Here is a 72,089-nt window from a genome sequence, read left to right as displayed (position 1 = left end):
CAGCTTTAATGTACCTTTAAGCAGGGCAATGACCAAATACCATTAGCTTGGATTACTATGGACCTCACAAATCATTCCAAAACATCTGTAAAAGTTTTGCTGCCTTATTAATATTACCTTCCTGTGTATGACACCACAGTTATACATCACAGAGGTGATAAGGAGGCGGGATGAAGACTTCCTATCTGATTCAGTCAGAATTTATTTTAAGCTGTTAAAGGAGGCTGGACATAAGAAATGAACAGGTCCACCTCTGCAAATTCTCTAAGAAAATTCTCGAAGTGCATGTGGGGTGGCAGAAGTCAGAAAGTAAACAAATGCAGTGCAGCTTCAGATGGCCATAGAGGGGGTAAGTGCATCCCAGGAAAATGAAGCAGAACATTATTTATTTACCTGGCTCTATTCTTTGTTATCGTATATTCTTTACATGAAATATTTAAAGAGGAGCTTTAATACACTTGAAAATTTTCTGATCTATCCTACATGAAAATTAAATCTTGGCTTTTCTGACAGCCCATTGCTGTGCTAAGTGGTGTTTAGCTGAATCCTGTTACTATGTGAGGCAACAAGCATTTCCCTGTGCCCTTTGCTTAAAGTAGGATCAGGCTGGAGTCCAGCATTAAAATCTATACCCAGATCTTTGAATAATATCGCTTAGTAGAAAACACAAAATACTGTTTATTTTCTAATCCGTATTTTTTGTTTTAAACCACCCATTTTATCAAATAAATTGTTGTATATCAGAGGACCTACTTCTCATGGAAATACTTTATCATACATGTAATTGTAGAAGCAAGCAAGCATGCATCATCTGTGTCCTGGGAATAAAAATATTTGCTGTTGAATTCGTGCTGCCTAATAACAACATTAACCATTGCCGTTAATAAGAAAATCATTCAGTTCTGTTTTATGTTCATTCAGCTCAAAGATATTTTTAAGGACTATGTCAAATATAATACAGTAATACAGTTTATTGGAGAAGAAGGTTGCTCTAGCTGTTCATGCAATAGTCTTGGTCCTGCAAGGCTGTGGTTTAATTCTTGTTCTGCCGTTCCTTTGAGACCTTGAGGCTAACCACTTAGCATTTCTGTGTCTCAGTTGCCCAGCTAAAGCTGGAGGTAATAAATTTTCCGCATGACAAGGATATTATGGGAAAACATGCATTCGTAGCACTTAAACCCCAGAGGGACCCTAGCACCTTTATAGCCTTGATGCTTAAGTATCAGCAGCCAATAATTTGCACCCAGTTAACCTTATATTGCACCAATAACTTCCAGTTAACTGAGCCTAGCTTGTATGTGGCTAGCATGGATCTTCCAGAATAGCACCCAGGCTTGACTGAATGATACCAAGAGATAGACGTTTTTCCAGTTCCTGTCTTAGTGGCTTTCCATTAGCTAATCACCTCCTCTGTTAACAGAGAGTGCCTTATTTCCCATTTGCAATTGTTCTTGTTATGCTTTAATATGCTAGATTAAAGAACTTGATAGTGCCTAGATTTTCTCCACACGAAGGTACTTGTACATTATTACAGAATCATCTCTTAATCTAATTTTTGATATGTTTAGCTGATTGAACCCTTTAATTGCAAGGTATTTTCTGCAGTCCTTGAATATGTTTGTGGCTCTTCTTTACCCTAATTTCCTAACATCCTTAGATGCACAACAGAACAGTCTGCGATGTACCACCACTATTAGTCTCATCCCTCCCTTGTACAAAGGAACAATCACCTCCCTGGCTGCGTTATTTCCCTGAGTACTTGTGGTAGGATGTTTGCGTAGAAAAACCTTACAATTTCTTTCGGAGTCACTAATTTCCAGGGTGCCGCACAATTCTCTGCATGTGGCATGCCTTCCACCTTAAGAGGTGTGCAGCTTCTTAGCTGGGTATGTTCAAACAGCTTTGTTTGAGAGACTGCTCTGTGGCATTGCCCGCTCATTAAAGCTTCTGAGGTATTTGGACCCTTTTGGTGATACGGGCTAAATAAGATTAAGTTTATATTTCTTATATCCTAGTTAAAATTGGTGGGAAAAATTGAACAATATTTGTGAAGGAGGAGAGGGTAAGAAAAGGGAACTGGTAGACAGATGGAAGTGCAGCATAGTTGCATAAGCCTTATTTCTTTAGGGAACCACATTAAAACTGGTTATGATGGCAAACGGCAAATGTAAGAATTGAGATTGATTTTACCTGGCCGTTTCCCAGGAAAGATGACAACCAGTTTTTTACCCTTACCTAAAGACGGGGTTTGTTTAGAGAACAAAACTAGAGAAATTCCCAGTTTCTTCACTAACCCAGGGAGAAGAGTCTCTTCTTATTTAGGAAGCACTTTATTTTGGAGACATTTAGGGTCCCAGCTGAACAAAGCTCTCCGATATGGACTGAGCCTTGAACATGTCTAACACCCTTGAAACAAAGAAACCTTCTTACTTGCCTTCAATTAAACATAAGCTCAAATGCTCTGCTAAACTGGAGCCTAGTGTAGTAATGTTAATCTCTGGATATAATTGCATCCTTCCCCAAAGATATGTCTTCCTGCTTATGGACTTCATTACTGATGGTTATCCATATGTATAGCTGTAACAGAATCAGCATGTAGTAAAGCATTGGCTATTTCATTATAAACAAGGCAGACAATTTGAAGTGAATTCAATTTTTTTTTCTTTCGAGTTCAGCATTCGATATTTGCAATACATCATTCTGCACTGACATTGACTAACTGTACCAAGTTCTACTGACCTCTTTTTGGCAAAACTCCAGTTAATTTCAATGGCTGGACTCCCAAGGTCTGGTTCTGCAGAACGTTCAGCAGCTATACTTTTTTTTGGTTTCAGTGAAAGCTCTTTCAGCTCAGCACCTCCCAGTATCAGGCCATTTTAAAGTGTTTTAGGCTCCTTTATGAATGCACAATATTATAGAAGAGTGACGTACTTGCTGTAATATCGTAGGATGTCCAGTATTTCTGACTATGCTCGATGTCTTCTACTCTAGATATGTCATCTTTGTAATGACCACCACAGTTTCCATTAAAAACTGTACAGTCCTACCAGAGAAATTGCACTCAGGCATGTTTATATTACCCAAGGTCTAGTTCAGTCAAATCTAGCTGTTCTCCATGTGGTTTATATTTAAAAGAACTTCTGTGTTGACCAGTATCACGGCACACGTTTGTTTGTTTCATCTTCAAGCCTTTGATATTACATTCAGAATTGTCCAACTGTGCCTGTTAACTGTCTTCCTTTTGCCTGCATGGTAAGAATCTAAAAAAAAAAAGTGAACTTCAATGACTAGCTGTGCATTGACATGCCTAGCCCTCTGAATTTCCTCAGCAGCACACAAATTCAGAAAATTGCATGGATATTTTATTAACATTAATGCGCAAGTGATGGCTTTGCTCAATCTAAACGTTTTTACCTAAATGTAATGTAACTGTCTAGTAAGGTACAATTACTGAGTGTTCTGTATTGCAGGTTGATTAGGTGCCTGTGACTTTTTAATTCAAAGTTTTTCTTTTTTTTTTAAACCTTGATCAATTCCTGAGAACATGTGAATGAGTGTACTTCTTACAGCAAGAGGGAATTGTGGATGTCAGCTTCTATAAGATCTAAACCAGACAGGTTTCTACAAATTTCCCGTGTACATCCATGCCAGAACCAGTGTGTATTAATTTAGGCCTATGGTGCTTCTTTATTTCGGCTCACAAAGTTCCACATAGATCAGTTTTTGACAATAATGATCTCTGTATGGGTTTTTGCATTCTTGGATAGCAGCAGGAAGAAAGATATTGCTTTGGGCAGAGAACCACTGTCCCAATTAAGGGCACAGGCCATTCTGTTGGGTAGTAGGTTCAGCGCAGCAATGCTGAGGCATGTTTAGAGGTAGGCTGATGACTAGGAATTATGCAGCCGGGGGAAGGGATGTATCAGAGGACAGGCTCATATCTGCACTCACTCCTGCTTATTTTCATACTTGCACAGAATAAAATGTTCAGATTTGGGTATCCAGCATCTGGCCAAAAACCCACATTTTTTACTTAAGAGAAGCTGTAAGACCACTGAAAACCCAGCCTTTTATTAAATTGCATAAACGCAGTCTTATCTGTATACCTTAAGGCAAGCATGATTGTACATTGTCTTTCATATTCAGAATTACTGTACCAGAGAAATGGTTTCTACACAAGAATCAAGACAGTCCAGTAGTTTAACAGCTGAATAGGACAGATCAGCCTTCAGGATCCAACCTTGAGCCTGACATCAGTCTTCTATGCATGAGCTTCCAAGGGAACCATATTTAGTCCTCTAGGACAGTAACAAAATTGTTTGAAGTTAGTAAAGCACATGTGTAAGTACTGGCAGGCTCAGGGCTTTTATCCTCAATGAATACAAATGTCTTACCATGTTAGAAGTCATTATTGTTTAGAAATAATAGTTGTGAATAGTTGAAGCTGCTAGCCTTTGAAATACACTAGTTGGAATGGTTCATTATACTACACGACTTTTGTTTGTTCCTATGCATTCCAAGAGGAAATTAATATATCTCTCAAAGAATTTCAGTCTTTTAGACCTGCCTTTTAATAGGACAAAAAAAGGTTTCCATGTCAACTAATGCATTTGTTAACGTATATTAAAACCATTGTGCCAATGAGATGTCTCTTACTGCAAATCATGAACTAGTGAAGGTCAAGAGGACTTGAGTTAAATAGATTTATCTGGCTAGTGTTTTGAAATGCAAATCATCCGTCCACATGTCTTTGAACATGTTAAGGAACATGTAAGTGGACATTTTTGGAAAACGTAGCTTTCTGTGGCAGCATCTTTAATGAAATGGACAACTAATTTTATTCCATAGACACAGAAATGCAGAATATCTCAGACAATTAAATGATTACACACAAGGAATTGCTGGTACAGAATAGATAATCTGACTGATGGGAGAAAGCCTCAGCTCAGCCCGTTTTCACTACTAAGCAGGTTTAGGCCAGCTGGTCCTTGGTGGGGTGACTCTCTACCTTGTAATTTTTTTGTATCTCATGAACAAGATGAATTCATACTTGGTATGTGATTGGCTAAGAAGTGTCAGGAGAAGAGATGAAAGTGTAGGGACAGTTTATTTCTGCTGCATACAGAAATGCAGCTACTAGTCCATCTCCTACTGTGCTGCTTTGACCATCAGCACTTTACATTCCTCATTTAAGCTTCTGGTATTCAGAGGGCAAGCTGGGTGGAAGCACTGTCACATTTTTCTTTTTCTTTTCTCTGTCCATGAAGAAATCCAAGTGATATTCCCTGAAAAAAAATTACTGAAATTGTTGACCAATTGAGATTATAAATCTACTGTATCATTTAGATTATTACTTTTCCGGAGCAGGTGTGCTACCTTTAAGGCAATTCCTATAAAATATGCTGCTAATCAGAAGTGTGCAAAATTTGGAAAGTTTTGCACTTTTTTGCAGTTAATAATATTTGCTATTAACCATATAGAATATTCTGTTATATCTAAAAGCAGGAAAGAAGCAGGAGATTCCTTATAATGATAATGATATGATACATGCATAGTATGATGGAAGTTCAGTTAAAAGTGGAGTTCCTGTTTGATCTTTCATTGTAAACTAAAGAGCAAACTTAAATAATTTCTACTATATGCATAACTGGGGGGAGAAGAAGAGGAGAGGGAGCCTAAAACCTATAAAACCATATATTTTAACTTACACTTATTTGTGAATAAACTTAAATTATCATAACACAACTTCAATTATTGCAATACCAATATGTTTATTGTAAGAGCCAAATTAATTAATCTATATATTTACAATGCTTGTCCATGATTAGTTTTCCGTCACAGGATATGAGGAGTCTGTGCTGTTATGACTATATTTTATTTACTAATATTTTCCTACATAGTGCTGAACACTTCCTGCTGAAGAAGCTAAACGGACAAATCCATGAAGATATCTTTCATTTGCTCTGACAGTGAATGATGTTTCCATATACAAACATAATAATAGAGTCATTACCTATGCACTCACATTGTCATAGATGCTCTGTGCTCAGTATTATTCAAAACAAGGCAGGAAGCCAAATCTTCCTGGTTTCCATTTTGATTTAAATTATATTTGTAATAAAGGGATTTTCATTCAACCTACATGCAGTTTCATCCTAGTCCAACAAACCTCCCTACTTCCTTTTTATTATTATTATTTTTCTTTTATTCTAGGTCACTCAGTCCTGATACAAGTGAAATTCTCCACTGGTGGTGATAACAGCAGTGCTACTCAATGAACTATAACAAGGGCTCTAAATGCATCTCCTGTAGCATACCACAGTGATTTGCAAAAGTGGGAATAAATCAAAGCAGTGAAGAGATGCCATGTTGAGCCAGAAGCTAAATGTTACATCTTGTTGCATGAGGCTAGGGGGAGAACAGATCCTGTTTTTCTGGCAGCACAATATCTTTGTGCTTGTTACCTCCGATCCAACCCCATTAAAACAATCATTCAGAATCTGCAGGAAATTGTCACCTCTTTCTTTCATGCAATGGCAGCTGGTATTGGTGCCTACACACATTTCTCATTTCCTTCAAGATTTTCAACACATATAAAAAAAAGAAGCTTAATTTATATTAAAAAATGTGTCAGCTTACCCTGAGGCTCAGCACGGGCACCAGGGAAAAAAAAAAAAGATAAATGCCTCTAGGTGAACTGGCAGAGGCTCTAACTCTCCATTCACTCCACTGCTACACAGTATGCACTGCATTAATCATTTCACATAGGCAGGCATTTAAAAAAACTTCAGCAATTTTAGAACAAAGATGCATTGCCCTAAACTCAATAATAATACAACTGTATCTTGTAGAACAAGCTCAATTCACACACACTGTATCCCCTAATAGAAGAGATATAAAATAATATTGTAGTCTTCTGTGACATAATTTTTATTTTTCTACTTCATTTGTCTATACAGCTATGTCCCCTTTAGCAGGCATTTTCCCATGTATCATGTCTAAGTATACATATGTAATGTTGTCATTTGTCTTATTCAGTTCCTGACACATGTAGGATATTTTCTACTTCCCATATTTATTGTGTGCCTGGATAAATGCGTTATGTGATCCTAATGAACTCTATGTTACGCTGCAGTCCAATCCTAATGTATTTTTTCTTTAACTTGGTATGTTTCTTGTGGGGAGACGGAAGATTATTTTAATATGGACAAAATTTATCATTCTTCCAGTTTATGTAACTGTTACAACGTTTCCATTATTTTTATTTTGTTCCCCCCTCCATTTTCAAATTATTTTGTGTTCCAAATGCGTGACAACGTTGAAATCACAAAGCTAAATATAAATAACATTTGGAGGAGCAAGACATATTCAGTTCTAGAAAGGCAGTGAGGATGCACTCAGATAGACTCTGAAGATAAGCAATACAAGACTGTGAGGAGAAAGACTGTTCTAGAGGATAGGAACTATAGAAATGGCAGCTCCTGTGCCAGTGAGAACTGCCAGGAGTAAAGAAAGAAAAAGAACTAGATTTTGGTCTCATGGAGGCCATTGTTCTACTGCTTTGACATACAAAGTGCTGTAAGGCACCACAGGTTGTACGGATGGCATGCATAGCTTTATGTTAGCCCCAGCATGTTAGGAGATGTGGCTCCAGGTGACACTGGGCCCTGGATGGGTCATTCGAAACACAGCTGTTAGAGAACAGTGTTTACAGCAGCTCTGCAGCTGGTCTGAGTTGTGTTTCAGGATTTCCAGCACCTGCCAGCAGGTTTGCGGAGCTGAAAAGATGACTTACTGTTTTGTATCTACCTATCAACACTATGTCAGTATATCAGAGAACAGATAACTATTCTGAATTGCATGATCCGTGACCTATGAGAAAAAGCTGGATCAGTTACACAGGAGATTTAAAAATAAGAAATGCAGATATGAATTAGACCTTGTTAAAAAATGCTAAACAGCAATATGTGTATGGGTACATTTTAGATACACCATTCTCAAGGCTATGAGCTTGGTGTAGCTGTGATGAAATGGGATGCAAACCAAATTCCTCCCATTTCTGCAACCAACTAAACAAAACATTTTTATAGAAAGGATGTAGAACTTGGTGGGGTTTGGATCCTGCGGGTCAACAACTGGTTGCTTGGCCTGTGTCAACAACAGGGATTTGGCCTTTATGAGTATGGGACCCTCTCTGAGGATCAACGGCTGCCAAGAGAAGATGGAATCCACCCGCCCAAGTGGGTCAAAGGCATCTTTGCTGACAAGCTGGGCAAGATGGTGAGAAGAGCTTTAAACTAGGAGCAATGGGGGAGGGAGATGATGACTCCCAATGAAGTGGGGAAGGTGGTGGATCGGGCTGGCAAGTAAAGGGTGCAAGGCGATGTGGACAGGAGAGACCTCATAATTAACAAGCAGGGCAGAAGGGGGCCCCTGCAAAGTGTATGCGCACAAATAAGGAGGTGCTAAGAGGAGATCATGATGAGGGAAACTCGCACCTTTTCTGGGAAATCAGCATGACTCTGAATTGCTTGTATGCTATGCACACAGCATAGGGAATAAACAGGAGGAGTTAGAGGTCGTGTGCCATTGCAGGGCTACAATCTCGTTGGGATCACAGGGACCTGGTAGGATAGCTCACATGACTGGGGTGCTGCAATGGATGGATACAAGCTCTTTAGGAAGGCCCGGGACCTGAGGGCAGGTGAGGGGCCAGCTGAGATCTTGTGTCATGGCCTGCATTAGCAGGCAGAACAATGTGGAAGAGCTTGTAGTGTGTGTCTCCTACAGATTGCCTGATCAGGAAGAAGTAGATGAAACTTTCTTCAGATAATTGGAAGAAGCATCATATTCACAGGTCCTGGTTCTCATGGGGAACTTAAACCACCCTGATCGCTGCTGAAGGGACAACACAGCAGGGCTTAAGCAAGCCAGGACGTTTCTGGAGTTCATTGCTGATAGCTTCCTGACACAGCTGATCAAGTTGCTGATGAGCAAAGAGGGTGTCCTGGACCTCTTACTTAAAAACAAAGAACTGGTCAGGGATGTGAATGTCGGGGGCAGTCTTGGCTACAGCAACCGTGAGATGGAATAGATCAGGATCTGGAGAGGAGAGAGCAAGGCAAATAGCAGGATGGCAACCCTGAATTTCAGGAGAGCAGACTTCGACCTGTTCAGGGACCTACTTGGAAGGATCCATTGAGATACAGTCCTCGAGAGAAAAGACGTCCAGGATTGGATCTTGATTTTCAAGATCCTACTCAAAGCTCAACAGTACTCTACCTCAATGTGCAGGAAGTCAAGCAACAAGCAAAGGTGGCAGGAGGGTTCCATGGACAAGTCCTTACAAAACTCAAACATAAAAAGGAAGAGTACCAGGTGTGGAAGAAGGGACAGATGACCCAGAAGGAATATAGAGACAATGCTAAGCATGCAGGGATGGGGCTAAGAAAGCCAAAACCCACTAGGAGTTGAATCTGACGAGAGACATGAAGGGCAACAAGAAGGGCTTCTACAAGTGCATCAACGGCAAAAGGAAGGTGAGAAAAAATGCAGACCCGCCGCTGAATGGGGCAGAGGACCTGGTGAAATAGGACTTGGAGAAAGCTGAGGTATTACACGTGTTCTTTGCCTTGATCTTTACTGCTAAGACTTGCCTTCAGTAATCCCAGGCCCCTGAGACAAGTGTGAAAATCTGGAGCAATGAAGCTTTAACCTTGGTGGAGGAGGATCAGGTTACAGAACATTTAAGCAAACTGAACATACACAAGTCCATGGGACCTGATGCACATGGAACCTCAGCACCCATGAATGCTAAGGAAGCTGCCCGATGTCATTGTGAGGACACTCTCGATTTCCTTTGAAAAGCTGTGGTGGTCAGTGGAAGTTTCTGAGGACTGGAAGACAGCAAATGTCACTTCTGTCTTCAAGAAGGGCAAGGAGGAGGATCTGGGGAACAACAAGCTGGTCAGCCTCATCTTGATTCCTGGAAAGGTGATGGAGCTGAAAGTGGCTTCCTCCTGGAAACCTCCAGAGACAACAAAGAGTCAGCATGAATTTATGAAGTGGAAATCATACCTAACTGAAGTTGTTTATCTCAACTTTAGCAAGGCTTTTGACACTGTCTCCCACGCTGACCTCATGGACAAGCTGATAAAAAACAGGTTAGATAAGTGGACAGTGAGGTGGACTGAAAACTGGCTGAGTTGCCAAGCTCAAAGGGTTGTGATCAGCAGCACAAAGCACATGTGGAGGCCAGTCACTAGTGGTGTCTCCCAGGGATCAAGACTGGGACAAACACCGTTTAACATCTCATTAACGACCTGGACAACGGGACAGCGTGCTCCCTTGGCCAGTCTGCAGATGATACAAAGCCCGGGGGGAATGTTTGATACATCAGATGATTGTGCTGCCATTCAGAGGGAGCTCGACAGGCTGGAGAAATAGGCCGGCAGGAATCTCCTGAAGTTCAGCAAGGGGAAGTGTAAAGTCCTGCACCTGGGAAGGAATAAGCCCAAGCAGCAGTACGGGCTGAGGGCCAATCGGCTCGAAAGTAGCTTTTGAGAAAAGGCCCTAGAAGTCCTGGTGGACAGCAAGGTGACGATGAGCCAGCAATGCAGCCCTGCAGCAAAGGCGGCCAACAGCCTTCTGGGCTGCATTAGGCAGAGCGTTGCCATCAGGTCGAGGGAGGTGATTCTTCCTCTCTGCTCGGCTCTGGTGAGGCCGCATCTGGAGTGCTGTGCCCAGTCCTGGGCTCCCCGGTACAAGAGAGCTGTGGGCATACTGGAATGAGTCCAGCAAAAAGGGACTGAAGCGTCATCCTCATATGAGGAGACGCTGAGAGAGCTTGGATTGTTCAGCCTGGCAAAGAGAAGGCTCAGGGGGATCTTATCAATGTGTATAAATATGTGATGGGGGGAGTAAAGAAGATGGAGCCAGACTCTTCTCAGTGGTATCCAGTGGCAGGACAAGCAGCAACGGGCACAAATGGAGATACGGGGGATTCCACTTAAACATAAGAAGAACTTTTTTACAGTGAGGGTGGTTGAGCACTAGCACAGATTTTCCAGAGAGGTTGTGGAGTGTCCATCCTTGGAGATATTCAAAACCCAGCTGGACACAGCCCTGAGCAACCTGTTCTAGGTGACCCTGCTCAGAGCAGGGGGGTTGGAGTAGACAGTCTCCAGAGGTTCCTTCTCACCTCAGTGACTCTACAGTTTGTGTGACTGTGTATCTTTTAAAGCCCATTCTGCAGTGCCAATGAAGCAGTGTGTCATTTAAAGGACACCTGAAACTTCTTCCCGCAGTTTCAGTTGCCTGACTTGGGGAAGCCATTCACTGAGCACAAACACTTCTGGAGTCCACTCAACATATTAACCTTCAGAACATATTAGCTTATGGCATGTACCACCACACTGCAGAAATAGGAGGCTTAAATAGGGCATAGTGTAGGGCAAAAGAAATTTGGTGAACAGAGTTTATTGAAACATTATTGCTTAGTACAAAAGGTGATGTGGCTATATATGCAGTAGGAGGCTAGAAGGAGAAGTGAGAAATTAGAACAACAGGAAGGAAAGTATTTTAAATGGCTGGACATGTAAACGACTGGAATGAGAGAATAGCCCACAGTGGCATTACACACAACAGTGAAGTATGGTTTTAAATGTCTAATTTACTTATGTATGTTTCTTCATAGAGTAATGGTTTGCATTTATTTTCACACAGCTGTAGATGGATTCACAATATAGTGGAGTAAGTAATGGAGAATCAGCCCTTCAGTTCTTCAAAGGAGAGTCTGAAGATGGGGTCCAAATCTTTAATTGGCGTAGGACTGTATTTTTCCACTGAAGTCAATGCAGCTACTTCATTTTACAGCTGCTGTTATGCAGCATAATGAGTAGAGGACTGGAGAAGGTAAGGAAAAAATACAATTTGGTAGTATCTATTTTACAGCTGAGAAGTACAGCCTAGAAACTTTCTTTGTTGTAGTGAAACTGAACCCCTCTTGGATCAACTGATGAATATGAATTGCACATCTGTTGAAGGATCTTGGAGAGAGTCTTGGGTCCACAGAAGAATACTCCAATACTGTTCCTGTAATCACAATAACAGTGACATAAAAGTAGCACAGCAAACAGGAAAATGCACCTTTTGGCAGTCTCCAGCCTTGTTTACAAATTTTGAAATGGCTTTGTGAGAAATACATTTAAAAAGTCTTGTGTTACTGTCAACAAAAGATTATTGTATAACCCTTGTAATAGTTCAGTGTTTACTGTCTCTTATTACATTATTTATCTGGATTGCTATTTTGGAGGTCACATATTATTTTAAATGGTTGTTGTTAGTTTGATCCTCCTAATTTTTTTCAAGACAGAGAAATAAAGAGAAGGGCAAACAACACACTCTTTGGACTGACTTTTTTCTATGTTTTTTCTCCAGTTGAGTTAATTTTATTTTTCTAAAGAAACGCACAAAAGTCTCAGTTATTTCCGAATGTTCTATTTTTTTTTTATTTTAACACTTTTATATAGATACCTACGGACAATTTTTAAATGGCTGATTTCTTTTTTAATTTTGCCTATAGATAGTTCTCATAAAATAATAAGAGCATTTCCAATGTAACAAGCAACTGTTTTCATAAGACTGTTACAAGCAACTGGAACCCTGGTTCTTTACTGGAACATGCCTACAGGGTTAGCTTTTAAGGATGGATATACAGCACATCTTCCTTGGAAACATATGTATGCACAAACGGATACACACACTTGCTGAGCTACTGGGGAAAGCAGAATCTAGCTAAACAATGTGCAAGAGACGAGTGACAGCATGAGTTTCAAAAAGTTTGCTCCTGTAAAGGAGTGCCTGTAGATCTGATCCTGGTGCCAAAGCCATTGTCCCCGGAAGTGGTGCTCTAGTATTACTCTAATGCTCTATTACACTAGGTTCAACCTAGAGTGGTATATTCTTGCTAATCTGCAAAAAGACACTGTTGCAGCCAAGAGAAACTCCCTGGACCTAGATGCAGGGACTCAAAAGTTAGTCAGTTCATAAGAGCTGACTGTTCCTTCACACAAAAGAAACTCTCTACATCTTAAACCTTCTGTAACTCAACCCAAGAAAGAAAGTTTGGGTGTTTGTTCTTTGTCCTTCAGGATGCATTAGGAGCCCAGAAGTGTTTATTTGATGCAACGTTGCCTTTAAAAGGTTCAAACTTGACCGTTAATATGTGCATCCTGACTTAGAAGCAAATACAAATTTTTCTATAATTATAAATGTAAGTTCTACTATGTAAGTTCTACTATAAGTAGAAATACAAATTCTATTCTACAAATATAAACACAATAGATAACTATAAATACAAATTTTTCTATAACTTCAATACTGGCTTTCTAAGGAAATACCACATAGTCAGTATGGAAAGTTAATGCCCATCTTCTTCCCTGAGCATCAGAAAACCAGATTTCTCTCAGTTTTACTTAAGAAAATTAACAAAATAGTAATGTCTCAGCTATAACTTTAAAAGCTCTGTTCTTGCGATAGAGTCACTTTAAAAGGTCTTTTAAAAATCATATTTTCTACTCTTGGCCTTTCTCTATTTTTAATCTTTCGTATTTCTTGATTGTGTTCATTTTGACCTCTGTCAAGTGGTTTCTCTATTACTGTTATTTCTGCAGTTTTATGCTATTCTTGTAGCTTACTGTATTCTCTTGGATGCCACTCTTTCAGCTTTTTCTTAGTCCTTTTTCATCCTTAAAAAAAACATTTTCTTCCTTTACTTTTTGTATCTTTATCTCCCAAGTGCAAGCCTTTATTTTGTATTAACAGGTAAATGTTTGGAAATAATAAAGAGTCACAAAGAGTCTGGAATTTTCTACTGCTGAACACAAAATATTTCAAATTCTCACTTCAAAGGCCTTCAGGAACAAAGCAGCTTTTCACAGACCACTAGCAAATCCACCAAGTTCAAATGAACTGTCTTTGCCAGCAGAGAGGAACTAATAACAGAACAGCATAGTCTTGCAAGAGTAGCCAAATATGTTAGGGGAACAAACATATCCTTGACATCATAAGAAAAAAAATCACAGTTTATCTCTTTAATAACCATCTTCAAGGGAAATTAATGCTACTTTGTCCTTTGTGCAGAACAGTAATTGGATTGTGTGTTTCAATTATATCTGGACAAAGGCCAGGATATTGAAATACTTCTAAATATTAGATTTTCTTGTCCAAAAATTAGATTTTATTGGCATTCTCTTTCCGAGATTTCTTCATTAAAAGCTTCATTAAGCATAAATCTTCTTTCCACACAGCAAAAAAACTGAATTATTTTAAAAGGGTCATTTAAAAAGGTTTACCCTCCCTTCCTCCCACTGTTTATGCTGAGAGAAGAGTTACATAACAAGGTTAGAAGCTAACCTGCCTTACCTTGGATGATTTTCAGCTAGTCGCTTGAACTCAGTGTCCCAGTTTGGCCTTCCATAGAAGGTCTTCTGTCTCAAACCAGTAATTACATCCATCTTGTCATCATAATGTAGGGCTATATGAGTAGCCTAAAGGCAAATTTACAAGGTAATCATTTTAGAATCAACAATGTATATTCCAAGCAAGAGGAGAAAGCAATAATGCTATCTCTGAATGAAAGACAGAAATATTAATGAGGGAAAGAAAATGGCATAATTATCAAATGGCTGCACTCCAGCATACAGGGAGAGGGAGAGGGAGAGGTACGCTCTGAAGAGTGCATAGAATGACTAAAAGTGTAAAAAGCACTTCCAAAAATAACTTAAGCCCAGGACCTTGAAGGTGTTCAGTTGCTTAAGATGAAATGTTTGAATGGAGCTGGAATTAAACATCAGTCTTTACTGGCATTGGCCTAAATGCCTAACTCACTTTCACAGACAGATCTTAGATTCCTAAACCTCTTAGCAGCCTTTGAATATCACACCCTACATTTTCTTCACTGAAGATACTGAAGTGACAGCAAACATTTTAAGGCTGAGTTGGAGTTTAGGAAAGGGAAGAAATGCTATCATGTTTGGTGACAAATATTAGAAATGGTATGCACCTTAGGGACCCTGGGTATGTCCAGAGCATTTTTTTTTCTGCTGCTCACGGGGAAGATAATAGCACATGTACCGAGTCTTCAAGGATAAAACCCTGAGTGTTTTGTCCCTTCCCATCAAGCGGAGGGAGAAGCAAGGAGCAGATCAGCTCAGGTAGAGCACTGAATTAAATAAGCTACACAGCTCCCAGTGCCAAGAAACCAAATCCTGATTTTCATGGGCATTTACTGTCTCTCACTGATCCTCTGCTGCACCCATAACCAAGATTTCTGAATACTTTCTTGGTATGCTTAAAACCAAAACCACTCTCTCTCTTAATTGTACTGCTATTGTAGGATGAATATGCTTGTTTTCATTACAGACTATCATCATTACTATCACTGTCAAGAAATTACTGGAGGAAAACTATATTAAAAAGGGTTTTGTATTCAGGCCGTAGCATGAACTAGGCACCTCTTGCAGAAATGGTTGCCAAAATTTATATCTGTTTTCTAGGAATGCACTCTTGTGCTAATGAGTCTTCTCTGTTGCTTGACAACTCAATTATTCTGGTCAAGCACAGCTGTCACAAGAGGTCATGTTTCTAAAAGATTCTTTTTGTTAGTTTGGGCCAAAGTCGTGGAGGACTTAGAAAGAACTTGAAATTTAGTGAGTGGTGTGTGGGAAGTGGGATTTGTGAATTTTTTACGGCAAAATTGTGCCACTCCATAATGGGCTATTTCCATTCATATCAAGTGGAACTTTTTTAGGTTTGCTGTTGTCAGCCCCACATACAACTTACTGCATTACTGATGGCTAGGAATTTCAAGGGCATTACAAGGATCATAATTTCTTGGCTAAACAGAGACAGACATGTGCCATATCTGTCTATCCAGTGCCAGTAGGGAATCTATAAAGAGCTTGAGGAGTGGATTAAACATTAGGACTGAAAAGTAAAAACCCTCCCAGCAATGGGAGATGTACTAGATGTAAATTGTCCCTCCTGCTTTGGTTCAGCTTCACCTAACTACTGGTCATCTAAATAGAGAGACAGCTAGGAGAGAATGCTGGTTTTGTTGTTTGCTAAAGGAGAAGTAAAGGCAGTAAAGTTGAGCATCATCCACGTATTACTGATGTTGAAGCTCTCATTGAGAGGAGTGATGAACGGGAATTTCCTAAAGATAAGTAGGAAAGACCTGTAAGATAAGGGAGCATTGTGGATCTCTGAAGATGGTGGACCAGTTGCCAAATACAGTTCTCTGGGCTTGGTCTGAGTAGGAGAAACACCCTTTCAAAAGCAATGCTCTTCACCCGCAACCTTTTAGAAGTGGGATAACAGTATTTTGCGCTTCGGGATCTCCAGAAGCAAGGGAAGGTCCAGGGTAGGCGAGGAGGCTGCCCAACTCCAGAGATGCTTCTGCAGGCTCATAGGGGGATTTGGGGAAAAGAAGACGGCACTTTGAAAAGATATCCCAGCAAGAAGTGTAGTCTCCGTACCTTACTTCTGGACTGACATTTGTCCAAGAAGGGAGTGAGATGCTGAAAGATGATGTCAGCTTTGTATTCTGTTAGGTTCTTGAATAGCTTGTTTCAAAACAGGTATTAGATAATACCCTGTGATACTGTTAAAACAGAGTCATGGCTTGTGTAACATTGGTAAAAATGCCATATATTTCACAATGGGAATAGATTTTTCATTTCAAAGGAGGTCTTTACACACTCCCTTAGATACTAGTTGTAGAAAAAGTGTGAATACAGTTTTATGCACATATCTCATTACCTGACATAAACCCTAAGGAAAGCAGAAAGAAACAATATTTTTTGGCAGGGGAGGCAGGAAGGGAAAAACTATATGACATTTTCTATTTTCTATCTCTACTAGGCAGTCCTTTCATTCAATAGAAACAGCAGAAAATAAAACACTAGAGCAAGGAGTTTCCTATGAGAGTTTTTCTGGTAGTTACCTAGCTCTGGTTGCAGTGTGCTCTGACTGATCAGTTGAAAAAAAGAGAAAGAAAATCAACTCATTTGGGTCTAGATAAAGACTAAAGAAGTTGAATGCAATCTACGCAGACTAACAATTATGTGCCTTGAGGTGGGGTGACCCAGTGAAATTATAAGATGTTAATTTTAAAGCCAAGCAGTGAAAATACCTTTTTAAACAACGTGAATTTGTCCATAAAATTCATTGCCATAATGTTCTGAGTGCGGCAGGGTTCAAAATATACTGGACATATATATGAACAATAAAAGTTATAATAAATATTAAGAGTAAATAAAGCCAATGCTTTTTATGCAGCTCTCTATATTTCAAAGCAAAATGCCAGGATCTACTTAAAGAAAGATATGTAGACAAAATGTCCTTTCACAAACCTCTGAAAGACCTTCTGTACTTTCCTCTAAAACATCTGGTAATCAGCACTGCCCAGAACAAGATAGAGGAGTAGAAGGATCACTGGCTTGATCTATCTGTTCCTATTTTCCTGAATATGAGATGGAAACAGGCAGCCTGGTCTCTTTATATTTACAGTTCTTTGTCTCTCTGCTTCATCCATCATTCATTCAACTGTTGCTGCTCCATATGTTACCATACCAGAAAAGCAAGGTACATTAACTCGGTCTCGTAAGAGCTTCATTATTACCTGACTTTCATCCCAGCCGGTAAGAAATATATGATAACTTAGGAAATCCTTTTTCCCTTTTTCAGCCATTTTTGTTTCCAAAAAGGATAGAAGATGAGCAAACCACTCAAATGCTGATGGGTCTCGAGCAATCCAGTAAAAATAAACCTGTCAGATAAAAGTGGAGAGATTTAAAAAGAAGAAAACTTTCAATAAAACTTCCTAATGACTGAGTGAAATCATCAACCGCATAGTGTGCTACTCTTCTCCACTGTAAACTTAACATAATCACATGTCATTTTGGTGATGTAAGGTTTCTATCTTTAAAAAAAATTCTTTTTGTGCTTAAATATTGAGTGACTACATTGTTATTTTAATAAAGATAGGCAAAGTACAAGTTTCCCATCTCCCTCTGCCAGTGCATCTCAACTTTAATTTATAATACCTAATCCTGCATTTCTTGATTACTCTTTGAAATTTTGATATGATTTTCAGTTACATTGAAAAGGGAATTTCAGTTTCATCTAGCACTGCAGTAAGGAATAGTATTTTCTCAAGACCTTATGCCACAGGATAACATTTGATGTGGTCAGAAGGTATGTTTATGTTCTTCAGCTGAAATGCCAAATATAACACAAGTCACAGGATGTCCCTAGCTCTTTTTAAATTTCTTGTTAAAATTAGAGCATGTAATTTCTAAAGAAACATGAAACTATAATTTTAAAGCTGCCAAAGAGGAAAAATCAACCCCTATGCCATGAGTTGGTATTCTCATGGTTAAAAACCTCCTCTTTATGAAAAAAGTGCACTGTATTTCTCATCCAGATTTCTCTAGCTTCGTCTTCCATCTGCTGGATCTTGTTTTACTGTTGCCTGTTGGATTGGAGAGGCCATTATTAAAGCTTTGTTTCCCAGGTAGAAATTAGGGGCTGGGCTCAAGTCATCCTATAATCCTCTCTATGGAAAACCAAACATTCCTGGAATCTGTCACTGTAAGGCACATTTTCCATCCTTTAATCATTTTTGTGGCTTTTCTCCGAATCTTCCTCATCTGTTGCACAGATACTCGTAAACAGTGTGTTTGTTAAAAAAAGCTAATTTCTTGGGATCTTGGCATAGGGTAATGCTTACATAGGGAATCAGATCTTTTAAATGAGTTGGTTGGTCGCTCTCCGTATGGTGATGGAAGTCTTTATTGCAAGAGTCAGTTCAGTGGCCTCTTCAGTGGGATCAAGTGAGGCTCCCCAACACCCCTGTTCTGCCCAGAGGTTCTGGGACCTCTGTGACCACTTCAGCACATGAATAATCTACTGCGACTGATTATCTTAACTACATACAGAGTATCTTCTAACTACTTAACTATGTACAAAAGACTGTCCTGTGTGACCACTTCTGCAGAAACAGAACTGATCATTTACATGCATCGTATCTATGCACGAGTTGATTAATTTTGCAACCAGAACTGCCTGTGGAGTCTCTGGATTGGCCAGATTACCCACCCAGCATCTTAATTAACACACTGGAACATGCTGTTAGCCTAGGCAGAACAGCAGCTGCCTTGAAGAATCTTCAGGATAGTCTGAAGTTCCCACCTTGAAACCTCCTCCACCAATTAGTCAAATGCTTTGCTGTGAAGATGGCTAGGAGTTCAGTCAATCACTAGGTTTTGAGCCAGTCCACTGTCTCAAACCAGTCCGTCTGTGTAGAGGACTAGATAATGAGCTCCTGGACCACCTAGGGAAGGAATGTCTACAATGCAGTGCTTGTTTACTCAGGCACAACCCTGATACCCAGCTGCACCAAAATTATACCTATAAGACAAATCTGATTTCCTTTCTTGTAACTTACATACCTCACAAACATGGGGGAAGCCTAAAACTACACCATATCAGATTAAAAAGGAATGACATGAAGGACTACATATAAACCTATACCTAGTAGACAGTTGGAGCATTTTTTATCGTGACTCTGCTTTTTTATTTTGTTACAAAATTCCTTAATTTTTCTCCAACTCATTTCTATTTGTGCTCACTGGGCTACTTGTCTTCCATTATACCTCAATATCAAAAGCAATGTGGAAGGTTTGACCCCAAGGCAATCCTTCTGGGAGCTCTGGTGATTTGGAATTTGAAGCCATTTCCCATAGGATTAGTGAGAAGAAGATGCATATTAAACAACTCAAAAGTGAAAAATCAGAGAAGATAGACACCAGGAAGCTATAAGGAAATTTCCAGAAGATTTAATATACTAGGTGGCCAGACTTTCGGTAAGATGATAGAAGAAAAATTTGATAACATCATGCTTCACTGGAGATTTGGTGAAAAAGACTAACAGCAATGTGAGATGTTTCTTAGATCTGAATGTACTGTAAGGGACCATCTGTGGTTTCTACTAGAAATACCAATGAGGTATCATCGTAGGAAATAGAAATATAAAATTCTGGGTGGAGAAGGGTATTTTTACAGGCCAGGAATAGGAGTATCTGCAGAACTTTAATGCCAACCATATTGGCTTTGTTTTTTCCCTACTCTGTTCCAACGTTTCGTCTTAAGTATAATCTCATCTCTTCACGGGGGGTTGCTGCTGATTTTCACTGGCATAGGTTATGAGGAAAAGCAGTCCTACTGACTTTATAGCCTTTCATTTTTGTAACAAACAATAGCATTATTCTAAATTACCTGAATTATATAAGAATTACAGCCTTAATCTTTATGTAGCTTTTGTATCTGAATTCTGAAGTCCTTGCTTGCCCCAGATCCTCAGCGCCTTGAAAATCCGGCCACACAGCGCTGTCAGTCTGCATTACACTGTGGCTGTTGATTTGCAGTGAGAAATTTCTTCCCTCAACCGCTATTTGATCATCTTATTTCTCGAGCCTTTTCAGCAGTTCATTTTATGGAAGTGTATATTTAGTACATGTGTGTGAAGAAGAGGCATGTGCTCCTAAATGAATAATGAGTAGTGCTAAGGGTAGCAACTGGGAGCATGTGGGCAGGTTTAGGAGCCAAGCACATTCAGGGAAGGAAGAAGAAAAGCCAGATGATGAGCTGTGGCAAAATGGGTCTTGTAAATGGGGATGAGAATATCAGGGTATGGTGCTTGAAGGAGTAGTTTTAGCCAACTGATTCCAGACCTAGCTGTCATAATAACAGCCAGTCCAACCAAATCAGGTCAAAACTGCCTCTGGCACAGTTCTCTCGAGAAAGGATATATCTTTCCAAAGCCACAGAAATTGCTTAAGCTCATCTCTGGTGAAATTCTGCTGAAGCTATACCTAGTACACTGCCTGTAATTTTCACATGTTAGAAGTGGAGAGCATCTGGTAGTGAATAAAGACTGTAATTACAAGAGGTATTTTTGGCCATGATTATAGTCTTGAAGAGAAAGAAAAAAGCTAGTGAAGAAGGCTGGCCTATGGGGAAGAAGTATCCTCTTGCCTTAGACCAAGGAGGACTTCCAGTATAATATGTTAAAATAAATGCTGTTTATGGAGGACTTTTCCTTGCTCTCTGCTGAGTACCCATAGCATAGCACAACAGATGACATATATAATTAAAATACAATAAACATACAATAAGATTCATCCTTATTAACACTGTAGAATAAAGCTAGCATCAGTACATTTCTATAATTAAACAATCACTCTGAATCCTATATTTTTTCTTGTAAGCCTCATACTATTAACTGACTGTGCAATTATTTAGGACCTTAAAAATCTGTTTTAGATTTATGTTTCATTAGTCTCCACCCACCCTACCTCCACCAGCTACAGTCATCAGCTTGATGGCTTGCCCAAGTAAACTCTCTTAAATTTTCCAAGTGCTTTTTTTGCAAATTGAGTTAGATGCAGTATTGCTATTAATCAGATCTGTAATGCAGGGTTTTGAGTAGTCGCTTATTTCTGTACTACTCCACTCCCTTGCGGTGCGTGCATATTTATCATCTGTTTTCCCCCATCCTGAATTTTGTACAGCAGACAAGAGCAAGAGCTCTGATGCATCTTTCCTGTAAGGTGGAAGAAAATATTTTGTAAATCAACTTCATATAGAAAGTCATTAATAATTATCAGTTGATGACCAACCATCCATTTCCGCCCCCTCCCTGGAGACATCAGCGGAGCTCTGCCTCTGAGCAAAGCCAGCTCTTCAGTAGAGAGGTGTAAAAGGTGATGAACAGGGAGGAACCTTCATCACTGGCTCTTGCTGCTCCTCCTTGGACATAAAGCTGCTTCCTGCTACCCTCTTACACTACAGCTGGGCACCTCCCTGCAAAACCCCAGTCCTACGAGCTCCTAAATATACCACACCGCCCATGGGTTGAAGGGTACCAAAAAAAGTCAGAGACCCAGAGACCTGCCTTGACTTGAACGGTCCACTGAGTCAGTACAGCGAATTCACAGCAGTGCCTGTAGCCATGGGCAAGCTGGGAAGTGGGACTTAGCAGTCTAAACAACAAGGCATTAATTTAGAGCTATGGTGACAGCAGGCAGCCTTTCATATAAATGCAGGACAAGGTTCAAATTCACACCCTGAATGTGTAGCAAGAGGCTGACACTATTCTGCCTTGATATTGTTTTCTAGGAGGTACTCTCAGGAGATTGGGTAGGCTGGCAAGACCAGCCAGTCAACCCTGTCGAGGCAAAAGCTGCTTTTCAAAGACAACTCGGAAATACAATTACATATGACAGCAGAAAGAGCCCAGAGTTTTTAAGTTTTCAGACAGAAATATTTCACTGAAAAGCCTGTGGGATAGTGTGCAACTCAAAGTAGAACATTAGCTCTGGTAGGAAATGGTCAGGTTGAAAGCAAATAAGAGGGCATTCTTGCTTTCCACACAATATGTAGGTGAACTTTAGAAATTATTGCCACAATATGCTGTGGTTGTCAAAGGTCTACATGGATTCAAAAAGCCATTAGATAAATTCATGGAAGAAAAATTTACTAAGGGTTATTGAACACAAAGATACAGCTCTTGTATCAAGACATTACTGAACTGCAGGTTGCTCAAAGGCGAGAAAGTATTCACCAAAGAAATATCAGTATATGATTTTCAGTCTGTATACTTTTCCCTAGGCATTCATGAACAGCCACTGTTGGAGATAAGATATTGAGCCAGATGGATCCTTGGTAAGACACAGTACAACCATTCTTAAGTCCTTATGTAGGGTAAAAGAGAAAGTAGATGTTTGCAAATAGCATCTGATGGATCAGTACAATTTCATCAATTTCAACAGCAATTGCTCTGAAAAATGAGACCCACTAATCTGAGAAGAAGATCAGTTTATGCATAGCTGAAGCCAGTAGGAACAGTCCAGCCATGACTAGTAGTAGCTCCCTTCCTCATCTCAAAAAATGATAGGGAAATGAAGGCTCTAAGGCTAGTTAATTGTGAAGACTCAATTAGATAAATGTGTACTCCTTTTGATTTGCTGCATTTTTTAAATTATACAGCTGCAGACATTATGGAAGCTATGAGTATTTATATCTCAACCGTATGTGGGCAACGCTAAGAAATATTAGTTCAATAAGCGTAATGATAGCTGTACTCAAATCAAAACGAAGTTGTTAAAAAAAGAAAAACCTCTTATTTATTTCCTTAATAGACATTTCTATGGTACTCATCATGGCAGAAAGAGAGTGCTGAATGCTTTGAGGAAGATTAAATTATTTGTAATTATATCGCAAGTGGAAGCTTTTAACCAATGGGAAAAAAAGTGCAGCGCTACCCTGAGATTAATCGCTCTCACTAAAACGACTGCTAAATTTTTAAAATAAGGCTGTGAACTTCCCCAGCACCATTCATGCAAGATTTCAAAATATTTTACAAATACTGATGAAGTTTAGCCTCGTAACACCTGTGAAAAATAAGCATCAGTATTCCTGCTGCACCAATAAAGAAGCCAAGATATAGATAAAGAATAAATAGAAATCATTATATATTTGTATTTCACAGGAATTCAGAGAGAATGAACTCTTTACAGCAAAAAACTGTGGTGGGATGCACCATGCATTTAGCTCTGTAGGCACACCTACCCAGGATTCTCCCTAATCTGTAGATGAACACCCTGAGGTAATCTGTACTCGCAATACATGGTTAAATTCAGCTTGTTTTCCCCTTAAGATAACAACAACAATGATAATAGTAACAATTTTACATGCATACATATATAATATACAGAATATACATATATAACATATATACATATATGTCACTCTCCTTCCAGTGGAAAAAAACCCTTCTAGTACAATGGGAATGTTTGCGAGTATACTTCTTTTCACATCTACTACATAATTTCGTTGTTATTTTGCTCCCTTCCCAATGCTTTCTCTGCCTCAAAGATCCCCCCTGGCAATTTGAACCTCTCCTCAACTTCTCAGTTACTAAAATCCCAGATGCCTTTTCAGTGGCAGCTTGTCATTAAGATGCTTATTTTAACACTCTTTCATTTATAAAGATCGGCCCTTTGGTCCTCCAATCAGCTCCATATGCACTGACCCTCTCAGAGATCTGTCCACTCAAATGCGATTTCAACGTCTGTCCTTAAATGTGAAATGTTGAATGGTTCCCAGTTCAGCTTTTACATTGGAAAATGAGCTAAAATAAGCTGTAGGGTCCACGAGCTACTGCTTGCCACTATGGACAGAGAAAAGAACATTTAACTCTCATTTTTTTCCCATTACCTTCTTATCCCTCTCTGTACCTCACTATTATCTCTTCTTCACCTATCCTCATCCAGTGCTGCTTCATGTATGTTTAGCAAAAAACATATAACAGGTTAGCAAATCAACAGTATGTTAACTTAATAGGTACCATCCTTGCCTTATAGCCCCCAATATATTTTTTCAATTAATTAATTAAAGTTGTTCACAGGCAGTAATATGCATCTCGTATAAATATATGCATATATATATATAATATGTATATACAAACACATACATGCATACACACATCTCATCCCACGTTTAAAAGCCCTTTTTGTATTCCTTCTATGCTGGCTAATATCCTTCTGATTTTCCAAGATGACAAAAGCAGCTAATAGTTGCTGAACGCACCAACCTAAATCTGGACACTCAGCCCAAAGGCCCTCATGAAACCTGCAGCTGGACAAGGAGCATATTCTGCCCTTCAGGACTGTCTGAGATGAACTTACAGGATTTTTCTGTAGGAAAGAGGACAAATTTCTAGCTCTCTACCTACCTACCCGCATACTTACCTACCTATCTATCTATTTCCAAGAGGCGTTTCCTATTTGTTTCCAATTACTACTGAAAAACTGATTCCGTAGCTTTTACCAAAAGTAGTTCAGTTGAAGCTACCTTCTTCCATCTGGAAATGAGAGTGGATTCAGGAGACCCCACCATGCAACAGCAACTGAAACAGCTGGAAAGCAGAAAGGAGGTAAAAAAAAGCTGCAGTACGGAAAAATAGTTGAGGGTACAGACAGGCAAGTCAGGGTTTGCTGCTATAACAAGGCCGGCCGTTCTCTCTCCTTAGAGCCCCTTGGCTCTGCCTCCTTCTAGGGCAGCTCTGGGACTTGCTTGATTATCTGGTAGCAGGTTCTGCTCCGTGCACCAGCAGAAATGGATCAACCGAAATTTGTCTGGATTAGTAAGCCAGGTTGGCTTTTTGGAGGGTCAGACAAGAGCAGAACCAGGAAAGGAGAGGTGTGGTAAAAGGAAGGAAAGAGAGAGGACTTGTGCAAATGCACTTGCAAACGGGGGAGTGGAAGAGGTTATTCACACCACCTCACTCAAGGTACCAGCCTTATGTGCCTAAGTGCCTAAAGGAGGAAGCTAGTTTTTCCGTTTTTCAGTGCCTTGCGAGTGACTGCTTCTGGGAGAGAGTTAGAGCACTCAAGTGAGTCTCTAGCTCTGAATCACCTCTTCAACTCAGACAAAATAAGCTCATTTGTGGAACTTTTTAACAGAGGGATAAACTTTTCCACCTACCTTCTGCAGTGTCAGTACTATGCTAGGATTGCAGCATTTGTACCAAATGGATTTTAGAATAGAGGCAAATGGTGTAACTCCTATTCCTGCTGCAATGCATACGCTCACTCGATAGTGAAAAACATCTGTAGTTGCAGCTCCATATGGTCCATCCACAGCCAATCTACAGCAGCAAGACATTTAGTCAAGTCACCAACATATCAAAGGGATGTAAAAGTTAAAGTCAGTTGGGCAATGTTTTTAAAAACTGGTCTTCTGTTGAATGTGTTAAAATAAAAGAGAGAAAGACATGTCTAAGCTAGCACCTGAATTACACATACAAATGTGTTTAATTTTCAGAGGGTGTCATTTAATAGCAAAGCAACTGTTTTTCCTGAAATAAGAGAACAAGAGCACCCATGTGCTTTTGGGGCCTGGCCATCTATTTAAGCATGCAATTGCAATTTTCTGGCTTTCTGGAATGTGATTAGTCATATAAATGCATGTCCAAATTTAGCTGTGGAATTTGCATATTTAATTATGAATTACTGAAAAGCATCCTGTTTTTAGGGCTTTATTTTCTATGCTGTATATATCAAAGCCGAGAGGAATAGATTATATTAATCATTTTGAAAAGTTCTCTATGTGTATACAAGTAATAAAAGAGAAAGCAAGAAAGAAGTCATCATATACAAGGAAACTACTATTTTCTCAGCTCTTTCAGAGAAACCAGAATTTGAGAAATATATTTTTGGCAATGGTATTGTACCTAGTAACTGGCATGAAGGGGAGATTTGTGAGCAGAACCACTTATTTATGTTACTTACTCCTATAAACAGCATTGTGCAGTCTGAAACATTCATTTTGGTCAAAATTAGAGATCAAAGAGAGTATTAAATAATCAGATACATTCTTCTAGAAACATGGAATGTAAATACACACTATACTTCAGAGTGCTCTGTCTGATCTATCTTTAAATAAAGTCAGTGACAGAGCTTCCATCCCCTTCTCTGGAAGATTGTTTCACAATCTAACACCCATTTTCAGGAAAAACGAGTTTCAGCTTTCCTGTTGCCTTGTGCTCATTATTGCATGAATCATCTTAAAAATTCAACTTAAATAGTACAAACAAATGTGCAGACATACGAAAGTAAAGTGCTTTAACAAGAAAAGAAAAGGGAATCACCAAACAATGGTACACACAAATATAGGGATGCAATGTATCTGAAACCCTACTGTTGCTCTCAAGTATACCTCATGTCTTAGCGTTTTCCCTTTCATCTGTACTTGTCACAAGGTTTGTTTTTATTTCAATGTTTCAGATGGTCTGTAAGTGCAATATGAAACAGCTACTCAAGGATAACTTTTGAAGATTTGGCCTCGGATATAAACAAGATATATGGTTATTCAGATTATTGCCTAATCCTGTACTTTCTGAACATTCGAAACTTCCTGTAAAACAGGGTTAATTTAAGAAGTGAAAGGCAAAGCTTTTCATCAGATATCTGGACGTTGCACAGACATAAGAGTATAAGTATAATATATATATGCGTGTGTGTATGTCTACGTAAAGTGCCTAAGAACTGCTTTCAGGTAAGCTTTCTACATAGTTCAATGTGAGCTTGGTAGCGATTCTGATTATCGTTAACAGATTGAGAAAAATTGATCTGGAAGGAATTTCAAGAGATTCTTGAATCTATCTCCATGCTACGAGACAGGATCAGTTTTATCTAAATCATTCTTTACAGATATTTGCCTAGTCAGTCTGCTCCTAAATCCTCAGGTGGCAGAGATTTCATAATCTGTTTGAACACCTTGCTGTTCCCGTAGCTAGAAAGCTTAGACTAATACAAAGACTCAGAGGAGCAGGGAGGAGAAAGAGGGAAAAGAAAACCAACCTATACAACCCATTCATTTGATCTAGAGCATGGAGGAAGGTAGGAAGATAGTAAACAAAGTGACAAAAAAAAAATTACCTCTGCATATGCTAAGAAAGTACTGGAAAACAGGGATGTAAAATGTTTCTAACTATGGTTTGAAATGTCCACATTCTTTATGTCTATCTACCCAATTTCGTTAGAAAGAAGTATTGTACGTCTGGGGAAGGCACGAAAATAATTTAGTTTGAAAAAGTAACGTAAGAGGATTTTTTTGTTATTTTTGAAGCTTAACCATCCTGATCAGCAGGAATTTGTGGTACTCCTGACCCTAAGAGGAGTAAGATTCTGGAACAATGTGCTAAAATGGTAATAATGTGAGCCAAAAAACCCTAAGAAACATAGGATGGCATTTTATGATTTCTACAGTAATAGTCTGTTCTATGGTCTTATCTCTCAATTTAACCAGAAATCACAGCTAACAGTCTTTTCTGCCTATATAAATGTATGCATATTTTATTTTAGTCCTCCTTTATTAATTACAACATACATATTTTAGTTTTAGAACCTTGCCTTACAATTAAGTTGCTAAATGTCTTCTGTCTTCTGCTCAGTTTTCGCTATATGTTATTTTTTAATATAGTCACTGGTCTGGTCATTATTTTTAGATATTGGTACCTATGAAAAGCTTTTTGCTTTATTGCTAGCTTAACTATTGAAATATTCTTTTTAATATATTTCAAGAATGCAACCAACTGAATGACGGCATTAGGCACCCTAACAAGATTAAAAAGAAGGGTCTTCATACGTGACAGCACCGTTAATTTCAACCCTATATTGTGGCCAGCAACATTTGATAACATTTTTCTCTTTCTCATTCTTTACACTGACTGTCAATCATTTCAGACCATTTCTGTCCCAGTTCTGCTGAAATGGCATACTTCTCATTCCAGCTGCATTTAACAAAGGCACAGCTTTCATTTCTAATTCTTATTAACTGATATAACGCAAGATCTGGACCAGGCTTTCTTCTCTGCCCCCACATTCTAGTATGCCTGTGTAGCTTGATGGCATCTATAAGCTTTTTAGGGGAATGTTCTTTAGCATCCAGGTCCCATTAAATTATATAAATGTAGTTAAACAAGTGCCCTTTGCTGCTCCACTTTACTAGAGCTCCCTCATCAAAACTAATTTTCTAGGGGGAAAAATAGCCCCTTCGGGCCTGGGCCCTACATACTCCACTGGAATTCAAATTATCCTGTGCCAGGTTGTTTTCTTTTCCTAGTATTTCCACTACAGCAGCAAATAGCTAAATGGTTTGAATTTATTACATATATGGCCAGATATTTAGCTAGCGTAAGGCAAGGTGGTTCCATTAATTTCAGTAGAGCCCTGCTGACTTGTACCAATGAAGAATCAACTTGTTTGCACCTGTTTGCCAAAGACACAGAATTTGAGCGCTGATACCCTTTGTAAATTGGAACAGATTTTGGATGCCAGTAACAGAGTTGAGAGAGACTGCTGGAAAAAAAGTAAAGTTCCGACAGAAGTTTCTGGGGCCACAGAATATCTAAGGGAAAAACTGGACATTTGGATAGCAGGTGATGGGTGCCATCAGGAGAACATAAGTATACAGACAAATAGCTAGCAGATAGCTTCTAATGTCATTTTAATTTAATTCAGAAATACCCACCTATCGAAAGGTGTATCTACAGATAGAGATGATGCAAATAAAGATGATACCTATATAGATAGATATAGATATAAGCACAGATGAACTTTAAATCTTGGATTCGTCATCAGGTCTTCCTGCTAGCCATTGGCCTAAGTTCATGACCATATTTGCTTATAGCTCTTTAGCAAAATGACGTAATTTATGGATCCAGGACTGTGATCTAATACTGTGTCACACAGAATACACATAACATTAATTAAAATGTTAAAAAAATATTAAAATTTATTTTACAATGTAAAAATTAACATTTTGAAATGTACTGTTTATTATTCAAACCTTGGTAACATCCACAGTTCCTTGAAAGCTTTTTCCTCTGCTCCAAAGGCCTTGAAGAGGGCTGCAGTCCAGTCCCCAGCTACTCTTATGTGAACACTGAAGAATTCTTCCTCAGGAGCTGAAGTGAGTGTGAAAGGATGCCACTCCAGCTGTGAGACAGATGAGCACTGTAGAAAGATATATTGACCAGGTTCCATTTTAAAGCCACTTTTCTTCATATGAAGCTCAAGGACTCCAGAGGAATGCATCACCACCTAAACAATAATAAAAGGGCCTATTTAAAAATAGGGCCTATAAAAAAAGCCCTAAACGATAAAAAAGGGCCTATTAAAAAGGTAACTGTTTGTTTCCATTCAGTTACAGAAGACTTAATGGTCATTTCTACTTGATTTCTACCAAAAGTTAATAACAATTGGGATGTCTAATAATTTTAAAAAGTGTTGTAGATAATGATCTGTACTATATGTCGTAGTGCTGTTGCTACCCAACAGCTTGAGAGCACTTACAGTGTGTAACATTTGACAACTTGCATTATGAATATAAGAAGCAGAGTACAGGCTGTAACAAATCAAAACTTTGGCAACTCTCTATCTTAGTAGAGCCTGTGCAAAAGTACTCTTTAATTGGCTGGAGTGATTTTTCCAGTTTTACTCTCAAGTAACGCAATTGACTTATATGGGGTTATTGTTGATTTTGGAGGAAGAATCAAGCCCAGTGAATTCAGTTCTAATACGCTTTTATTAAGAGCTCATCTCAGGTAAGCAGCCAGTTCTGTACATGTCACACCTACTATTCTGAGATTCTCAGATCACAGCCACTTTGTGAAATCAGCAGCAAGATTTATCCAGCATGCTTTTTCCCTCATAGAAGATAAGCTTGATTCTAATTGACGGCTTGATTTGTGTAGACTGGGCTGCTTCAATAGCAGCACTCCTGATTCATTCTGCTCTGTGTTGAATAGGCTCGAAGTGCATAAAAATATTTATAGCCAGGATAAATTGTCACAGTTGTAATATTAATATTAATATTACATGATATTAATGAAGCTTTGACCATTTGCCCTAATTGATAATACATCCCCTAATCTCCTTGGAAGATTCTAGATTTGAAAGCAAAAACTATATCCTACTAAAGCTGATGGTTTCTGTGCCATTTACTGCAGTAGCGTGTGGGTTTCACTTCAGAAAAAAGAGATATTCTCTGACCAGGGAATGTGTTATGGTGGTAGAGTCTCATAAGTCTGGTACTTTGTCAATCAAGTTTGTTCCCGTATGGAATTTGCTTATAAATTTGCTACTGGAATAAATGCAAAACACAAAGTCAGTACTTGGTTGAAACCGTGGTACTCAAGGAAGAGCTGCTGAAACTAGAAGTAAAAAAGAGGATCATAATATAGGGAAATTATCAATAAAAAATAAAAAAAAATTGTCATTCAGTTCTTTTTAGGCAGTTCTGCAAGCTACATTGCATACCTTAGTAATGACCACTTCCTGTCGAAATCTCCAAAATCTAATGATTCTTTCACAGATATACAACACCACAGGACTTAAAATCCACTTCCAAGCCTGTAGAAAGTTGCATGTTAAAAACTCATAAATTTATCTTAATTTCTACAAAAATATTTTGCGTTTCTGGCATAAAACAGCACTTAGCCTAAAAGAGGATGATTTGAATTCTCTTCTGTGATTTTTGGTCCACCTTTCTCACAACAGTATTTCTTGTGCTATGGTAACAATTCTGGCTTTCTCTTGGAACAGACATATGGGAATCTTTCACAGACACACTCCAAAAGCAGTGCTAATAACCATCTGTATTCTGGCCAAGAACCAGCCTTAAAAATCTATTCCTACTAACAGGCAAAAAGATTAATTTAGGGGTTATATATAGACGTCATTGGACATGAGGAAGTATAGCTGCATACATTTATACAATATTACCCATGCCCTTACTGTTTTGTTTCTCTTTAGAGTCTAAAATATTTCAGAAGGGTCAAATGGTAGCAGCTCTCATTGCAAGCTGTGAGTTTTCTGATGCTGCATGAAAAAACATTAAGTCCCAAATATTCAATTAGAGGAATGGGATATATTTCCATTTAATCCATTAGTCTGCTCTGTATCAGTAAATGTGTTTTGTTGATCTAGGATACTAAGGTGACCATACTTTAAGTATTGTAGATGATTACTGTACTTACACTTGCTGATCATATGTACTAATCACTGTAACAATCAAAGATACTTGGCTATTCAAGTATACTAGCTGACGATGTTAGTCTATTGTACTATGGTAGCTCAGATGCTTAGATGTAATTCAGTCTTCAGGATTAAAAAGATATGGTTTTATTTCCAGACTATAGAAGATATGATTTTATTTCCAGACTAACTACATGCTTAGATTATTTGAGCTAACTGAAGTCTCCAAAATCATGTGATTTTTAAAATCTCCAAAGAGTAACTTTACTTGCTGAAATATTGACTTTGCTCTGCAAGCTGGGTAACACAGGTTACAAAGTATCTTTTATTAGAGGCAAGCCATAAAATTATGTGACTTCCTTAGAAAGTGCTAAGAGGATGGAGTGGCAATTTCCCAAGGTTAAGTCTTGAAAATTAAATTAAAAAAAATGCATGATTTAATAATGGGAAGAAGCCAGCATAAGCCAGAAGATTCTGAGTTAAAGCAGAAAGTCAACTCATCCGTTGTCCCTAAATACTACAGGTGTCTCTGCACAGTGGGTAATCTCACATATCTTGAATACATTAGCATATATCAAGCCACAGTAATGATGAAACCTGTTTTTCCTCTCTTCTATTTGTTCTACCTGTAAATAAAAGCACATGACAGGAATGTTAAGAATGCAGGCTATCCTATGAGATAGGAGCTCAGTCCAGGTTTTAAATGTGTTGTTACTCCAGCACAGCAGAGCATTCAATCTGAAATGTCTTTTGGTTGGTTTAGGACAACAGGGCATCAACCAGAAAGGGTGGGCTGCTAAGCAACACAGCTCCTGACCGGTTTTTTAGGGCATCTGTATTGTCATCCAACTGGCGATTTTCTCCTTAATGAGGATGAGGCGATGGGGCAGCGACAGCTCAGGAGAGAACGCGAGAACACAAGTCCAGATGCCCTGGGTATGACTGAAGTGTTCACCATCCCCAGTGGGAACCAGATCAGGCTTCCACGGGCTGAAATAATGGAGCAGGGAGCAGGTGTGCTGTTACTGAGAGATGGGCTTGGTTGCATTACCCTCCTCCAGGAGCAGGGCCAGTTTGGTGTCCCCCAACGCGGTCACAGCTGTGCACAAGGTTGTTCCCTCAGTCACGTCTTCATCAGGCCTTGTGGGTGCTGCAGAAGTCTCATCATGGATTTTTATCATCTGAATAAATTTTTGCTAACCGAAGTGTCTATCAGGTATCAGAGCACAGTGCACTACCCATCCAGCAAAACACCATTCCTATAAATGATCTATATGTCATATGGTGATATCACAATTCATTTAATGTGACTTTGCTAGTATGGCCTTGGGTATGCAGGTAAGTGTGGCAAACTAGGTTTAACACAGAGAAGTGGAAGTTCTCTCAAGTTAGCTTTATAATAATGAATGTCAAAACATGCTGCTGGAAGCAAGTTTGTGTCTGTATTCACAGTGCGTAGTCATGTATTGATTTTGATGGTGACATTGTAGCTGAAACTTTTAGAGAGGCATTCACTTTCTCATTAATATGCAGGTTGGATAGTGGCTAACAATAGTTTAGTTTAAGAAAAATCTATGTCAGCCATTAAAAAAGCTGCAAGATACAGAATGCTAATTATTCTCCTTTAAGATTTCTTTTGGTGTTTTTTCTCTTTTTGGAAGGAATAACAAAAACTTGCATATGAGCAAGCTAAATCTTTAGTTGCAAATGTTAAATGATTTTGTTTAGATGCTAGACATCTGACATACTGTACAAGTCTGCTATTTAATTACCCCCTGTGGATTTGCAATCTTGTTGCAGCAAAACCACCCTTCCGTGGGACATTTTTCTTGCCTTTCTCCTTTCCGTTCCATAATTCTCAGTTTCAAATTCTCTCCTTTTTACCTAACTTAAGATCTCAAGGCTGGATCATATGAAGTCTGTGCCCCAAAGCAAGGGCATAATTTTATCTCCGACTTACTCTCCCTTGGTATTTAGAATATCCATATTAAAGCATTATTAGTTATAATAATAAAAATAATTTGCATCCCTAGATCTTCTGCTCCATTATATTTTCTGTATCTCTACCCTTATAAAATTTTCACCTGGAGACTATATTTGTGCAACAAATACATCAAGGAAATTGGTGATACCAAATCATAAAAAATAAGTGTACACAACAGATTTAAATAGAGAGGGACCACTTCTGAAATCCATACCCTTGAATGTGAGTTTTGCCTAACCAAAAGATCTTCCAGAAATAATAATTATTGATAACACCAAAATTTTACATAGCACACTAAGACATTTGGCCTCTTTAAGGAAGAACATTAAGTTAGGAACAGAAGACAAACATCACTCTTACCACAGGTTTGTTGCCTGAAAACTGCGGCAGGGGACACTGAGTAGCTTTCTCCCATTCCAAATGGTGATCTTTACAGTAAGTGACATTGTGAAGCAGCAGACTCTGAGGTGTTTGACCTCGGACAAGCTGACTTAAAACAAAAATGTTCATCACTGATATGCTTCTTTACAATATTTCTAAGTATCTGTAGGTTTTGTACTACTACTTAAATGCAGATATGCATTCAGCTGAACTTTCAAAAGTTGGGTCTTTCAAGCCTGTTCTGCTCTCTTGTTCATATCATATTTCCTTTAGGTTTGCCATGATTCCCCTATCAAGTGAAGGAGGTATGTCGTAGTATTGGTGTATGCAAGTGCAGCTGAAGACAGAGAGTCCTTGCACAGAACACGTACATTTGGCTGTTTGTAGCAAAATGTGAATGTAAGTTCTTTGGAGCAGATGCTTTGACTTCTTTTATATATAAGACTCTGGTATTGTTTAGAAAAATTATAGAACTTAATAGTGACAGACCTTCTCTTTCCTTTGCTGCTTTCTAAATGCATTTGTGAAAGCTGGAAATAAAGTCGGAGGACTGTAAACACACTGAGATGTGTGCTTTCTAAATATATTCACTTCTAGCTTCTTTACTTCAGAAAATGTTAACGATGTGAGTTTTTCCAAACACATCAATTCTGACCGATCAGTTTAAATGGGCTTCAGCTGGTGTTGATTATGGGTAGAAAAGGAAGATTTTTATAGGAAATCCTGTCTGTTTCATATTGTTTCTCTTTATTATCCCTTCCATGCTTACTTTGGCTCTACAACTTTAGCCTGTCTTGCACACTTGTGTTGTGAGAGAGTAGAGGATAAGAACTGCCTTCTTTTATGGGGCTGTGTCATGAACTGCCACATCCTAGATAGAAAAAGGGCCAGGCTCCAGTGAGCAGTTGCTTTTGATCAGTCACCTGGGAGGGAGGAAATGATGAGAAGTGGATGAAACCTTGATTTTTGACACTCCTTTTTGTAAGTGGTACTGGCAGAGATGTGTCAGGGCAGCAGGGGGCTATTCTGTTGCAGTGTACCTCCAACCTGGAGCAACTATCATACTTGTTTAATGCTATTGATATCAGTGTTAAATAAATGTCCCCTTTTCAGGAAACCAATTGCTGAGGAGTGCCGATCAGTTAGCTATGTAGATGGGCCTCCCAAAGCTGAAGGTTTAAAGGGTTTATTATAGTTGTTTGAAAACATGTGAAAGAGGAAGACAGGCCTTTCTAGTCAGGCCAGGATACAGTTTACAGCATTTGTTTGCAGCTGTGCCTTGGAAACTTGGGAATAATTAACTGGGACAATTTCAGGCACGCTCAAAGCCAAACTAAATGTGACAACTCTCAAATCACAAGGGAAGAGGTGAGAAAAGTAACACACCACAAAACATTGTACAAGCCTGTTTTCTGCCCTGTGGTGGGCAGGGAGGGAACATGCACCTCGAGGGAACAGACACGCACACTCTGCTGTTGGCTAAGAAGTTCCTGTGCATCAGAGAAGACCTGTCTGTATGTACTTTAGAGGTGGGCAATACCATCTGAATGTTTTACAAAACAGACACAAAAAAAGCACGTTACGATAACATGAAGTGACTCTATCCATAGACTTAAAAAGCATTAGGAAAACTTGAAGCTATGTGTAGTCTAGGTAGTAAACAGGAGAAGATCTGTAGAGCAAAGCACTTTCTGCTGCGGGCTTTGCATTGCATACTTTCAGGGGGTTACTTTGGACTAGGTCTAGTTTGGTCCCATGAGCCGAACACTTGTTAGTACATGGACCATATGGATGGAAGCATTCCTGGAGACTAATCTTTCGGTATAGTTTCATCCAAAAGCAATCCAGGTCATGCACTCCAAGACTGCTCCCTAGTGTGAACAAAAGCATATTGAGGGGGACCAGGAGATGTGCTTCAAAACTGTACTCCTTATATAAATTAAATGATAATATAAATGTACTGAAAGAGATTCATAATAATCCACTATAATTATCTATATAATCTACTATAATCTACTAATCGAAATAATGCTACTATAAATGACAATGGGAAAAGGAGGGAAGCGAACAACAGAAGGGAAAGAGAAGATGTTGCCACAGCTGGAAACAGAAGATAAAATCCATCAACAGGTGCCTCCTTGCTCTCACACTGAATAGGCAGGAGGTTTATTGGCCCCCGAGCCTCTTAAGCACATTCCCCAAATCTGCTGTCCCTCAGTGTGAGAACCAGGAGCCCTGTACCAATAGGACAGACCTTCCTCTTGTGATGAATAATAGGGAGAGAATCAGTGACCTGGCACTCCTCGCCCCAAAAGCCACTTGATTAGGCTAATGCTGAACTTGAGATGTTTGCTATTACAGTTATTTAGACCCAGAGAATGGACATGGTTCACAATACAGTGCCCACCGCTACTCCATACTGCTTTCTTATGGTGAGGAAATTTAGGGTTCTTTTCCCCATAGCAAAAGAGGGACAAAAACCACTTTACTTTTATGGATACACAGGAAAACATCCACAGAGGCATTCACCACTGAGTAGCTGACATGTTGAAAGCTCTCATGGCTCACTGGGTCTTCTTTGTGTGTCCATCCTCTTGTAAAATGCCTTACAAGTATTTTACAAGCAAAAGGTGTGAGCAAAAGTTCTCTCTCTTATTAATTTGAACCCACAATGGTTTGATTCCTAATCTGGAATGGCCCCAGTTCCCGGTAATGGGAGTTGATTCATTCATTCTGATCTATTGATAAGATGCAAATTGTAAGAAGGGTGGATGGTAGAGTGTTTGAAAGAACCAAAACATAAAAATGGTGAGTTTATATTCAAAGTGCTTTCATTTTGCAATCTGTCTCTAAGCAAAGATCCCAGCTTGTTAATAGAAGGACACAGTATTATGGATGTGAATCATGTTTCATCTCAGACCGTGTACATACGCCTTATGTAGTTATGCAGATACTTACCCCATACCATGGATTATTAAACCAATGAAGAAAACCACAAAGAGGTGATGGGTGTACCAGAACACCTCATAGGATGACCTTCTGATGAGCTTCGTGGATGAAGTCATGATCAGTATTAGAGCCACAGTAATCACAACTCCAGTTACTCCAGCTATGGTAGTTAGAACCTCTCCTGTTGTGTTCTAGAATAAGAAAAAATATATTATCGTTGCTTTTATTATTGCTATTACATGATGCTGAAATCCAGCTTGTATTTTCAGCATAGAAACAAAGCCAGAGCAAGAAACATCAGCAAGGCAAACATCCTTTTTACCCTAGACATAGCATGGGAAAACATTGCCCTATTCTATTTCCACTTAGGCTTATCCCAGACAGATATGTAAGTGTTTGCCACCATTTGTTTGTTTTGGGAATTGACAGAAGGAAATTACACAATCTCAGTAGTACTTTTATCTATTTTTCATATGTAAAAGTGTCTCAGAAAAAAAAGGAAAATGATTAGGGAAATGAGAAGATTAAACCTAGAGGTGTAAGAGCCAAAATAGCATTACAAACCTGCCTATTCATGTGAGGGTGATAGAAACGAGGTGCTAAGGCACCTGCAACCATAAAAGTGTGAGGCTCTTTCATGCTTATTTACCTCAAAGTGTTTGATTTTCTTACATCCCTGAAATGGTGTATAAAAATGGCATGCTCTCATTTACCTAAATGGCATATCTCACTTACCTGTTCCTTATACTTAACTAGAGATATAATGGACAGCACTTATTTTTATGTTTCAAAGTACCTAGTTATATTTACCTTTTTATGCTTATTAGTGCTGAAACATTATTATTCTGGGCTAGAACATGTTCCTTCTTGTTCATAACTAACAGACCTCTGCACAGGTCTGTTACTTTTGTCTAAACCCACCACAATCAACTGAAGTGAGAGTGAAGACGTATTTTGAACACAGCAGTCAGATGCTGAAATCAGTTATAAAGTGCAAATCAGGAGGAACGGCAATGAAAATCACACACATGAGAAGAGATTCAAGCTAAATATTCTGGCAGATTGTAAATGAAGTCCCCATTTGGCCTGCAAAATACATCTGTGTTACCAGGGCTGATGCACAGGAATGAAGGGACTCAGCACGCCTTCTGGAGCCTGAGCTGATTCGGCAGCTTAAGAAGTGAGGAGAAAAAGAAAAAAAAAAGATATTGTACTTGTAAAGTGTACTCATTTGATATGGAAATCCTAGAGATGATAAAATTCCACCTTGCTATTTTTACAGCCATTTTAACAGTAAAATTATTTTTTTCAAAAGTTCACACTTGAGAGCACACAGTACATTTTCATATTGGTGCCTGTGAAGAGTATGTTCAGATCCTATTACGTATTAACAGGATTGATCTAAGTGTTTTGAACATTTTCACTACAGTTGCTAGTTTACATCTTGAGATGAAACAAGGAAAAATGTCAAAGACATTTAGTATATTACTAATACAGGGGTATGATAAAACTGAAAAGAAAATCTGGATTGTTGCTCTCAGAACTTTCTTCTCTGAAGGTAGAAGCAATCTTTTATTTGCTTTCCTTCATAATTTACGAACTCTCAGTGTACCTACTAAGATACAAATGGGCAATAAAAGAAATATAAATATTAGAGGTTAGATTATAAATCGAGGCTGCAAATTGGCATGTAATTATAGGGTGTGAGAAATCTAGGAAAGGATCTCAGAAAATGAGATCCTTCCTAAAGGATATTTAGGATCTTAATGTTACTTAGAGTCCTACTGCCCAATTATATCACTGTGGGAATGCTTAATGGAGTAAAAATGGGTGCAAGTAACCACTGAAAGATGGTAGGTTGCCATTCTGCAGTGTAAACTCTATTTTCTTCTTGGGGAACATGTCACATGCATGTGGTGAGAGTGGGCACAGGGTATTCAGAAAGAGCTGTGCATTTGCTCCTGATCTGATAAACCTGACTACTTTGCCAACGTTAGCATCAGGACGTATATGTTCCTAGTGCTGTTCATTTGCTTGTTTTTCTTCAAACTTAAGATTTGGTTACTTGTTTGTTTGGAAAGATGCAAAATCACATTATCTAAACTGAAAAGAGAAAAAAACAGGACAAAATGCTTCACAGTTGAAAAATACTATGAAGTTGTATGGATGGCTGTCCAGGCATTGTCTCACTCTATTTCTTCTTTTAGTGGAGCACACCAATGATTGAAAAAGCCTGTTCCTTGGTGTTTGAATGGCCTTTATTGCACGCTGGGTATGTGGGAATTTTCTGAAGAGCCGAAACAATACATGTGGGAGTCCCAACAGTACTTCAGACTTGCCTTTTCAAGCCCAGAGTATGCAACATCATACACAAGCAAGCAAATAACATCTATGTGATGTATGGTAAAATGGAACAGGGACAAAAAGTTGACCAACTTTGGCACTCCTTCTACACGCCTGCATTGCAGATGTTAGCTCTGTCCATGCTATTATGAGATAACCTAGAGAGTGAACAGGAAGCACAACTTTTTTTCCCCAAACCAAGCAGAGCCATTTATTAGCAGGAGTGAGGTGCCCATAGTCTTGCTTGGCTCTGAAGAACACACACCTGCATTAGCTTCTCAGTGGACTGCATCCTATAAGCAGCATGCCTCTGGGTGATTTTTCATACGCACTTCCCTGCGTAGTCAAGCTCTACATGTAGCAACAGAGCAGACTCAACCCCCCATTGCACAACCATAGGGAGAGCCAAATAGCAGCTGTGAAAGAAATGTCTTTGTGTGCTATTACTGTTTTTTCTTTTTCTTTCTGGAAAGAAGTTGCTGTGTTTGCTCCACATATTGATAGCTTAATTTAGTTTTTAAAAATTCTTGGCAGCTTTGTTTCATTGTCTACTATTCATAACACTCCTGATCCTCCCCCCTCTCCCAGCTGCCTCCTGACAAACTAATTAAAATACTATAGACATTTCTTTGAGCTTAGTAACCTGAAAATTGCAGCTCTGAGTAAGTGTTTTCAGCTGAAATTGAGGTTAACCTCTGGCAGCACCTTCTCGCTCTGGTTAAAAGGCTTTGAAATACAGTTTTACCGACAAAAGAATCCACAGAGGAAAACTTTTTAGATGAGGAAAACCAAAAAGTGACAACTTACCGTTTCATAGGTCCTGATTGGGTTCAAGTAGCTTTCATGTGAGTTCTTGCCAAGGCCAGAAAGTTTATTCCGTAATTCCCCTGCTTCTTTTGATTGGCTCCTATGATACCGCTCTATGTTGATCAAGTGGGCAACAATATGGATGGCTGCATGAGAGAAAGAATGGTGCAAAACTGAAGATGCACTTGTATGTGTCCGCAATGCCAGAAGGAATATCATTGAGCACACTATGACCTATTCCAAAAGAGTTAAATTAAGAGTAACTTAATTGAGAGTTTCACATAGTCAACTAGCAACAACAGGAAAATTTTATTGGTGTCTATTACGTAGCAACTGCTTAGAATCGCAGAGAGGAAGAACAGCTCTGGTGTGATCTCCCATGCTTACTGTCAAGTGTCCTGCAATCTTCAGTGTCACAGAAGGAGGACCTCTTGAGAGATGAGATAAAAGCCTTTGCCCCTGATTTATGTAGCTCAAAATAAGGCAGCTAATTACAATTTTAGTTTTTGTTAAAAATTAAGATGTGTCCTGATCTAATGTTGCTACACTGGACTCTGACATTGTCTATTTTAGGCACTGACCAGCTTGCACCTTAAACCAGAGGACATTTAAGAGATGTATCCAAAATCTTTCCAAATGAACAGGTTGATATTATAATATCACTTCATGCCAGTTGAGCTGGTGCGCTTCATATGAAATGAGGAAGGCCCTATTATGAGCCATGACAACCTTTACTTCACTGAGGGAAAGCCAGAGGAACTATGATTTTAAGGAAGAGATCTGAATCACTAACACTCTGATATTAGTTCTGGTTTGCCCTGAGGGCCATACCCCATCTCTTGTTCTGATTTGTTCCTAAAAGGTATATAAGATGGTTAGTTTAGAAAGATGCTTAAGAGTGAAGTAAGAATGCCCCTCTAATCTTTTTCCTGAATGGAAGGATTGTAATTTCAAAAGAGAGAAAGGAAAGACTTTGCTTCCTTATTGACTAACATAGATAAAGTCATAATCACACTAGATGCAGAGTTTCCCAATTTTAACTACAGGACATTCTCAAATTCATTACAGGACAGTTGTCATTAATGCAAAATATTAAATGCTCCAGGATGAAAAATAACATTGAAAACAATTATATGTTTACAGTACAGCTATTAGGAGACGCTATTTCTAGTTTTCATAATTAGCTTCCCATCATCATCTCTCTTTCAGTGTTTATCTGTTCCTGTGCCTGACCATTAAAAAAAACCTTTCTAAAGTGCAGTAATTGAGGTAAAACAAATATGATCTCTTTTCTTAAACAGTAGTGTCCTCTCAGAAGATTTTTTTTCTTTTTCTTTTCCTTTTCCTTTTCCTTTTCCTTTTTCTTTTTCTTTTTCTTTTTCTTTTTCTTTTTCTTTTTCTTTTTCTTTTTCTTTTTCTTTTTCTTTTTCTTCTTCTTTTTCTTTTTCTTTTTTTTCCTTTTCTCTTTCTTTTTCTTTTTCTTTTTCTTTTTCTTTTTCTTTTTCTTTTTCTTTTTCTTTTTCTTCTTCTTTTTCTTTTTCTTTTTTTTCCTTTTCTCTTTCTTTTTCTTTTTCTTTTTCTTTTTCTTTTTCCTTTTCTTTTTCTTTTTCTTTTTCTCTTTCTCCTTCTCTTTCTCTTTCTTTTTTTTTTTAATTCTAATTGTCTATTTGCACAAAAATGATGCCATATTGAACAAGTCATCGTATAATCATAAATGAAAACACAGGGTTAAATGCATAAGGACTTTGGTATTCAAAAGTCCTTTGGATGCCTATCCACTTAGTGAGCTCCACTGCCCTGTGCGACAGGCGAGCTCCTGTACAATGCCTGGGGAGAGCTCTGGGCAGGAGAATGTGATTTAAAGCCAGACTCTGACCGTGGAAGTGCTCAAAGCAGCCAGTGCAAGAAGGTGGAAGATTACGTTCTGCCCCTCAAGAGCAGCTTAGCCTGTCTATCCAGGCTGGTGAGGGGTTATTTTCACACTGTTCTCCTGACGTGATGCTTGTAGAGCTGGACAAGGCAATGCGGCAGGCATGCACTGTGAATGGCCCTCAGGTTGCACCTCATCCACAAGATGATAGTGTTAGCTTAGCCCCCTCCCACCCTGCACCATTGCTTTACACCTGCTTTACCTCATTGCCCCATACTTAGGTACTCGCTGGGAGATGAGAAACCTATTTTAAAATCCTCTTTTCATACATAATTTAAAGTAGGGACTTAAATCAAGGCTCAAGCCCTAGTCACCAGGCTGACTGGTTATTCCCTTCTGAGCTGACTCCTAATGTAACCTTTAATAAAAAAAAATCAAACATTTGTCAGCACAGGGATCCCAAATGAATATCCCAAGTCCTGAGCACCCACGCTGCAAAATCAAGTTCCCATTTTTTCTGAATCTTTAGCCCAATGAATAATGAATTATTTATACAAACTGGAAAAGCTTCAGCAGGATAGAGACTGAATCCAAATGGGTATGAGCTGCACAGAGATAAAATGAGCCTGGAAATTAGAGGACGGATTCAAGCCATCAGAGGAATGAGATTCTAAAATAACCTTTCAATAAATAGGATAATGGGATCAAGCAATCTAAGTGACTTTAGGCTGAAGGTTGGGCAGCTTTATGAAATAGCGTATACGATGTGACTGTCAGCGTTAGAGGATATCGGACTCAGTGACCCAGCATGTCCTATGTATGTTTTTATGGATTAGGTTTTGTATGTGAAACAATCTGGCTGTCACCAAACTCAAGCACCTCCCTGGAGCTTGCTTATGAGACAGGACTCCCAGTGACTTGGCAACGCCAGGACGTTGGAAGTGTTGCACAAGACCACAAGCGGAGAGCGAAACATGCAGATTCAGACTGTCAAAACCGAAATGCCTGAGAGGCTCTGAGCTGTAGGGTTAGGTGGCAGCTGTGCGGGGGCTGTGGCAATCTGTTCCTCAGAGTACAACTGATGGATAAGCAGTATATAAACACTGTTTATGTATTTAAGTGTAACAGCACTTTTAAGTGCTGAGTGGGAAGGGGGGAGCTGTTCCTACATGAGCTGCTTTCAGAACAGATGTTTTGGCCTGGCAAGGGTGTTATCAGATCCAGCTGGATGGGAACCAAATCACTATGTGATGAGGACCTGATTTCTCTGACATCTGAAAGAGCTCACTCCGAGGCCAGGGGTGAAGGGTGGCGGTGGTGGGTTCTGGGGCTGAACACTGCATGCAGTCCGGCACCTGACCACAGCAAAGAGGAGAGAAAAGCTTCCAAGGCTGGAAGGCCTAACAATGAATCTTGGAATGGACTTATGCTGAGCAGTTTTATCCTGCCATCTGGTACTGATTAGTGGCAAAATCAATAGTGGCACTTGGGCCCCTTGTCTTCTATACACGCATGACGTTCTTTATAACTCTCACTTGATGCAAATAGTCACCATAGCCTTGGACTAGATGAATTTCACACAGTTGTGATCCAAATCATTGTTTTGCTAAAGGTTCCCTGCAATGTATAAACTGCAGATTTTGGATTATTTCTGGTCACTTAAAACAGAAACATTGTCTAGAGATGGAAGTTTGAATCTGTTTTCATAACAGAACACACATTGTCTCTTTTCATCATTGAAATATACAGTTTTTAGAAAATAAATACTGCATATTGTGAAGTTCTAATGCAAAAATTACGAGATTTCTGTTGTTTTGAAGGCTATGAAGTCTTGCACTTTCCTCAAAGTGCAAGGTTGTCTGTGATAAATACAAAATCCAGCCAGGTCAGCAGTGACAGGAAACCTAGCGCTAGCTGGTATATGCTGAGTGTTAAGAATGAGATGAGTTGGTAGCTCCTTCCAGACTGACAGAAATCCGTCAACGCTGAGAGTGTATTTGCAATCTTGAATAGAAAAAACTGTGAATTGAATAGATATATCTTTCCAAGAAGTTCTTTAGCCTAAAATTTTGTTGGAGGTAATCGTATTGCAACTTTTTTCTAAAAGAATAGATCAGATTTCTGCAACTTAACTTAGTAAATTTTTTCTGTAGGCTTTTAAAAGACGCTGCTTTGTTCAAATGCTTTTTATTCTGCTTTATTGTAAGTGTTACTGTCAATGGAAACATCATCACACCCTCTTCTTTGGGGTTTACCTCTTTTTCCTTCCTGGGTGACATTCATTCCAGTTTCAACTAGCTAGGTAGAGGATATTACAAGTGTAGAAGTCTGCCAGAATGACTAAGATAGACCTTTTCTGCAAGCTACTCTGTGATAGCTGTTAACATACAGAGTATAGTGATACACAGAAAAATATTAACATTCAAACTAATGCACTGACTATGTTGGTTTACCTGGATCTCCCAGGATCTTAAATATTGCCCTGAGTGTTACTAGATTAATACTTTTGATGGGTTTCTTGTGTGCCACTAGGAAAAAATGATGCAATCTAAAAGTGAATTATAGCTGGATGGTAGGAGTAATGCAAAGATCTAATTCCATTTTCAGTGTGGTTCATTTAATGTACAACAGTTGCAGCAGGCTACAAAGTCTGGCACTGGATACATTCCCATTAGCTAAAATATTTTACATGCCTGAAGTGCATTTTCTGTAGGTCATTTGCATCTGCAGTATACAGAATTTACTAAATATTTCCAAAACTAACATGCAAATTTCTGAAATTTGAGCTTACTACATTTTTTATATATAGATACATACACATATATACACGCACCCATCCACCCACCCACCCACCACTAAGATAAGTTAACCATGAATGTAAAGCTTAAGGTACTACATCTCAATGTTTTCTATTCAATGTTTTCCTCATTCTGCATGACTAAATATAAATTGTAGGATAAATGACGCAATCGTGAAAGCAAAGTTCTTTTTCATATCAGTCCATGAAGACTGAAGGATTTGGGCTGTTGTTTTTGACAACAACTGGAACCTTTAAAGCACTTAACATGTATTAATTTGTATTTGACCCTGAGATGTTCTATCCAGTCCACCTCTGAGATCAAATAAAAGGTTTTATTGGAAAGAGGGAAGGAGAAAGAGGGTTGCTATTAGAGCATGGTGTTTACTGTACATGTTCTTAAATACAAAGAGATGTAATTGAATTGTCTTGAAAGTCTGCTCAATTTAGCTAGTCTTATTCAGCCAATTGTGCCTTCAGTGAAGCATGCACAACTCTCATTGTACTAAACAGAAATTGCACGTGTTTATCTGAGGGCAAGATTTCTCTCTCTCTTTTCTGCATGCCTGTACAGGATAATAATCAAATTGGAGTTTGCTTCCAGCAGTTAAACGTTTTGGTTAACCAACCCATCATGAGAAAATCAAAGGGACAAATCTTGGCCTTTCTGCCCACAGTGAAGAGAGCAGCTTTGCAGGAATCTAACTAAAGCGCTGGGAATTCTGCACTAACCCAGCTTGAATTCTGCTGCCACCCACTGCCTTATCACACTTCTAGTTACGTGGAACCCTTCATTCAGCTTCACGTTGTCTTTGTGAACTGAAAAAGCACAAATGATGTTAAAATGAGGGCAATAATCACCATACACAACTTACATTAGTTTTTTAAAAATGATTATCAACTTCAATCAAGAACTTGCCTTGGGTGATTTTTTATTCTAACTGGAGGCTTCTAATCTAATTTAATATAATTTTCTTCCTAGTACTTACACTAAGTCCAGTGTTAAACAATCTGAATAAAAAAATGCAGTTTAATGGAAATGAGATAGAAAATTTTCTGCAAATTCTGAAAGTACAAAGCTCAGATTTCAACTAAACTTCTTCTTAAGAAAAGCATCTAATTTCCTGTAAGCTTCCTAGTTTGCACAAAAATGCTACTCAAATCACCAGATTCCTTCACATAGCTACTTCTGCATCCCCATCATTAACAAAATGTGGTTGTAAATAGAAGGATTTTCTAGTTTTTTAGCTATAGAATTTTCAGTGCTTGGCAGAAGCCAAGCATATCTGGCATCACTACACTTCTGCCTTTGTTTTGCATGTTTTTAAAGAAATATGCACCACTGGACATTTTAAGGAGAGGGAAACACCATTTCAAACAGTCTAACTCCAAAAGTTTTCTCTTTCCATTCCCTACTTTCCCTTAACTGGGGAAATTAAGGGAAATTAAGGGACATTGAGGAAATCCCTTAAGCTTTATTCATATCATAATTTCAAAGGCTGTTGGAGCTACATATCTGTATAACCTTTCTGCAAACATGAAAACAACAGCAAGAAGCAGTTAGTTCTTCAAGACGTGCCAAAGTCAAAACAAAAGAATCCCCTCAAACACTCCTCACTCCTCACTTTAGAAAATGTATGGATTTGCTTTCGCATGATGGTAAAAACAACACAGTAACAGAGATGTGTTGTGTGAAACATTATTTACTCATCTCTCATAGATATGTTTAGGCTCAATGTATTGCCTTTCAACTGAAAAGTCCCTTTTGAACTAGGAAGTCTAGAATGATTTGCATTGATCAAACCGAGAGTGTGTGAAACTATGATTTTATTCTAGCAGAGTTACAGGTCAATAAGGAAGATTTATTAGTGGGTGAGTAACTCCCAGACAGCCCTTATCATAGACGGGCATGCAGAAAGCAGGAAGCCAAACTAGGCAGAATTCCCTTTACTGAATTTTCAATGATGTACTTGATTATAGATAGTATTGTTTACTCTCTCTTTCCTCCGACTTCCCTTCTTCCACTAGTCTCTAATTATATCCCTTTATGACCTGACCAATTAAAGCCTACATTTGAATTTGTATTAGAGCTGATGAAAAATTAAAGCTACAGATGTACTTTTTCCAAGGCCACACACAGCTCAGCTGAGCTAGTTGCTAGAAGCCAGACAATACGAATGTCACACTATTTTTAGCATGCTATTAAATAAATACACTGGAATAACACCACCCAGTAAGCTGAGAAGAAAACATGTTACTTTAATAATAAAGGAGTCTACAATTTTATATTGCAAGGATAAGCTTAGTGATCTGGTCTGCAAATTGGTTTAACTTCTTGCTGCCACATTTAGGCTACTGATCACATAAGGAGAGAGCATTCACTTAACTAAGAATTACTAAATTGCAATAGTCTAACGCGAATTGACTATGCTCTTGTGTAACCAAAAGCAATACAGGTAGCACTTGTATAAATAATGTGTCAGTTGAGTGGAAAATGCCATCTCTCTATTTACGCATCACTTTAACATTGTTAAATTTTATAATAAAGAACTCTAGGTTTGTGGGTATCTCCTTATTGTGAGAAGATGGAACTGTGGTTTTCTCACACAATGTGTGATGAAGATTGAATGCTTTTTATGCATTTTAAATTTAATTTCAGACAACTGAGTTTCTGGCCCTTCTTTACCCCAGGCTGACTATAAAATGATGTGGTGTTCTTCCAAACAAGATATTTGTTTCTCACTTATCTGTTAGGAAAGCATGAGTTCGTAAGTTGTCATGTTTTGTTCATCAGACTTCCCTGTATTTTGTTCTCTTCATCAATAATCTCATCAGCTATTTGTCCATTTTATATTGTAAAAAATACCCAAACCTTCATTTTTTCCCTCGAGACTGACAGAGTTAAATAATAGTGCTTTCTGTCAGTTGACATCAGCTCCTGTGTCTGCCTTTGGAATTGCTGAAGCCATAAAATAATCACTTTTCTGATAAACTTGCACTTCCCAAACTGTGCACCTTAATGCATTGGCAAGCATTTTATTTGAATGTAAAACCTCAAAACATGAAAGGTTTGACTGTGCAGTTTTACTTTCTTTTTGGAGCATGACGAATTATGCACCAAGTAGAAGTTGGTTAATTTACATTCCTGGGTTGATTTGTTAATTAAAGAAGCAATGTTGCATTCTGTAGGAATCTGCTTTATGCTGAAACTGAACTCTGATAAACAAATGGACATGACAGATAAGCAAATCATTGTAATATGTTATAAGATGCACATTCTCATCCCCCCGCCTTCCCCTCCTAAAACTTTACCATAATATACAAGGGACAAATTTTAGCTGCAGGAACCCGATGGCATTCCTGACTCTACTCTTCTAACTATGAGGGACACTAGCATCATACACGTGCAAAGGAAAGCCAATGCCTTGTATACAGAGAACAGAATATTGGAATCAAGGTCCATCCTGACAGCCCAGGGGTAGAATGTTTACGTTACAATGTATTATGCTTGTAAATAACCCCAATAAACTCCTTTATCTCCTTTTCCTTTTAAAAAGTTGGCTAACTCCCTTTGAGATCACAGAGAGACTATAGAATATGAGACTAAGCGTCGGAAGATGTCCAAGATAAAATAGATGTTTTCAGAAGTATGGGCTGGGACCACAGTCTAATGTCAAATTGTCCTAAGAGCAGTGGACTTCATAAGACCTGATTTCCAAAGAGAACAATGTCCCCTGTCCCCGATACCGCTCCATCTTTATGTGCTTTTGACCTCCTTTTAGCCTTCGTTCTTCCTTCTCTGCACATCCCCCCTTCCCCACAATAGCTCCTCTTCCCCTCATGTCCTTTAAATTCCTCCTAGCTCCAGTCCTCTCCAGGTCCTTTAACCACTTGGGGAACAGGAGGGTGCTGTGTCTTGTTCCCAGCCTGGCCAGCAAACACCTATAGCTCAATAAGTCCTCAGGACAAACCCAGGGATTTAGGATAAGTTATTTATACTAGATGTTAAGAGGGCACAAGCTGGCCAAGTTAACAAAAGAGCAGCTAGTGTTACTACCCAAGCAAAAAGTTCATCTGCTGTTGAAAAGAAGATCACAAATGATTAGTCGGATGGGACCTCTACACCTATTTAAAGTTACAGTCAGCAAATGGTCACACTAAAGTAGCACTTGTGTCAGAGCTGGTGGGGATTACAGTATTAGGCGGAATCACTGTGAAATTCAAAACAGTTCAAAGGCAAAGAAGAAAAAAACTGAAAGCTTACTTGCATTTACAGCTATTCCATAGGCAACCATCTTGTGAAATACGATGTTTTTGTCAAACTGCCTCCTCAGTGCTCCTCCACAGCACTTAGTGAAAAAGCAAAATTTGTTTTATATCATTCCTATGACTATTTACAACTCACACTTTGGATAAGAAAGGAGAGGAGTTCAGTACATTTAAAAATGAGCAGTTGAAAGCATTCAGTGGAAATTTTGGTTTAGCCTTAACTTTGGGACCCAAGTAACTATTTTCGGCATAGAGATGCTCCAGTATTTCTTAAAGCTATTCAGCCTGCATGGGGGTTCAAAAACAGACTTGATAAAGCTCTGCTACATTTAGCTGTAATTTGTGAGTGGTTTATTTGGGTGGGGGATTAGCTCATTTGCTGATGTACCCTCATCAGAGCTGGCTACATACAAAACCAGGCTGGGCCACCAGTGCATGCAGGCTCAGATTCAGTTGCACCAGCACAGCTAAACTGCTGGCAAAGACAGCTCTCAGTGAAAACATTTCAGCTGCTTTCACAAAATGCAAACCCCAAGAGAGTAAGCCTGTCTAGACCTCAGGTGGTTGCACACTTATGTGTTACTGAACCGTCTTCCCCGTGTTGGAAAGCTCGACGGCGGTTTGCTGGCGGACAGCTGTGTGGCTCCACACTGAGCCAGCCCAGGGCCGTAGTGAACTGCAGCGAGCCAAAACTAACACACGTTGCTGGCACCAAGACATCTCTTGCTGAGCTGCGTCAGTCCCTGAACTGCATCCCGGGTATCTGAGTTGCTCGTTTGGTCTGGCACAGTGCCATGCCAAAGATCCCTGTGTTTATCCACACTGCTCCCTAGCTAATAAATCTTCCCAGCATCCAAGCACAGGTGGGTGCAGTGCTGAGACATCATGCCTCCCTGGGGCACTGCAGATCCAGCTCTGCCCTGGCCATGTTGCAGCCACTGAAGTTCCTCTGTACCATGCTCTTCAAGATGACAATATTACATAGAAAGACAAAATATTGATTATCTTCAAGAAAACATCCAGTTCTCAAAGTTCTTACACAGTACATAACTGGCCATGCAAATATTTATTGTTTCAGAATTGATTCAGAAGTCCAGCAAGATTGCTTTTCTTAAACTCTCACCCCTGAATGCAGGTTGTTATATAACGGTGTTGATTCCTGAGGACTGTTTGACATGTGACAGTACTCTAAGTCTAAAGAGAGAAAAGCAAAACTGAAAATAATAACCTAGCTACAATAAAGGAAATTTATATTATGATTTTGAAATTCCTGTTGTTTTTTGAGTTATGAAGTGACTATTTTTTCCCAAACATGTGGGACTGCAATTGCTCTAACTGTAATAATTGCCAGTAAGCTGAGCCTTAGCTAAGTAGAGTTAAAGCCTTAAGCACTTCCTATATGTGATGCTGAGGTTAATGCAAATGCCTTTGAACAGATGACCACTCAATTACAAAAATACATGTTTACAAGAAGGGAATATCTGAAAGGTGGCCTGGCCACTCGGAAACAAGTGTTTAAACATGTTCTTTTTCATCCTTATGGCACTTTTATCTGTATGTTTCCTCACTTTGGTTTTCACTTTGAAACTACACAGAATACTCATGATGGATATATATTTTCTCCATTTTTCACGTTGCATTCTTATGTTCCCTTTTTGTAGCACCTCACTTTTCACTTCATGACACCATGCTATGCAGTGGCTGCCAAAATCAATGTTGCATTTAGAGTACTGTGTTAAACAAGCCATTTGTTTCTCTTCAGTCATGAATATCTGACAATTTAAACAGTAGTAACTAGGCAATAGCATACAGACTTCTCTATCAAAAATTAAAATTCCTTTGAAAATGTTTGACATGGACAATATTGCTAAACTATAGAAATAAAAAGAGAAGGATAATATGGCTATTTGAGAAGTGGTACTTACAGTGCTTGCTCCTCGTAAGAATGAAATAAGGTTTCTACTGACTGGTAACAGGATTAGCATGCAGTTAAAATTAAGGCATGTTGCAGAAGCTCTCGCCCAAGCCAGTGTTGACTGTACATGTAACAGTATAAAGAAATTAGATTACAAGTTTGGTATAGCAAGAACAAAAGAAATGAAATGCTATATTAACATAAGACTCTTACATGGGAAAATTACTGTTGAAGCATCAGGAAAGTTATTTTCATGAAAGATATGAATAAAATCACACTATGCTTACATTCTTCCTGTGGAGCCCTATAACAGTCAAACTCGTACTTACTCCCAGCATAATCCGTGTATAAAGGTAAGCATCTTCATCTTCATACCAGCGGAAGGTATCAATAAACAAATATAAATTCAATCCCAGCCACATCACCTACAGAACAGACAGGCCACAAATTGATGGCACTTACAGTATTTTTACTGCATATAAAACTGGTTAAGGTTATAGTTTTAAAAGAATCTGAGAGATACTTGAAAATTAGTGTGCAATGCAGCTCTTGATCACAGATGACAGAAATCACAAATGCCTGCTGGAATGCAGCTACCTTTTAGAAAATGCAGGGTTATATTCCCATATCCCAATAGAGAATGTAGATGATATTTACTGTGTAATGGCAGACTTGATCTTAGACACAGGACTTAGCTTGGACTGTAAAAAGCCAATAGAATCTAAAATTAAAGAATTTCAGTTAGGAGCTGAGGAGTTGGGGAGCTCTGCCCCCCACCCCAATTCACCAAAGCCTCTGAAAATAATTCAGAATACAATTTGAAATACAATTCCAACCCCCTGTTCCCTTTATCTGAGGACTAAAGTACATGGGCTTAAAAATAATTAAAAATAAAACAGTAAGACTTTAAATTGTTTTTAAGACTAGTTATAAAAAGGCTGCTGAATATTTTATAGCAAGTTTTACATTTAGCTTGGGAGTATTACTGTAAGCAAACCATAAAATGTCTTTTAAGCAAGCTTAAAATATTTATATATGTCCAATTAGTTTTTTTTTTAATGCTAAAAATACTCACTAATAACAGGGCTGACAGTTTTTCATTCAAAATCCAGCATCCCATCTCGAGTGCCTCTCCCTAGGCTAGCAGCAGCTCACTCTTGCTTTCCAGTGTAACCTGAGGTCTCTGACCATTCCTCAGGCTTTTCTACTATCTATCTCTTTTGTCTTTATATCTTAATAAGCACCTAGTGGGAGCTCTCTCTAGGAATTTTCTAATTAAGGACTCTGTGACAAGAACAGATCACCTAATTGACATGTCTTATGATCTAGACAAATAAAATGCTGGTCGTTGTCCAGTGCTTCCTCTTTCCAAAGTTATCTCTCGGCAAATGAGAGATGAATTCATTAAATTGTCCTCTTGTACTAGCATTTGTTTGGGTTTTTTTTTTTTGCTTCCACTTTGCAGTTTGAACAGAGTGTAACCATTCTTCACGATTTTACTTTCAATATAATAGCAAATGGGAGCATCCTTTATGTGCATATAAGACAGGAGCATTGTTAGAAGAATTCGGGAGTGGTAAAATCGCCCCATCAGAAGTCAGGAATCACCAGAATAAGGGCTGTGGATGTTAATATTCATCTGGATTTCTCATGATTGTGGATTATGGCCACCTTAAAATGCTGGATAATTTTCCATAATTCACTGCAGTCATAAAATAAGCAGTAATTTTCTCTTTTTCATGTCCACACCATTCGATGTAAAGCTACTCATCCTACTGTCTCCTCTGCCTAGCTGGAAGAGAGAGGTAGCAACTGATTTCCTCACGGGCTTCTTTTTCAAGAAGGCACAAATATCAGCTGCTTTCACCTCAGAACTGGGAGGGGAGGGTGCCTGTTTCACAGGCAAGGAACAGAGGCACAGAGAGATTTTGGAAAAGACAAGTCCAGTAATGGTGAGCATGTATCCAGCAGCACTTGGGGGTGCTCAGGACTCTCTGACCCCCAGTGTGTTCCTGATACAGCTCCCACCCTTCATCTGCAACAGGGGCACTGCGTCAGCAGTGCTTACGGTACTCAAGAAATATAAGCCTCTTGCAAATACAATCTATGAACACTGTCCAGGGCCAGAGCTTACCCAATTTGAGGGGATTTTTTTTTTTTAATTTATAAAAACAGATGTGCCTGTTCCTCAAAGTTTGTCCTGAGGACTGTTCAGCCTATTTCCTTCTTCGGAGGTTTATTCCAGCAAGGATTTAATGAACCACCTGCAAAAATGAGTCAGCAGCATTCAGTACCTCTCAGCAATATCAAAACCTTTTGACAGGTCAGTTTATCAGAGAATGCTGTTAGTCTATTCAAGACTTTCCTTAATAGGTAGGTATTTGAACAGCCAGCATCGTGGTGATATTCAATGCAAAGAACACATATTCTGATTTTCTTTTACTAAGAGAGAAGAATAATTTATTGACTTTTCCACACTCTCTAAAGGGAAATCCCTTCTCCTTTACCTCGCTTAAGCTGTGGAACTGGTAGCAATTGATCTTCCTGGGGGAAGGAGGCTGAAAGCTCTCACCAAGGCTTCTTAGAAGCACTGTTAGCAGCCATTGCAGGAAGGTCTGCTGGCTGACCAAGTCTTAGCTCCTCTTTTGCCTTGTCCTGATGAGCACTCTTGATTTATCCCTAGCTGTCCTCTGCGAGGAGCTGTGCAAACTCTGCCTGTGGTGATCTCATTCCTTCCCTAGTAAAACCATTTCCTAAAGGCCTTCCTCAACTTGACCCTGAAGGAGTCATTTCTCTGAAAAAACAGCAAACATCTTTCTTAAAAATGAAGTGCTAGAAACAACGTCTTCAAATATGAGTCTAATAAATTTTTACATTTCTAAAATACAAAGAGCCATGGCAAATAATACTGAGATTTGAAATGATTGTTAAGCTCAGATACTTTTTAAGCAAGGACCAATGGCCATTAACATGCATTACCAGAACCACAGAGATGAGGCCATGAATGTTCTGAATGCATGAATTCACGAGAGATTTATTTTGAGCTTTGTTTTTCTTAGACAGTAAGATTAAACATTTTTTATTAACAAACTCAATAAAAAGCCTAGTGCCGTAATTGGCCACTGTGCATTATGTGACTTAATACAGGCTATTACCACAACCACTTTCTTTATAGTAGCTCTTGATAATGCAGGAGCTAGCAAGACAGTGACTATTGCCATATTTTTCAGAGAGGTCAAAAGAAGAGGAAATAAGGGAGAAGGGAAGAGGAATGTGCAAAGGGTGAGGAGAAATACTGGTAAGGTCAGATGCCAATTTTAACTATGTTAAAGAAAGGTGTAGGGGGGGACGACCCAGTGTCTGGATTAGCTGCACTTCAAAGGGAAATGCTGCACTGAGATGTTCTGCTTTGAAGTTCAGCAATCCAGACAGCAATTTTCTAAAATGAGTCAAAACTGGCATCTGAAATAGATTTTTTTTTTCAGAGTACAGCAGATTCATATGCTGGTTTAGGCTCCAAAATTTGTCTGGATCAGCAGCTGTACTTCAAAGCAGCACATCTCAGTACAGCATTTGGCTTTGAAGTGCATGTGGTCCAGATGCCAGTGCTCTTAAAGGAGCCGATGAATCAAATGCACTTTATTTTTTGTCTGTTGAAACAGCTATGTTTTTTCTGATGTATAATGATAATGTGTGTGGTCTTCAATACGGTATCTATCAATAAAAACATAAAGCTAGCACAAAAGCTCTTTATAGCTTCATTTTCTACAAAGGGACTAATCATCATCACTTTAGTTTACTGATTTGCAGTGATCTTAGTCAATTTCTAGCACAAACTATTCAGACAACACACAGGGAAGGATTTTTTATTGATTAAAGAACTAATGATATTTCATTTTGTTATTGTTTTATCATTATTGTGACATACAACTGTCCTAAAAAGGATGTGGAATAAGGATGAAAAGGGATTTGTTCTGGCAGCTCAGGAAAAAGCAGTGCTGAGCATGCTGAGTTCCCCTGCAAGAGACAGACAACTCTGTCATTACCTTAAAAGGTCACTTCTAGCATGGAAAGAGGTTTATGAGGTGCTGAATTCTTCCATGTAAGTATCTCTGCGTTAATATCAATGTTTATATCAATTACTGCCACAGATCCCTATTGCAGGTAGTTTTATTTGATGGCAATCTCTGTCTGAGGTGTGTCTCATGTTTTAAAGTACTTTCTGCAGTGCTTACTCTTTGCAAGACAAATTAATTATTAACATTAGACTGCATATGCATACATATATACATATGTACGTATATACATATCTAACTTTTGCCAGTCCATCCCAGTGCTAATATTAGATATTCATGCTTTGTTTCTCAAAGACAAAATCATTTCAGTTGACTCTGAACTCTGCACAAGTCCTCTTACTGTTTTTTATGTGTGTGTTTGACTTTATGCCCATTAGTAACCTGGATGAATTCAGTGTGCCTCTTTGCTACACATACAGATGGGTACAGGTAAAAAGTGATCCAGAGGATCAGGGTGCTTTAATTTTGCTGATCATCTGACAGCCATTTACTTGCTGGTTGTATCAGAGTGTACACTTTCTACTAGACTATATAAAATGGTGGAGCTGCTATATTTTGCCATTTTTGTATTATATCCCTATAAAATTTAAGTAGTGAGTGGGAGATTTGTCTCTGTGGATGGATGAAGAAGTTGCACAAAGTATTTGATAAACTATTTCAACTTTCATGGAGAGAGAAGCTGCTGAACCTGATTAGAGTGCAAACTCTTTTCTTCTTCCCTTTTCTTTTTTCTTTTAAAGATAATTCTGAAGAAAGAGAGGCCAAGGTTCAGCTTTGGCTGATTCTAGCTTTGTAAAAGAAACTTATTGAATTTCTATAAACAGTGACTGAGTGACTAGTAGCAGAAAAAACATCTATATCATTTTTAGAGATTTTCTTACAGGTTTTTTTTTTATTTAAGTACCTCATTAATGTTAATGGATTTTTTTTAATGAACTGTACTCACATTACAGATGGGGGAACTGTTTTGCAGTTTGAGAACATTCAAAAAATCCCTAAAGCTCTGAAAGACTAATGTAATATTAGCATTGTCAGTGCCAAAGATTCAAAAATCATCAGATTATTCTTAAATTCATAAAATTAAAAACAAAAGTGTGCAGTTGGCAGGGGGTTGCTGACTGAGCACTGAGACTTCAGGGGCATCTGGCCCCTCATTTCCAGCTTTTCTCTGTAATCATGTGTTTATTTTTTAATAAAAGGCATGAATTCTATTAAAAATCTTGGCCTCAGGAAGTGGACTTGAATAAAAAATCTTGCAGTTATCAAAACACTTGTGACAGAGTTGCCAGTATTAGCAATGGTATAGCAAGTGTTGACTTCTGTTCTCTGTATTCTATGGTGGGTTGCCTGGAATGGGACCCCAAGCATTTCTTAATTTCTGAAACTTGTTTTTTTGGACAACTGCTGAAAGAAATTTGTGTCTGTATGCAAGCAGTGTGTCCACAAGCTTAGTCATTGACCCTAATGCACAAAATGGAGAGAAAGACTTCTTTCTCTAGTCAAAAAAGAAGCTGGAACTACATCCAAAAGACATTTAATTCCTTTAAAACAAATGTCTTTTGGTTATAGTTTTAGCTTCTCTTGAACTCCAGAAGCCAGTGGAATAAAGCAAACGGACAGACTTCATTCCTTTTTCTGTATTAGCAGACCTAATACTAGCGTTAAGGATATTTCAACTCATGGACAGTGCCAAGATCTGGAACCACAGCATTCACCAGCAATTGAGAGGAGTCAAGAATGAGAGTCGAAAGAACAGTGAAGCACAAGGGGTCTGGGATCAAAATGAAAAATGATGTTGGAGGCTAGAAGGGAAACTGTGGTAGCAAATAGACCTTTACATTACTGACCAGTGTGGAAACAACTGTTGACTACGTCTGAAGCAGGGCTCTGCACCCTGTTTGCAGAGCCAACCCCAATTCTGACTGCTTCCACAAGCTGGCAGAAAGGGTTTATCAATTGAGAAAATGTTTAACAGCTTTAGCTAGGGAGATAATCAGTTCCCAGCCAAATGATATTAATATTTGAATCCAAATCTTTTATCTCTCAAGGGACTCCTTTATTACTGTGCTCGCACTGTAATCAAAATATATTCAGGAGCAATTTCAGACCTTCAAAAGCTAGTTGTTTCAATAAGTGCCAAAACCTCCCAACTCATAGCTGTGCATCTCTAGAAATAGAGTCATTGTACCCTACTTTCCTAATTATATGCGCAAAATTGTGTTCTTCACACTAGCTGTTTTCTAACTTTAAAAAAAAAAACCTAAAAAACTCCAAAGCAGCTAAAATCTTGTACAAATAGATGTTCACACCAGTTATCCAGTTGGATTTTCCTTTTAGTGGCTCTGCAGGTCGTAAGCTATGGAAAGCAAGTTAAAAGTGCCTCCACTGGTGACATGAGAAAGGAGAAAAACAAGGAATGGGAGGGAAAAGGAATGACAGTAGCACCCACAATACCTTCTCTGTTTCATCGGACCTGAAAAATCCAGTAATAAGGGAGATATTTTTCATCTGGCCCTGTCTTGCATGTTCCTAATACAGCATGAGCAACTTGTGCATCAGATGACTTCCCTCCAGCTGTTCGTCACATATTCCAGGCATAGCTACTAAGCTCTTTGATCCACAGTCTGTGGCACCTTTTTGCAGAACTATGTTCAAAGGATCCCTCCCTCCCTCCTTACGGGTGCAGCTGCACCAGGCTGAGTATAGCCATGGCCTGCCAAGTCACTTGCAGTAAAGAGGAAGGCAAGTTATGCCTATAGCACGTGAGATGGTGGCAGGTGTAAGATGTTCTTGCCTTTTCCTGTTGGGTGGCCAAATGCACAGTGCATCCTATGTTGGTTGCCTGTGACAGGATCAAGAGTTGGTTAGAGCTTTGAGATGAAAGAAATGCCAGTACAGTGTGACAGGTTACGAAAAAAGAGTGGGTAAAGAAATGTCCCCTCTCCTTGCTGTGTGTTTACAGGGCAGGTCTTTTCCTCTGCAACTCTTAGCAATTTTTAGTGATTCTCCCTCCAGGGTCCCCTTTGGACACCAAGAATAGTCATCTTGTCACCTCTGAGTCTGGCTGCACTGCTCCTCCTTGCTCCCTGGAGTCTCTCCGTAGCTCCGATGGTGTTGCTCTGTCGCCTTCCCAGGCCAGCCCTGTCCCATGGGATCTCCAGCCAAGCCTGCATGCTGCTCCCGGGAAGGGGCTACCCCCTACACTGCCCCAACCTGCAGCAGGACAGATCATGTGATTGCAAACACAAAGAGTGAACCAGAAAGCCTGCCTGGCTGGATGGGGTGCACCCACGAGTGCTGCAGGAGTTGGTATTGCTTGTGCTCCATTACCTTTGGTCATGGTGATTGAGAAAAGTTCCTGAGGACTGAAGGACAGCAAATGTCACTCATATCTTCACGAAGGGCAAGAAAGAGGATCTGGAGAACGACAAGCTGGTCAGCCTCACCTTGATCCCTGGGAAGGTGGTGGAGCAAATAATCCTGTAAATACATGAAAGACAAGAAGGTGAAAGGGGGTAGTCAGCAAGGATTACGAAGAGGAAATCATGCTTAAACAACCTGATAGCCTTCTATGATGAGATAACTGGCTTGGTGGAAGGGAAGAGAGCAGTGGAAGTTGTTTATCTCAGCTTTAGCAAGGCTTTTGACACTGTCTCCCACGCTGACCTCATGGACAAGCTGATAAAAAACAGGTTAGATAAGTGGACAGTGAGGTGGACTGAAAACTGGCTGAGTTGCCAAGCTCAAAGGGTTGTGATCAGCAGCACAAAGCACATGTGGAGGCCAGTCACTAGTGGTGTCTCCCAGGGATCAAGACTGGGACAAACACCGTTTAACATCTCATTAACGACCTGGACAACGGGACAGCGTGCTCCCTTGGCCAGTCTGCAGATGATACAAAGCCCGGGGGGAATGTTTGATACATCAGATGATTGTGCTGCCATTCAGAGGGAGCTCGACAGGCTGGAGAAATAGGCCGGCAGGAATCTCCTGAAGTTCAGCAAGGGGAAGTGTAAAGTCCTGCACCTGGGAAGGAATAAGCCCAAGCAGCAGTACGGGCTGAGGGCCAATCGGCTCGAAAGTAGCTTTTGAGAAAAGGCCCTAGAAGTCCTGGTGGACAGCAAGGTGACGATGAGCCAGCAATGCAGCCCTGCAGCAAAGGCGGCCAACAGCCTTCTGGGCTGCATTAGGCAGAGCGTTGCCATCAGGTCGAGGGAGGTGATTCTTCCTCTCTGCTCGGCTCTGGTGAGGCCGCATCTGGAGTGCTGTGCCCAGTCCTGGGCTCCCCGGTACAAGAGAGCTGTGGGCATACTGGAATGAGTCCAGCAAAAAGGGACTGAAGCGTCATCCTCATATGAGGAGACGCTGAGAGAGCTTGGATTGTTCAGCCTGGCAAAGAGAAGGCTCAGGGGGATCTTATCAATGTGTATAAATATGTGATGGGGGGAGTAAAGAAGATGGAGCCAGACTCTTCTCAGTGGTATCCAGTGGCAGGACAAGCAGCAACGGGCACAAATGGAGATACGGGGGATTCCACTTAAACATAAGAAGAACTTTTTTACAGTGAGGGTGGTTGAGCACTAGCACAGATTTTCCAGAGAGGTTGTGGAGTGTCCATCCTTGGAGATATTCAAAACCCAGCTGGACACAGCCCTGAGCAACCTGTTCTAGGTGACCCTGCTCAGAGCAGGGGGGTTGGAGTAGACAGTCTCCAGAGGTTCCTTCTCACCTCAGTGACTCTGTGATATCTCTAATTCTGTGATCTCCACTTAGTTTATTAAAACAAAGTGGATTAAGCATTCTGAAGGTTTCTTAACCTAGACTATGAACATACTTAATTTCACCAAATTAATTTGTCCTTTGTTAAAATTTTTAGGAAGAAGTTATTGGATTAAGCTGATTTTATTTCTGGCTGTTATTCAGAACGTTGTGATCCCATTAGCAGTCAGCTTTTATGAGGATGAAATGCTTTCAGGTGCTACGTTGAATATTTTCAGTGGAATATTTTATAGCAATTTTGGTTGATATAGTCTTAAATTCTTTCACTGGGTACATCAAAAATAATGATAAAGTTAGAACACAGATATTTAAAAGAGTACATATACCCTTTAAAGGACTAGCAATGACATGAATGAAGACTTTCACTAAATTAATGGAAGGACCGGTATATAGGTATGTTTTTTAAGACTCCTGGCTTCAAGTCGTTTTTCCAAAAAACACATCATAGCACAAATTCCTCATTTACATAGCAGTAAAGTTACCAGAGTTGATAAAACTGTAGGTTATCTGAATGGTTTTCAGACAGTGAGTTATTTCCCCTCATTTGGACTTTATATTTCTTCCCAAATTCATTCTGTGTTTATTATTGAATCCTGTTCCATATTAAATTAAAAATGAAATGCTGTTTACCCAGCATAAGAGCATTAAAGGGTCACTTCTAGGTATTCCTTGATGTCAGTTATCACATGCACATGGAGGAAGAGCAGCATTACGTACAACCTTTGCAGATGACTATCGAAAACTGCCTACGAGAACACAGGTCAAGCACTAAGCATCCACATAGTAAAAACCATTTACTAGCATGTTCAAAGCGGAAATCATATTTTCAAGTAATTGCAGGCCATCATTTTTAACATTGCAGTATGGCAATATATAAAAGTGTAAGCTGTAAGTATTCTAGACTCATTTCTATGCCACTAAAATGTTATTTGCTTCCATTACCTTAAATTCAAATAAGCCAGTGGCACTGTCTATAAAGTATCTCTCTATTTTGAGAGCAAACCATGAAGAGGCATAGGCAGCACTGGAGAATAAAGAATGAATTCACCAAGAAGAGGGGAAGAAACAAAGTGGGAGGATGACACAGACATTTAAACAATATTTTCTTAGTGTAAGCAATAGGACTCTTGTGAGTAAAGTTTTACAGATGATGCCTGGTTCTAGCTGTTTCTCCTTTCAACATTTTCCCTTCACATCACTATCCCCTCACCCAAACTCCTTTTTCTAAAAGGCCTGTAATTTTTAGCAACTGAAACTAAATAGTTTTATGTCAAACTTCACCATCGTACAGTGATAGTGTGCCGTAGGTAGAAGGAACTTTTATTTAAAATCTGTACCACCTTTGATTAAACATGCTGTGGATGAAGTGACAAATTTTTAGGATATCAGATCTGTCCCAAAAGGCCGAGTGGTTGCAGGTATTGGACGCCTCTCACAATTTAGTCCTCAAAGTCTAACCTGAATTTCAAGCAATTCCTTTCAAATGCATCCCAAAATTTATTCTTCCTCACCTATAGTGCAGTAATTCCCTATCAGTGGGTCGGAGACTGAACAAGCAGAAGACAGCAGCAGACCAGGCCACCCTTTCCTTACCGGTGCTCTCTGGGAAAAGCACTGGAAGCCTCTTCCTCTTCTCCCTGCCTCCACCCAGGTAGTGACACCCTGATGTCCCTCCTGACTTGTCACCACTACCAGTGCCATGCCAAGGCCCTGGCCCCTCGCCGCCACCCTGGCCATGCCTGCTCGCCCTGGACACTGCCCCGAGCAGCTGCCAGCCAGTGCCAGCGCTTTGCAACGGGTATCTTCAGTCATTTTGTGTTTAGATTAAATGTTGTGTGTATTTTCTGGCTTCGCGCTGCCCATGATTTCAATGGAGCTGAAAATATATCTTATTTTTATTTTAAATGGGAACATTAAGAATGTGGTGATTAAAGTATTTGCTGTATGCTTGCTTATGTTTTAGTTACAGCTTAATCTAATGAACTCAATTTTGTTGAAGGTTTTCCCAGGATAGTGTTTTAAAGTGGAGCAGATCAAAGTGGGTTTGTATAAAGGTATTACTTATTTCAGATGTCTAAGAAGTTCTATCTGTTGACTGTGTTTTGCAAGTAAAGAAACTGAAAGACACTTAAAGGACTACCAATGATGTGCTATTAATTAAAAAGTTGAATAACATAATTTCTAATTTATTTATTAGAAACAAAAACTTGAGAGTAGTCTATTTACAAATCATGCTGATTTATATATTATTTTAACGGCAGTTTGGTTAGAATGTACATGTACTGTGATTGTCAATGAATACGGGAAAATAATATTTTTTCATTCTAAAGAAGACGTGCCATTTTATTGTTAGCTCTTGCTGAGATGAGGATAAGTAATTATAAAAACAAAAATCAGAATGGGAGGTTAAGTGTCTTGTCAAAGGAGCCATAGCAATTACCAGTAGACTCATGACTAAAATTAAGAATTTTTAGGCACCTGTCCAGACTTTCAGTTCATCAGACTCTTACTGGTTTTGTTATTATTTGGAAAAAAGCTGAAACATTCTCATTATACAAGAAGGTTAAAACAATAATATAAAATGAGCAATGTTAATTGCTATTATAGCAGAGAAAATGATAACGTATGATCACGAAACCCAAATATTTTCACTGTGATTTGATAGATTACTTGAGAGAATGGCAGTGAGAAGCAAAAAGAAACATAGAAAGAGATTTTCCGTGTAATTCATTATCTTTGTTTTAAAGTCTCTTCCCCCTCCCCTATTATTTATACTTGCTAAATGGGTAACTGCTATCTTGCCTTGATGGAGCTACCCACTCCAGCAGCGCCGTCCTCACATTACAGCTGATGCTGGCTCTGGAGCTTCAGCCCTGTCCTTGGGGTAGTCGTCTGCTGCATACATCACATTTCCCTCACCTGCTCAGCCGTGGGAACGATGTACCTGCCGTAACTGCAGTTCAACGTCCCCTACAGGCTTGACCATTTCACAGAGGAAATGGGCTTTGAATGCCAATCTATATGTTCAAGGAAGAAAAGAGTCAGCTCGTATGTGCAGAATGGAGGTTTGGATCCTGGAAAGCAGCGATTTTAGAAAGGTTAGTCGATTTGAGTAGAAAAGTGACTCATTCTGAATTCCCATTACTGTGAGTTGGCTGAGCAAAATAATGGCTATGTGGTTGTGGGAGGCCTAAGGAGAAGCAGGAATATGACTTTTATTATAGCATTGGTAAAACTGATATAAGAAAATGCACCCAGGCCTGGTGTGCAAAAATGATGCAGAAAAATTGGGAAGGATAAAGAAGATGGTCATAAAGATCAGGGCTGAAGAAAATACCATCCTCTGAAAAACCTTTATGTGCAGTCAGTCTCAAATTTTATTCACCACTTGCCCTGGAACAACGTTAAAGAATTTCAGCTTTTGGTTGACAAATAAACAAACAACTTTCCTAGACCTTATTGTTGTGAAGACAGCCTTGAAAATATAAATGAAATGTAAAGTGATCTAGTGATGCTTTCCAGACCTTAAAGACAAAACGGGATGATTGCTGAGGAACATGAAGTGTCCTACACATATTAATGAATTGTTAATTGAAACTTAAAAATGATAATTTATATTGACAGTTGAAATGGCACAGACTATGAAATAAATGTAATATCAGATACACCATATGAATCATGCTGTGCTGAGAGTATGCACTGTTGTATATAGTCAGATAAAATACTCTTTAAAAATAAATATCTACTGCCATAAAATTTACACTGGAGTTCTACAAAATGTAAAGCACTTGCCTCAGACCACGCTTCCAGCACAAATAAATCAGGGCTGAAGAGAATGAATCTTCCATCAAAACTAGCCTAACTTCGGTAACATCAGAGTGACAAGCTGTAGACAGAGCCTGTCAGAAAATGGGTGCATTTATTAAAACATGTAGTTTATCCCTAAATTCAGGTGATGCACTAGACTGGTGTAGTTTGAATGAGATGGGGCAGAAGTGTATATAAGGGAAGAGCAATGATGAGGGTGGCTAATTAAAGTTCTAAGGGAATAGGTTTTGAGTTATGCTATCCCATAATTTGCTTTCCTTAATGACTTCCCTCTGTCTCCTATACATGTAAATTACACTGTCTGAACAGCCAGTGAATGCCAATTTGTGAAATTTTTTCTATTTCCATTTTCTTTCATCCAACTTCTGATCCTCAAAGCCATTACAAAATTTGTTGATATTCAATTTTCCATCAGAGAATACTATTTGGTCAAATCTGCATTAGTCAAAAAGTGATATCAAATTTGACAATACCTATTTACATTGAAGTATAATATTTAAAAGACGTTAAAACAACCTTTTATATTTTTGTACTTTAAAATTTTTATTTTTCTCTTTGAAAAAAAAAACTATTCAAGAATTAGATTGAAATAGTCAAACCTAGCTGCTTGCATTATATAAAATGTTCATAAAATAGTTCGACTTTCCTAAGCAGTTTTGGAATTGTATATCATTGTAACTGTTTCCTCACCCCAATTTTGAAAATAAAAAAAATCACAATTTGATATTTTCATTGAATAGAAGATTCTTTTTCTGAATGATAATTTTTTTATGTTCAAAGTGTAAATTAGCATTTCATATGTTTGATGAAAATGACATATCTCACTAAAACTGTGCATGTATATACAGTAAATTTTCTGATAAAGATTCTATAACCACAACTATGTATTTGTTTAGCACTTTTGGTTTTTGTCTAACAAGTTTACAAATATTTTATCCTTTTTTGTTTTTGTGTGATGAGTACATGCAAGAAGTCAGGATAAGAGGTTAGTTACGCCCAGTGTTGCTTACTTTCTTATTGATACTGAATTGGTCTTAAAATTTCTACCTAATATTTTCTGTCTTTTCAAAGGTTCCAGAATTTTCGAAGGACTTATTGGGGTCAATGAGAAAGTATTTTAGCTAAATACACACTGAAATTACTACAGAAAGGGGGAACAGGTCATATACAGAAGGTTTGACCTTCTTTTTATTTTAAGGGTGTTTGTTAAGCTGCAGGTCTCTTCAAAGGCAAAGCAGAAGAACCGTGAGTTTCTTGCATATATTTCTAAACTTAAATGGCTAAATCAAGAAGGATAAAATAGCCTGAGCCGCACTGTTTTCTGGTAGTTTGTTTTTGAATGACTTGGGTACTTTTTCTTTCTAACTAAAAAGAAGTGGTGCAAACAAATGCCATGCATTAGGGCAATCTATAGTGCAGCTATACCTACCTCTATTTACTTCCCTCTATTTATTTACCGCATATGTTTATGATGTGGCTTCTAGATAGTTGAACTGCAAACCAGACAAATTTCTATTGTGGTGCAAGGATGATAAAAAGGACAAGGTGTGAGGGACAAGACAGGAAGACAAGGAGTGTCCCTTGAGAGGAAGCTCAAGGGAGGATCCAAAACAGCATGGCAGCATCCCCAGAGTGAGCTGGGGCGGTAAAAAAAGAGCCAGTGCTGGAACTCTATTGGGGCTCTTGAGGCTTAAAATATTTAGATGATGCAGTAGCTGCCCGCTCTGACAGTAATCTGGTGAAGAGCTGACAAGGGATCCTCAACCAGATGCTTTCGCAGAGGCATTTTCAGTGCAATATCTAGAAATGTGCACATACTTAATTAACGGGAACTGTTTCCAAAGTTGACAGTGCGTGCACCCTTTAATCTTTATTTCTATGCCTTTCATAAATATATTGTGAAAATTTTACCATACTTTTTTTTTTTCAGATTAGGGATGGTGTTTGCAACTTACTTTTTAAAACTACTGTCTTCTCATGGGAAATTTTGAAAACCTTTTATATAGAAATAATTCCATTTCTAGAGTATATATGTTTTTTATCACTTTTCCCTACTGATTACTAGAGATATCAGCATAAAAATACACACATAGGAATTTATCTGCTGCTGCTGCTTTTTTTCTGACTTGAAATCAAAATCCCTGTGGAACAAATGTACTCCTAAGCAACAGAAATTTTCATACAAGTATTTTTTTTAAATGAAAACAAGCAGAAGAAAAAAAAACCTTAAAATATGGCTTACTACTTTTGTAAAATAGTTTTACTAATGGCTTCCATGCAGCTCTTAATACAATAAACAAGCTTTTAAAGCTCTCTTCTAATTTAGTTGCAACCAGTATAGTTTAATGCAGAAAAATTGATAGCCTGTCCCACATCAGAACTGTTGTGGTCTCTTCCGGAAATCTTGCCAAGATGCTCTTGAAATTAAATTTTGTCCTACATCCAAAGCTGGTCAAACAAGTCATTTTGCAAAACTGTCGATGCTGGGTGCATAAATGGAGCTGCATTTTATGAATATTTTCCCATGATATAGCTTCAGCATGCTCATGTAATCAGTAAAGGAAAGTCGTTAAGTTTATGTACAGTCATTTTCTTGTCTGAGTGGCCCCAGGCCTTTCTAATTATTTTACTTCTTTCGTTCCTTTAATAACAGCTAGCACAATAGGAAGCTCCTACCCAGCCAAGCTATTTTTAAATCTTTTCTCCTTGACCCTGGCTATGAATTTTTTTTTCTTACCCTAAACCACGTCATTCTTAATCATGGTCCCAGGCATAAGAGGGAAAAAAACATCAGAAAACATTTCTCCTTGAAGAAATCCAAAGCTTTAAGAAGACAGTTAACCAGCATCTCAACCTACCCTGTTTGACTTTACACTGGCAAGGATCTTGCCGGCTGGCACATTCAGTGATGATGGTTGAGAAAGCTTTTCCTTCTTGCCTTTCCACCTCAGATTTTGTGCAATCAGTCTGTCAGCCCAGTCTCACAGCTGTTTCAGGGGTAGCTGCCAGGGACAATTAAAGGACAAAGTGCCAGTGTAGCCTGCTGGCAGTGCACATGGTGGAGCAATCAGAGCATGGGTTGGGCACAAGTTCTCCTGTGAACTTACCTTGATGAGAAACGAAGGCTGAATCACTGTAATGCTCCATAAGTACCATTGACATGAGGAAGCCTGGATCTTTGTAGAAGTTTCAGGTGTCTCTGGGAAATGCTAAAGGCTAGAGCATACTACAGAACAAATGAAATATCTTGAGAAGGCATAGCCTTCTCATAAAAAGCAAGAGGAATGGGAAAAGTGAACCCTCTGAGTTTATTTCCGGGTTCTAGAAGTCTTGAGCAAAAGCAATTGGAAATAATTTAGTTGCATAATGCTAGCTGGCATCTTGAACTGCTTATTTGAATGATAAATATAGGGAGCATCAGGACTTTTCTCTGTTTTAAATATTTACTTTTTAGAAGATGTTTCTGTTATTTACTGATTTGTGATCTATTAGGTTAAAAAGAACAATTTCTTTTTCTTTATTTGTTCTGTATAAGATTTATTTGTTTTATTTGGATACTCTTTCTATACTAAAAATGCAGTACAATTGAAGTAGTTTCTTCTAATGATGGAGCATATATGACATCAGAAATGCAACTAGTTTAAGGCGAATGGCTAATACCCTCTGATTATCTTTGAAAGTAGCCTCCAGCAAAGAGGGGGAACCAGCTAGACTGTCCTAGTAAGGGAAGGTTGCTCTGACAGTGTGTTTGTGCCAGCAGAAACTGCACACAATTTTTTGTGCTTCCTCTAGAGCCATGGCATTAATACTGAGCTCGTTCCTGTTTTGGTGACCACTGACAATGATAGTACCCTACTCCTAGCTGTTTGCTGTGCAGAGGAAACAGAAAATCTGTTCAAACTTAGTCTAACAGCAAGGCACAAGAGGGATAATAATTTAGCCCACCCAGCTGTATGGTAGCTAGTGAAACCAAACTTCATCAGCAGCTTGACCTACTAAAAATGTCTATTACATTGTTCATTTTTTCCCCCTAATACTCTCTTTCTCTGTGGGAGATGATAGCCTGTGGATACTTGGTGGTGTGTTTCCTCTGCTCATAGCAGCAGCTACAGCTGAAATTGTTTCTTTGCAAGGAAGCACCTGTACACTGGAAGATGGAAAGATATCAAAGTTGCTCTCTGATTAGTATTGCTGATGCAACTTTTAAAAAGCCGTTTTACGACCATTAAATGAACTTTTCTTTTTCACAGGAAAAGATTGTAGAACTCATAATGCTTGAGAACAACACTGGAACTCTTATTTTCAATGAATTCTAACAGGGAAAATTGATTCTTTTAGTCCCACTTATTATCAAATTATCCAGAAGATTTTTATTTGATCATTAATTATACTTAAAGTGTAATTGCATTTTTCAATTAGATGCAATGATAAGAAAATCTTATTTTAGTGAATTTCTCTAAAAGGACAGTATGTGTTTTCCTTCCATTTCAAGTGGACGTCCATTTGCCCTGTGGACAGTTGACAGTATCTATAGAAAACATATGAGCTCATATATGATTTTTATCAGAACAGAACTTCCACATGATATGTTTGGTAAATTAGTAAATTAAATATTTTCACTTAATTTTCCAGGATACTACAAAAGGAAAGTAGAATATGTAGCTCTGGATATGTGACAAATATCTGGTATTGTTGTGGTGGTTTTTGTAGCCTGCTGCAACTAGAAACAAATAGAACCTGCAAAACTGGAACTTTGCAAATAACCTTATGGAATTTCTTGCAACTGCACACAGGAGTCCACTACATCTGTGGAAGTAAGGTAAGACAAGAGGTCTTTTCCCAAAAATTTTTGTTCAGAGCTTTGGAGTCAGTCATGCACTAGGGATAGGACTCACTTTGCCTAAGTTTAATCATCTGTGATGATCTTTGATCATCGTAAGTGCCTAATCAATTTCAGAAGTTTAGAAATATGAAGGCGTTTTTTTCTCTTCATGAAATAAATACGTAATTCTTAGATGGCTAAAGTTGGATAGGAAAGAACACGCCCATGATTTATGCCATTGTACATGTGGCTTTGACAGTTTTTTGCCCGCACGAATTAAATTCATCTGATTTTATAACCGTCGAAGGACCTCTTGTTCTTTGTACATTGTGATAAAAGAGCATATAGGAAGTATAGTTATTCATTCTCTGAAGAATCTGATATACGAGCTGCAAGGTCAAACTACAAATACACACGGCTGACTTCGCTGGTTTTCGGTACCATCTGAGTGCCAAAGTAGTGCTTCTAAATGTTTTAAAGAGATGCTGCACCATATAAGTCCACTAAAGGACAAGCAAGGGTAAGCTTAAGTTTTGTTAATTTAGCATTACAGCTTACGTGAGAGAAAATTAAAATGACTACACTTGTTATCTTGCAGACAAAATAGGATGTAATTCCTAAATAATGGGAGAAAAATACTGTGACAATAAAGGTGTCAAATCAACCTTGAATTGTTTGTATAATTTAGCACCAAGCTCTCCACTCACAGTACTTTAATCTAGTTTGGGTACTGAATTACTCAAAACTGATTTCGTTATGATAGCTTTATCCTGTGGACTTTCGAAATAAAAGAGCAGAGGCGTTCGTTTTCATTTATATTTAACTGCATTATGAAGTGGTGACAAGGAAGAAAGGAAGAAGGAAAGGAAGAAAAGAAATTTGTAGTTAATGATGGGCCAAATACTTGAATTAAATTATTAGGCTAAAACTAAAAGTCCAGTTAATAAGTTTTTGCATATTTGAAAGAGCAAGGTACTTACTTTAAGCTTGAGTTAGGAAGCTGTATCTATCAGTATAAAAGAGCATAATTTGTCTCACAACTTTTCAACAATTTAATCGTGCAGAGAGTCTTTCAAGAGACACCTTGCATGAACATGAGTAATGTTGTGTCAGTATCTGCATGATTTATATGTTATGAATAAGTCAATTTATGATTTCTACTAACTACTGAATATAAACACTGAATTTAGAAGCACGTCCCTACAGAAATTGAAATTCTGGTAACTTTACCATTAACTTCAGCAGAGCAAAAATGTCACCCAGCTATGACGTTTGCTATGAAGGTATCTGTGCTTTAAGAGGAGACAGAATTATATGAAGCTGGTGAAGAAATTGCATATGAAACAGCAACAGTTTCCCTATCTGTTATAAACAATAGCAATAAAGAAAAGTCAAAATATAGGAAGTGACATTTGTAAGCCTCTTGGTTGCTGAACTGCAAATTCTTTCAAGAAAATAGGCAACCATAGTAAAATTAAAAGATACTTTACAGCATTTCTGGAATCCAATTGTAAAGTAATGCAGTTGTGGATAAGGCTTGCCTACATTCTTTCTGTTTCAGTCTATGTGCCAGATGTTATACTTTGGTTCTGGCATTCCTGATATTCCAAAAGGTAATAAATCTTTAGATTAAATAATATCTTGCTGAGATAGAAAGAAAATATTAGCTAAGAAATCCAAAACAGCAGACATCTAGCTTTAATACTTTAACGCAATATGGAGACATAGATTGTACAAGTACCGAGCTCATTCCTGAGTATTTCTGTGCTTCTTTTTTTTTCTTTAATATTAATATTATGGTAAAGTTAATCTGTATAAATATCTAACTATCAGTGAATTTGTTAGGATAATATTCAAATATTTAATTTGAGATTAATTCTATGTACGTTTTTTGGCTAAATGGGCATATTTGCTATCTTAGTGCCAAGTTACCTGAATTGAACAGTGGGAGATTGATAACATTTGTCTAGGCAGACTTTTTTTCCCCCAATATGTAGAAATACGCTAATTGCAAATATTTTCTAGTAATGGCAACACTTTGGGAATTCCCAAGAGGACACTGTTGTGTCTAGGGAAAAAGCTAGGTTGTTGGAGCTTGTGAAAGGCTCCAGGAATAGACTGTGTTGTCTGAAAAGGTTTGTGGTTCTGAAAGGTTTGATATTTTGCAGAGGGAAAAGAATGAGATGTTTTATCAGTCTAAGAAGGAATGAGGTCGAGAGCATTGGGTTTGACCGCTGGAGCAGGAGGGGACGTAAGGACTGCTTGCTGGCAAAGTGGTGTTCACCAGTTTGAGGGGAAATTGTTTTCTTATACAGGCTTTGCTGTGAAGTAAGTGTTAAATTAGGCTCCACAGCCTTAGGTTGTGAGTCAGATGCCATGTTGCATTTGAGATCTAGAATAAACATTTTATATGGGAGCCTCCAAGATCGTTTCCCTCAAGAAGGTGAATCCATTAAAAAGCAAAACCAGATACTGATGGAAGAAGATGCAAAACATTGAGAATGGTATCCATTTTCGCTTCTCATCAACCTTACTGCCGTACGCTGTTCGCTCAAATGGCATCAGTGTTTTTTAGAAATTATTAATATGTCAAACTCTGTAGGTTGTCTTCAATATGATATATAAAAAGGATTACAGATTTACAGCTTTACATATATCCTCATTGACTGGCAAAACTACTCTGAGGTTCTCAGAACTCACTAACAACATTCGAGCTATTTAAGCTGTCATTATAGGTACCTTGAAATTTGCAGATCAGGAGCGTAGAGTTCTGTGCAGCACCTCTCTACCAAGCTTGTGCTTCTTCTTCATTATACTTTACAGTCCTTGAAAGATACAGCAGCCAGTTACAGTGTACAGAAATTAAAAGGAATTTGGAGGTTATATCTGTTTTTTGGAAGACTCACACTTCCACTAACTGGAAAAGCTAAAAATTTGCTATAATAAGCTGCCCCTGTGAATAAGTCTATATGAAGTGAAATTAAACGGTTAATTTTACTGATAATGTGTCTATTATAAAGTTTAGATCTATTTGTTGAAAAGGCAACTGGTTATAGAATGACATCTCTGGCTTGCACCACATGCTTCAAATTAAGAGCAAGATGAATGACAAATACCGTGAGAAGGGATCTTGAATTTCTGTATCACTGACACCTGGGGAAAAAAAAGAGACAACTGTGGTATGCGCAGTTTAAATTTTGAAGCCAAAGAACACTTTTGTGAATAAGCTTGTGACGTTTCGCTGCCTGAAAAAATCTAGATGTACCTCTAGTGTGCAATGTTTATGCATGCAGTCATTTATAAAGAAACATTTTCTCTCTCAAGTGTCTTCATAACAAAAGACCAAAAACATAAGATCGACGGACCAGCATCACGCAGAGGCTAGCCTTTCCGAAGAGAGAAATTATTTAATCTGCTTCTCCCACTTCAGAAGTGGGTCCCCTCAGATATCAGGTTTGATATTATGACGAGAATCTTGCAGAGATTTGCAGAGAGCTTTGTTCTGTCTCCTTGCTTACCTTTTTCAAGTACTCCCGGACAGAAGTTACAATAGATGACTGGCATTACAAATAATCCATAACGCTTGTAAGATGAGTCACAAC

The 72,089-nt window shown here is 38.7% G+C and overlaps 1 protein-coding gene across 1 annotated transcript; it reads right to left on the bottom strand.

Moving 5' to 3' along the window:
• Positions 1 to 11,966: 11,966 nt before the first annotated feature.
• Positions 11,967 to 52,102, bottom strand: NOX3 (NADPH oxidase 3). The gene is made up of 13 exons (XM_068936457.1): positions 52,058 to 52,102; positions 51,312 to 51,407; positions 50,993 to 51,103; positions 49,063 to 49,147; positions 40,132 to 40,277; positions 36,991 to 37,172; positions 34,012 to 34,141; positions 30,951 to 31,043; positions 29,479 to 29,732; positions 25,612 to 25,774; positions 17,684 to 17,830; positions 14,425 to 14,549; positions 11,967 to 12,093 (listed from the first exon to the last, which is right to left on the bottom strand). The coding sequence occupies exons 1-13, from the start codon at positions 52,100 to 52,102 to the stop codon at positions 11,967 to 11,969; spliced, it is 1,704 nt and encodes a 567-aa protein (XP_068792558.1).
• Between the last annotated feature and the right edge of the window lie 19,987 nt (positions 52,103 to 72,089).

This window comes from Struthio camelus, chromosome 3 (assembly GCF_040807025.1).
Source record: "Struthio camelus isolate bStrCam1 chromosome 3, bStrCam1.hap1, whole genome shotgun sequence".
Lineage (NCBI taxonomy): Eukaryota > Metazoa > Chordata > Aves > Struthioniformes > Struthionidae > Struthio > Struthio camelus.
The sequence above is the reverse complement of the archived record's forward strand: the minus strand, read 5'-3'. Positions and strand labels throughout refer to the sequence as shown.

Bases quoted from the DNA above. Each gene is read 5' to 3' on its own strand.
- NOX3 (XM_068936457.1), bottom strand. From the start codon at position 52,102: ATGGGATGCTGGATTTTGAATGAAAAACTGTCAGCCCTGTTATTA. The intron at 51,104-51,311 runs GTAAGTACGAGT...TTACATGTACAG, and splicing joins ATACACGGATTATGCTGGGA to TCAACACTGGCTTGGGCGAG. The intron at 37,173-40,131 runs GTAAGTTGTCAC...TTCTTATTCTAG, and splicing joins CAATCAGGACCTATGAAACG to AACACAACAGGAGAGGTTCT.